The sequence below is a fragment of the Hyposmocoma kahamanoa genome, unplaced genomic scaffold (assembly GCF_003589595.1).
Source record: "Hyposmocoma kahamanoa isolate Upper Pololo Valley unplaced genomic scaffold, ASM358959v1 88, whole genome shotgun sequence".
Taxonomy (NCBI): domain Eukaryota; kingdom Metazoa; phylum Arthropoda; class Insecta; order Lepidoptera; family Cosmopterigidae; genus Hyposmocoma; species Hyposmocoma kahamanoa.
Window position 1 is genome coordinate 17,859,812 of NW_020654466.1, and position 72,089 is coordinate 17,931,900.

At 36.6% G+C, this 72,089-nt stretch overlaps 1 protein-coding gene across 1 annotated transcript; it reads right to left on the reverse strand.

Annotated features, from left to right (window-relative positions):
- Nucleotides 1-23,696: 23,696 nt before the first annotated feature.
- On the reverse strand, nt 23,697-39,182 carry LOC113235799. The gene is made up of 3 exons (XM_026471704.1): nt 39,118-39,182; nt 28,656-29,161; nt 23,697-26,671 (listed from the first exon to the last, which is right to left on the reverse strand). Exons 1-3 carry the CDS (start codon nt 39,169-39,171, stop codon nt 26,218-26,220), a joined length of 1,014 nt encoding a protein of 337 aa, XP_026327489.1. The 5' UTR covers nt 39,172-39,182; the 3' UTR covers nt 23,697-26,217.
- Between the last annotated feature and the right edge of the window lie 32,907 nt (nt 39,183-72,089).

Sequence of the window (72,089 nt, forward strand, 5' to 3'; positions counted from 1 at the left end):
GCCAATTCCTCCTTCTGATTACGTCCTAACGAATCATCCTACATTAGGCATTATTTTGGATATCCATTTTAAACTCTTGACTCTCCCATGGCCTAAAAATTAATTTTTAAGTAAGAGAGACGATATTTCTCGGCAAAGGCACTAAGTAATTAGAATTCGGCGACAAGGAAAAGTATATGTTCAAATATGTTGTCCCTATTGTCTTTTCCACAACAGGGGATTTACTCGTGTTTTTCGTCCGACATTCGTCCGAAAAAATAACTGTCAAATAAGTAATACTTGACAAAATCAAAACACAAAGCTTCATTCGCATCACGCATCTTTTGATTTGGACGGGTATTACTTATTTGACTGTAAATTGTTTTGGACGGATGTTGGACGAATAACGAGAGTCCAGGCGTTATTCCAAATCAACTTCTCAATTTTAAATTAAAAATCCTCTATATTACTTTACAAAACGCTGTAATTCTTATTATTATTAGGAAATTATACTCCGGATCTAAATCACGTACTTTGCTTTTTTGCTGAATTCAAAAAAGGATGAAGTTGTCATTTAGACTATATTTTTTATGTATGAATGTTACACGATAACTCTATATGATTTGTGAACCGATTTTGATGATTCTATTTTATTGAAAAGAGGGTACCTCAGGGTCCCGTTTAAATTTGAAGAAAATATTCCGTATGTAAGCAATCGTCGCAAACGTAAACTAGGGGATGGATCCGGTTTCGCGCACTTTCCGGTAATCGATTTCAATATAACTTTACAAATAGATGTAATTCCACGAACTTTTGAGGTCGGTTTTTTAATACTCTGTACTAATTATTTTAAATTTGGAGTCAATTAACCGGTAATAACGGTCCAAGAACGTGGGTTTGTTTAAAAAAAAACAAATACGCGTGATTAACGATTCGCTCAGGTCGCACTAGTTGTGATCTCAGGCTGACTATGTGAGACTGCATAGGTATATCTACATAATATCTAACCCAACTGTTTGTTTTAGAGCCCTGTCTTTTTCACTTATTAATACTGGTACAAAGGATCGTTCATTTTAGAATGAACTAATGGCCTTTAAGCTTATAATTGGAAGTTAAAAATCAAATACTGAAAAAATCAGACCGTTATTAATTCTTTGAACTTACGTGGAAATTTCTTGGAGCTCGAAAAACAATAATGGCAAATTGTTTTAACACATTTAATTCCGTTTGGCAAGGAGATTCAATACGGCCAAGCAATTTCTTATTTAGCGTTATTACACACGAATAGGTACATAAAAGTAAGAATATCGTATCCTAAATATAATAAAGCTACATGTGATCATACGCGAAAAGTATTTTTATCACATTTTATAATGCTTTTATATTATAAAAATACATGAAAAAATATGTAAATGTAAAATTTTACTCTACTATTTAAGCATTATCGACTAATTTCTTTCCTAGAATCTTTAAACCTCTCTTTGGGAAAATTTTCATTTTTCTGATTTGACTTTGGTATATGATACAAAGTGACGGGATAAACAACGTGGTAAACGACACGCCTGTCCATAACAGTTGCATTGCCACTCAGAACTACAAAACGCAAGATCTGAGGGGCACTGGCGTTGCTGCCGTCACCCTGAAACATACTTGATAAGTGCTATCCTTGTAATTTCACGTACGCTGTTAATGCTCACATTACTGCTTGGCGGCAGATATATGAAACATGGCCAATAAAGAACAAACGGCCTTATTACAGCAATGGTGCGATATATTATCAAGAGATACTTCCCAAACTGAGGTATCTACATGTGAAACGTACTCTCGCTAATGACCCAATCGTTGAAACTGAGATTGATATAATAAAAATATATAATTATGTTGGTAATATGGTGTTAGCATGTGAAAGTGAAGCTAGTTAAAAGAAAGATTGCCAGAAGCCAATTATCGCCCAAACCATGGAGAAAAGTTATGGTTTGACATCCAGACACCGCTAAATGAAAATAAAGAACACTATTGGTTGCTGGAACTTATGCTAAAGTTCGGAATTTGTTTCCCAGGGATGCCGTCGATGTTTCTCAATTTAAGTCGAGCAAAAGGATGTGGTAATGTGTTACACCATAGGATGTACTTTATTCGATCATATAAAATCCTGAAAACAAGCTAAATTAACAGTCCAAAATGAATTGTTTCAAAATAATATATACATATATAACGATACGCCGTACTGCCAGTTGATAGAAAATATTATTTCATTATCTCATTTTAAGTTATTTAAATATAACGAATATATGACCGCCGTCACGAGGTCCGCCATATGTCGTTATTACAAATTAGCATCGAATATATAACCAGAAATAGAGACAAAATAAGGGCTATCCATCCCTAGCAACTCATCAGGCAAATGGGCCTTATATCACTTTTAAATATCAACTCTCGTTTGCACTGAAACCACAAATTAGAAAACTGAAGTAGTACAGCGCCAACAACTGGCCTGTGTGTCCGTCTCCGTGTATTCCAAAAATATTCAATATTTATTGTAATAAAGATAATATCTTTAACAATGGGGGGCTGTTCCATTCGGTGGTGTGGGAAAAACAGCAAAACATCTAATTACATAACAAACGGAATCACATTTCATCGGTAATTAAATATGTAATTTTGCAATTGTCGTCCATTATAGCAAAGCTCAAGTTAAACTGGTCGATTTGAAGTGAAACAATTGACGACACCCATCAATTGTTTCGAATTCGGGCTGACCAGACTGAGCGCAGTTGTCACCGAAATGATTTGGCAGAATAGTTTTTAAACAAATTAAATGAGAATTCGTCTCTATTTCCGGTAATATACTCAATGCAAATTAGAAACATGTAGTCATTGACTTACAAATAAATGGACGACGGGTCTAATACAAAAACCACGAAAAAAATGTCCCAAGTCAACCTATTCGAAATTTAAATTGTTATGTCATCGCAGTATCGCGCTGTCCGTAGAACAAATGAAGACTAAAGCGGAGTGTCGCGCTCTGTATACGATTTTAGCGCCTTACAAGTGCGGACACTTTTTAGCGCGGACCCGACGTCCATATAATTGTAAGTCAATGCATGTAGTAGAAGTTGTTGTTTTGTTTTAACTAGGTACCATTACCTACGTAAATGCGAATGTAGATTCTGGGAACACAGAACATTAAATACAAATATAATTATACATTATTCGACATCCTCAAGAAATCAAGCTTCTTGCGAAAGGGGCGATGATAAAAGGTGTTTTAATGCGCAAGTCCACGCTTACGAGCGTTTTTGTATGACTGGATGTTGGCTCGTGCCAATGATTACTTGGTCGCTGTCGGAAACTCGACTTTCTTGGTAATTACTTTGACATAAGCGGATTTTGTTTACATGACTTTAGTGAATCTAACGCTGGTTTATTACTTCATGATTATTGAGTTCTTAGGTTTTCGCAAAAAGAAACTATATACATTTATAATAATCAAGTTAAATAAACATTGTTTTGTAACTAATAATTGATGCTGTTAGTGCAAAGGTAGTGTTTTTTTTGTACGATATTTCTTTAAATAATAATAAAGTATGCATATAATTATTTTATATTTAGGTGCTAATTTAATGTACAAAAATACTTAATTCTATTTTTTTATACATGACAGTAGCATCTAAATATAAAATACTTACGTACCAGAGTATCATTTAAAGTAATAACAATATAAAGTGTGTTACACTAATTTTGCGGAGATGCCTCAATTCTTTGTGCAATTTTGTATAACCTTACAGTTCAGAACATGGTGGTTTGCATTAATATTAGACATAGCTGGTTGGTGACTATACTGTATCCGTCTTAACATTGGACTTATAAAGTCAAGGACACTGGCTTTATTTCAGAATTATTTTTTTTATAAACGCAATTAAAGCCATTTGAAAAATGTATATTGTATACTATACTTTATCAACTGAACTCAATAGATGACCTATTGAGTTCAGTTGATATAAAAAAAACCATTGGTATATGTAAAGTACCCATTGAATACAGTGGTTTTCTTGTAAAATTTCGAGGTAAGTTTGTTTTTTTTTGGTACCTTAAAAATTTTGAGGAATCGTGTATTCACATCGTATACCAGTACATATCCTCAATTTTACTGTTTTTGTTTCCAAAGTGATTGAATTAACACTTTCACTGTTATATGGAATCAATCAAAGCCATTTGAGGTTTGTATCGACTCTTGATTGGGAGAGTTATAAAATTTCACATATATACATAATTTGTTTCATGTATTTCGTATTCTTTTCATGACTTTCATGAAGAAAGAGCACTTTTGACGTTTCATTAAACGTAACTGGTTTTTTTATACCAATGGTACTTACGAACTACAGAAAAGCCCATGTGAATGTTTACATAGCATTTTATAATGAACAAAAATCATCACTATTTTTTTTTCTTAAAGTTACTTTTCTGTTTTACAAGAAATCGTGTACAGACTAAATAAGATACAGCAACGCAGAATCCGCATAAGGCAACATCCAACCTATACGTCCAGTTAGGTCGATCTAGTTTTTTGTCTCATATCCGCCATATCCATAATTACAGGCTGTGCTGTTTTGATGGGCATTTCCGTTGCGCTAAATGATTCTTCGTGAACGGGAGTGCCTTTATTTGTTACACAAAAGTGGTAATTATCTGTATATGGTATTGATATTATTGTTCATTATACGTTTTATAACAGGCAATGCTCTAACATACCTGACCGTGTCTATTTCGTTCTGTGGATTAGTGTAAAGAAAAGTGTTAAACATGTGACAATGCTATCCTCTTTCATCGTCATCGAAACTTTTTATCAACTTCTTTACTGGTTCCTGGCCGTTTACTTTTAAAACTTTGAATCGTTCTCGATTTCCTTTTTCCTTTTACGATCCGATTATACGATTTCGAAGGCAGCAAAACCATACAAATCATAGGCTTATCACACACATACAGTACTATTCCATTCGAATTTTTTTCCGGTTCGAATTTCCGTATGGTAGCTTGTGCATTTGGAATTCAGCACGGAAAAAGCCATTCCGAATGCAAGTCTTCCATAGATTTCGTAGGTCCGCAACCTATAGTCGTAAGTTTCATACGTATTTTTGCTGCCAGAACATCTGGACTCAATGCCTCGTGTCTCTCAACTGAGTCTTGCTATTTCGATCGGAAACAAACGTATGTGTGTAATGTATATACGAAATCTGGAGTCGATAATCGAAATTCCCAGTGTGTGGCCGGCCTTACCTTCCGTAGTTACTCCCGTCAAAATTCTCAAAACGAGAGATAGATCACCCTCTTGTAAAACTCAAACTTCACGTGATTAACTGTTTTTAAATCATTCGATGTAAGTATACTTGTAGGCACTTTTGGGGTAAGTGTGCCTGAATCATTTAGCAGGGAAAGTTTTATACTGATTGTACAGGGTCAAGAGCACGTCAACCTTGACACTTAAGACTTAAATCCAACTCTATGCCGCTTACGACAAGAACGGTCCAAAGTACAAAGAGTCAAGCTTGACGTGTTCTTCACTGTACTTTTTTTATATCATTTTACTATTTTGTTATATGAAACTCGTTTATCTCGTTACTTAGTACCATAAAAAACAAAGAGTATTGAAAAACAAACTTAAAATGATGTGACTTACAGTAGATTTTAATTTCACTAATGAATGACGTGGTGGGCGCCGTGAGGACGGCACGTATAGTCTTTAAAAGTGACTGTATACTACACATTACACAACTGTAGATCCGTTTTTCTATACACTATTTTAAGTCCAGGGGGTACCGAGCTGATTCTGAGAGGTTACGGTTACATGAACGAGAGCCGTAATTCCGATATGTCTTTATTTATAGGTTAGCACGTTACGTTTCAAATAGTCACATTGATTAAACTCTAAAACTCATTCGTAAGGCAAATTCCCTTGAGAAGAGGAACCCCTCTTTGTACGTAATCATTTGTACACATTTATCATCTACAAAAAATATTTCAAATATCCTCTTAACAATTATCTAAATATCAATCGAGTTATGATGACACTGAAAAGTTACTGGCTGCTCCAGTTTAGTTACATGTAGATATTTCATTTGTAAATAAATCGAAGTAGATCATACACACACAGACCTTCACACACATGCGCAAACACACGCAAACAGAAAAAACAAACGCTACTAACACTTGATTCCAACAATTTCCTTTTTCCTTTAAAATTAATTAAACTTGATTAATGGTATATCTCACTGTTACCGCATTAAAGAGTTCTAGTAATTTAATAAATATTATTAGAAATGTTATTATCATGGAGTGGAGACCTGGTGTCCTGAAACACAGGCATAGAGCCGACTTTAGGCGGATGCCTAAACTAGGCTCTTCGTTAAATTTTATTTAAAGTGATTTCTTCGTTAAAAATTTATTTTCTTGTACAATACAGTGTTTACATACATACATAAGCTGAAAAAATAAAGATATGCATACATAGAGTAACATACCACTCCACCTGGTATTAATACTGTCTTATAAAAATTTGTCAAAAAATTCCAAAACAAAATTTTTGGTCGAGACAACCTGAAAGAGCTAAATAGGTCACTACCGCGGATTTTAGTCATCCAAGTACGCAGAAGTTGTAAGAGTTTTCAATTTCCGTTATTTGATATCATAAAAAAATTACCAATCTGTGTATAATCTTTTAATTTCAGTACAAAATATAATTGAAGTTTTTTCTTAAACGACAATCCACTGTGACGACATTCATTTAGAAAAGCGGGAATTTCCTCGTCATTATAATGATGCAGCAGCGTACTGTATCGATTGGTTAAATGGTGGGTGCTAACAACGAGTGATCAAGGCCAAATTAAATGTACATAGAGCTTATTAATTTATTAGAAAAACACGTATCTATCAAAGTAAAACAGTAAACAAAAGGGAATGAAACTATTTTTCCGGATTTAAATCGCGTATATTTGTTTTTTCAAACAAACCGACGTTTCGGGCCCTTTACAGGTCCCATGGTCACGGTTGACTGAACAAAAGTCAACAAAAAAGGGGTTAAAAACAATCACATTTAAATTGAGAATTTATATATAAAAGTAAATCTTAAGGAGACTATAAAATGTATGCAAAAAGATTTGTAGCGATTGCTGCGATTCGTTACAGGTGCCTATCTGGGGTAACCATTATGAATTATTATTATCAGGAATATTATATACTTATTATATACATATATATTCCTGATAGTTATTTTGTTTGACTAGAACAGTAGTTTTGCTTACCCGTGATAGCATTTTGTTCACCCAGGTAACGGATAGTACCACAGAAATCTAAACATTTATTTCGATTTCTGTGTTTGGTTAGTGCACGTAATGCCGTCCACTAACCAAAACGCGGCTAAGTAAGAAGAGGTCAAACATTTATTTCTCTAATATGCTCGGAAATGTTTGCATTACTTTCAAAAAACCAACGCGGAAAGTTTGTCATTTATGGACCTTGCGACTTCTTCCCGGCCAAGGCTTGCAAAGTTAGTATGAAAATCCATTACTGTCCTCTTCTCTAAGCTTTTAAATCTACCTACTAATGATAACTAAGTAAACAGGCAAAGACAAACTCATACAGCCAACTACCCAGTGTTCATAATTGCGAGAATTGAAAATACCTAATCTGTACCGTTTACTTTAAAAAAAAAGTCGGTAACATTTAAAGTGTTTTGGTATTCTTTTGCTTTTTTATATTTTGGTCGCGAAAATATGTGCTAGTGAGAAGGGCGATAACGAAAATACAGTAATTGATACACATTCAAATACATTATCAGAATTTCAGCAGGCTACTATTATAACTGTGGTAGGAAAAACAATAACATTTTCTTTGAGCAATTGTCCTAACACGTCAATTATTACTGTTAATATTAATTAAAATTTTTTTACTTTTGTATTACACATCTTCCTCTCTTAAGTTTTTTATTATTTCGTCATATTGTTTGAGAAAAATTCTATACATGCCTCATCGGAAGCAGGGATTACTTGACTCGTATTAATACAAGGCCTAGCTATCGCTCGTCCTTGTAACTCATACTCTTCCAGCAATCCCTTACTTCCAGGCCTCTGCAGTAATATACTATTTCAAATAGCATAAGATAGAGTTCAAAATTCTTTTTTAAAAGCAGTTAAAGTTACTTAACGTGTCCGATATCTCGGAACTCACCCTAACGAGACATAGCCAATTTTTTAAAACCTGCCTCATGGTTTTTTTATGATATCTCAAAAAATGCTTTTCTCATATATCGTTTTAGTTAGTGGATACGATCCGAGTGCGGCTCGATTTCAATTATGTTGGGTCATATAAAACGTTTTTATTTAATTTTTTTCATTTGGCAATAACATCCATAGCTCCGTTTATAGCCGTAGGACAGTGGACTAGATGATAATTTAGTTGGTTATAAGTGTATAATAATACAGAGCAACTAGTAGGCAACAACGCAACGACAGCGAACGTCACGGGTCGCCTGCCCGAAGCACTGTCGTCGCCCACTACCGCCAGGCTGCCGTGGTTTTCTCCTGACAACTGTTTCCACTATCAAACACACGCACGTAAGAGCATACGTTGTTTTTTTAATTATTTCCGAAAGGCAAAAATTTAAAACCAAACTTTGGCTAACTCTTAACGTGCACGGCGCATCTTATATTTTTACTTTTTTTATTATCTGTAGTTCTTATATTATCCACTCTAATATAATATCATTTATTATTAATAATAATAATAGTGCCAAGTGCGGTCATAATTTTAAAATAGACTGAACAAATAAAGATATGCACACATGGAGTAACAAAAATCTCCACCTGTAGGGTTAGCACGACCGATTTAAAGCGCGAGATTTCTATGCGAGAATAACAGTATCTAGCCCTTATGTCGCTCTCTCGCTAGCCGCGCCCTATTGTGCTAGCCCTACTAGTGTTACTTAAATTTAATTTATAAAAATTTGCCAAAAAGTTCTAAAATATCATTTCTGGTTCCATATAAATGGTGTGCAATCAATCCAAATGTTCCATTTGTAAATATTCATATTCCTGAAAAAACTCTAATGTAAAATTATTAATTTATGCTAGATATTCCGTAGGTATGTATAGTATTTTCCGAATGACCCTCGACAGACAAATCCAAAGTTCCTGTATTGTGCCAACGTGGAGGCTTAAAGCATTACATGAGACGAGCGCCTGACAATAAAGCGATTTTGGTTTATAAAACCGTAGTAGCCTAATCAATTATCTCAAGCAGAGGCCGTGGGTTCGAATCCGGGCTCGAATCGAATAGAATATAATTCGAATTTATGTGCGAAATTGAATTTGAAATTTGCCTTGAAAATATCGAGATGAAATCTGCACGTCGAAGAAGGTTCACGTGTGTAGTCGCCTAAAGTATGGCCTTAACTCTCGCCTGAGGGAAGACCCGTCCCCAGCTGTAGAACATATTATTCTACTTTGGTTCCACAATGTAGATGACGAAAAATGTCCAAAAAACACTAAATGTCGTAGTACAATGGACACCCAAACTAAGTAGCACTTAACCCGAGCATTGAGCGTAAACGGCGACGGAAGTGGTCGTGAGATATGCGCTCGCGCCCCTCATACAAACCTGTGATTTGGCACTACGGTCAGTGGTCAACAAATGTCACGTGCCGACCCAAGTATGGCCGTAATGACAGAGGACGACCAGTATTGTGAACTGCTTTTAATGCCATTGACGGTAAATGGTATCGTTCCAGGAGTTCTTTAAAAGGGTTCGGTAATAATATGGTACTCGCTAAGATAGTAGCTATAATTCTGAAGACCGTACCGTAAGCGAAGATTTTACGATAACTTTTCTAGAAAATATGGTATTTTACAAGTCATACTTTGCAAACCTGAATATAAAGTCAACATAGAAAATAATGCGTATCAAGAGCAATGTACGTTTACAACAATATTACATGTACCACACACCGGCACTGTTAGCAGAACACTATTAAAATGCCCAAAATATTGTCGTTTTTCCAAAGTGTGATCCGATATTTTACTGTTTTATTTTAGGTCGAATTCGATTTGTCATTTTTTTTTCATTCATCTGTTTTACTTACCTACTAATACAGGTTTGTCGGCAGGTTAAAGGTTGATTTTAAATTCTAATAATATTTGTAACCATGTTGAAAAAGTTTCTTTATTTCTCAAAGTTTCAAATTAGAATTATCAAATTATCAAATTCTATTATAAAGTCTAAAAATTTGAATTTTGATTCGTTCCGATTTTTTTCAATAAAGGTTGAGTAGGGCTGTTTGAATAAGTCGACGTAAATATGTTAATTTAATTGCTACATAACGGCTAATTTTTTGTCTCACTTTTTTATTCCACTTAATATTACCGGTATGTGTACTTATACTTTTTCTTACAGTAAAAAAAAGCATAATGCTACATGCAACAACAATATAATGAATGAAAACAACATCTAAAGATCACTGACAGATATCTACATACAAATGACAAGCAAGAACAAAAGGCTCTATTAAGCCTAAGAATAATGCTCGTTTTCCCGCCCAAAACGCCCGACGTCATGGGAGACTGCGCGTGGACGGCGGCCACGGTAGCATAAACCACCGTTTGAAAGTACTTTGTGAGATTTTTTTATTTAACGCTATCGTAGACAAGGCATGGTTCTTTTTTATATATATGAAATGCGAAATGTGTAAACAAAACAACTTCTTAAAAACTTCAACGAAAAGTAACTTGGTGTACTGGAATGTACACAACTTTGAACTTTTTTATTTCAATGAAATTATTGTAGACATTCCAAGCAATAATTGTTTTCCCAACATTTTAAACCATCCATTACAGTCAAATTCGCTGTTTTATCATTCTACATAATTGTATTATGTTTAAAAATAAACAAAAGTACTGTTTATCAGGTATTATTCTACAAATGCATGAAAGAAAATTCGTCATTAGAGCAATCATTATAAAGAATACGTAGTTTAAGACACCGTTTTTCTACAAGTTCAATTCTGGTAAGAGGCCAAACAAATGTAACGAAATTGTACTATTTAGTACCTGTGCTTAAAAAAACTGTACCTCCATATGTTATAGCAATATCAAAGGTGCACCCGTCATATTGACAGTCAATATGGCGAGTGTACCTTTCATATTAGTATAACTTTGTGTTGGTACCAAATTTGTCAGTATTCGTTAAGATACACCTGCCATTCTGACTCTCACCAATTCGGAATATCCAAACGTTCAGTCAATTCTTTGGTAAAGTCTTGCAGATTGTATTGCATTTCTTATTTCCGTAGACAATTCTAATAGCCAAATTTTGTAAATGGAGAAACATCTCATCATGATAAGACGGTACATATAGGGATCTTGTTGTGCTTGCGACTTCAGGACATAAACGCAAAGTTTCTTTTTTCATCAATTTTTTTATGATACCAAGTCACGGGACGAACTAGTCTTGTTCCTGGCGGTAAGCGACACGCATGTCCATAACAGTTACTCATAGATTTAAATCACAAAGATCTGCCACTGCGCCCATCACTTTCAAACATAAGTTAATAAGTCTCTTGTACCTATAATTTCGCCAGCACTCTTCAAAACTGGAACGCAGTAATGCTCACATTACTGCTTGGCGGCAGATATAGGTAAGATGGCAGTGCTTTCCTGGACGAACTCTTTCACAAGGAGCTCTACTGCTGCAGTCATAAATCCTATTTTACATTGGCATTCTAGTATTTGAGGCGGATAACATCAATTAATCCATAATCCAAAATTTACTAGTATTTTTTAATCGGCACATTAGCTAAAACTGAGAAACAACCTCATTAAAATCAGGCCGTTTCATCGTCTTGACAAACCATTTAGTAGACTCACAAAATACAAACAAAATCTTGTTTGTAGCTTGTCATTTTGCACAAACGCGTATTTTCAAACAGGCTATAATCAGAGCAATAGTCGGGCGCTGAGAAAACCGGACGCAGTATCGTTCTCACGAGCGTTCTCCAATGTATATCGACGCACTCGTAAACTTGCGCCGGAGTGGTGATCCTATTGTCTCGCTGTAGGGGACCCCATGTTGATAAGATACTAGTACTCGTGTTAAAAGTTAAGACCTTGCTATCTATAGAATAGAATACAAAGATGTTGTTCAAGCGACCTTTGAACATTAACACTTAGCAGTTCCACGGCAAACAAACAACTCGAAACTAGGCTGCTAGATATTTTACACACTCGAAACACTTACAAGACAATTTTATATCAGAATGTGTAAATATTATATGTAAGTATAAATAGCTATTCATTTTTTAGTAAAATTAGTCTTTGAACAGAAAATTATTTCCTGCCAATCTCAATACACCTTTATTTATTTTTTAATTTGAGTCTGGCAACTTATGGCCCATATGATATATAACATAAGGACTAACATACATATGATATAATATAAAAACTAAGTAACTAATCTACACGAATTGCACTTGTCGGCGACATGTGGTGCAATCTGGTGTCTAACACGCCTATATACCACACCCTTCGGTCAAAATTCCTCCTTCATGAAGATCGACAGATGTTCGGTAGGCACTTTCACCACAAACGAATTAAAATTCATGGACTCCTACCGCTCGACACTCGGAATGTATTTGACTTTTATCCTGATGTACTCTACTATCTCCTAAGACTTCGTGGAATAGGTAATGCAGTCGCGACAGGTACCGATGACGCAGCTGTCTGCGTCATAGGTAGACCAGATGCAGCAGAATTTTCGATCCTGTCGGTGGTGTGCCTGGTGTACCACATAGGTTACGGTTGGTTGGATTCTTCTTTCTCTTCTCTACTTTTGTGAAGCCCACAGACAGTTTTTCTTTCAACTTTCATCGTGATGTCTTTCTTCAAATAATTCTATAGTTCAGGGAGTCTAGGACCTCGCACGTAGGAACCAAACTTGGATACGCTGAATAACAAACTGAAAACCACAATTTCAGTTTAACTAGAATAGTACAGTCCAATATCACGTTATCTAGATAACACCCTGCACCACCTGCGAAGAAACTCTCGTAGAAATCTCGACAACTCCATATTCTTGGTTTTAATGTACACAATTACTTTCGAATTGTTATTATACATTGTTAGCAGTTTATATCACAGAAAGTAAGTACAGTTAGCGACAATATATAGACACCATTAATTTTGTTCTAATAATAACTGAATATACGTAAAAATGTTAGTTAAGTGATTCAAAATGCATTTTTAATTTAAACTTAAATTCCTTTGAAAAGAAATAAGAATCCATCTGAAAGTAATTAACTTTATACAAAAGTATTTTTATATTAATTCAAAGTGCGAACACAAAGGTAAATTTCTTCGGGCTGACGGGACTCAAACCTGCATCTGTATGCCAAACTAAGGCCACTGCTGCACCAACTGAGCTGCAGGTCGAATCAGCCGACCTTATGAAATTCTCTACGTATTTGTAATAGATCTTTGCTATTGTTTTTTTTTCGACTTTTATCTTCCGCCGTATTAAAAGCATGGTCATCAATATATTTTAAATATTTTTGGCGGTAGTGTTAGAATCATACATTTATAATAATAATACTAATGTACTTATTCTCTTCAACAGTGAAACTTAAATCTAAGTACACATAAAATTTAGTGTATCATTGTTATTGTAGAAGACTGGTGTTCAAACTAGGTAAACGCTGTATTATGAGACACCAAGTCTCCGTTTGCGAAACAAATTTGAAACAAAACGTGTGTGTGTGTGTGTGTGTGTGTGTGTGTGTGTGTGTGTGTGTGTGTGTGTGTGTGTGCGTGTGCATGTGTGTTTGTGTGTGTGTGTGTCTAATCATACCAGACCGCAAAGTAAACCTTCAGTCTCATTTGAACTGAAGATATAAACTTTATTTTGTAATTTGATTAATTGTTATTGTATACGTATGTAAGTGCACATGTTTTTGTACCTGCCATAATATAATTAGTTAATAAAAAGTAACTTATTTTTAAGATTTTTGCTCCATTATGTTATATTTTTATTTATATTAGCCTATAATATAAAATAGCCGCGGATAAAACCGGAAGGGCTTTTGTGAGCGAAGCTTATAATTAGTAAATAGGTATTTTCTCTGCATTTTGATCAATAAAATAAAAATAAAATTCAAATTCATTATTGATTATGTAACGATACTTTTCTACGTATTATATAAGCTTAAGATAACTGATGAACATAGAAATGCTCTTACTTATTAATAAAACATATTTTTTATTCTATATACTTTAACAAGTGAATACATTTAAGAAAAAAAACTTACTAAGTGGATTGCTAACAAATGGAAAACGCGATATTTTTCTGTCCCCTGTGATGTATGCACTTATGCAAATTACCCGAGTAATTGGAAGAAAGAACTGTGTTTAACAGAAACGCCGCCTTCCGGTGCTCCTGAGATTACACGATATACTCTTTATTTCAATTATCGTTTGTTTATTATGACAACTAGTTCGTCTTTAGTTTTGAAAGTTTTCCATATAAAGCTAAATAGTCGCGGTTAGTTATATAGAATTTTCCTAGTAATTTTCTTTGGAAATGAAACTACTATACCATATTTACAGGTACCATGGCCATCAGTCACGGTCAGAAACCACCACGGCCTATTGGTTTGATCTACCGCCTCTCAATTAGAGGCAGTGGGTTCGAATCCCGACCTCTAACTTTCTCAGAATTTATGTGCGAAATTTTATTTGAAATTTGTCATGAACTGTTTGATAAAGGAAACCATCGTGACGAAACCTGTACATCGAAGGTTCACAACTCTTAGAAAACGTGTGAAGTCCCTAACCCACATGGAGCCAGCGTAGCGGAATATGGAAAGAAAGAAAATAAAGAAAAGCGACAAAAGAGGGTAAAGATGGAAAAGAGAGAAAAGTAAGAAAAGAAAGAAAATACATTTATTTACCTAGCATCAATAGTAGAACGAACACCAAGTACTGACGAGGTGGCCATCTTGTGCGGGTTGTCATCCTTAAGTCGTGATGACGTGCGCACGCACCCACGTGTTTGGTGGACGATATTTTTGAATCTTAATTACTTATAGCTATCCTTTATCGTTTCCTGCAGTTAGTGATTCTAAAGTTAAGAATAATATAGAGAAATAATTAAGATAACCCGTATTTTATGGAGATATCATCTACTCGGTCAATAATATACGCGTAGCGAAAAAAAAATGGAAACTCATATGTTAAAAAATAAATTCATAGATTACAAAAATTAGATTAAATTAAAACACGAACTATTTCACAAATAATAAAAAGAACGCTAGATATAGAAATACTTTGTGTGGTGCCAGCCGCGGTAACAAACGGTTCACAAACTCAGTATTTGCTGGAAAATGCAATTCGTTCCCAGCACTGATTTTCAGTTAGGACCCTAGGTGAGGCTATGGCTTAAACCATCGCCTGAGAGGAGACACATACCCATCAGTCAGACGTATAAACGGGTTGATGATGAGCATGATGGGCATAGGTCTGCACGTGTTGGACTTGTTGACGTAGCGCTTAATGAAACAGTACGCCTGATCACCGGCTGTCTCAAGCCAACTCCCCTCAATGTGGTATATGCTCTAGCAGATGTTACACCACCCTACGTGCGTAGGGATGTAGAATGCTCGGCGAAGAAGTACAAACAAGAGAATGACAGTCGAGACCCTTTATATGGCCACCAAATACCCCGAGGTCGCCTCAAGAGCCGTAAAAGTTTCCTGCGCACCACTAAGGCTACGAGTGACCATCCAACTGTCACTAGGTGTACATTGTGGAAACAGAAAATCCCCCACCGCCTGGTTTCATCGTACCTCAAAAGCAACTACCACCAGGTTGCGAACTGCGGTGGCCCGTGTGGAAGTCTTTAAATCGCCTTCGCACTCAGGTAGGACGCTGCAGAGACACGATGTGTAAATGGGGTTTCAAGGATACTAGTCAAACCCAATGTGACTGCGGTGCCCCAACGCAGTCCATGCAGCACTTACTGTTATGCCCCTTGTGTGCTAATACTTATACGCGGCCACGGACAGCACAGTCAAAGTGGCAACGTACTATTCAGGGTCAATATAGACCTAAAATAAAAGTATCGACACGATAAGATGATGAGGATAATTTAAATTCGAAAAAATGGTTTCATTTCCAATGTATAGCTGTTTCGAAAACCTAAGAACTTAATATCGTGTTCTATTTATTCATTTATAAATATACCTTATCATACAATTTTTTAATAAAAAAATAATAAATATCCCAAAAAGATGAACTTTCGGAAATTTCTTTGGCAAACAATCGCAGAATATATGCATTTGTTACATCTATTCATTTAAGTTGAGCCCTGAAAGAGGAAACATGATCATATTTGCGAAGGCAGAATAATGCAATGAAAGTTTATTTACTAAGCTTACTTATATTCTCATATACTTCTAATCAATTACTAAGACACGGGTGTTTTACCTAGTTTAGGAATCGGAAGCTCATATTTTTGCCATAAACCGTTCCTGTGGAATAATAAAGCAACATATGATCGTACGTCACGTCGTTGATTTTATCACATGAAAGTCATGATTAATGACTTATTTATATGAGTTCGAATTATTATACGTACCACATGAAACAAATTATTTATATGTGAAATTGTATAACTTTTAAGTTTAACTGTTTAAGCATATGAAATTTATCGATTAATTCTTTCTCTCGTAAAAAGTTGTAATTTTGCAGATTTGGCCGGCAGACCTTATTACACCAAGAGTGATAAAAAAAAATTATAAAATTTTGAATTTTTTAATTATTTTTAATAATTTGTCCCTATTACAAAAACACCGAAATATATTACAGTACGTTGATTTTTTTTGTAACCAATTAAATTAAACAATTTTTATGGGAATTTTTTTAACAAATCTACATTTCGGGTCCTTTAAAGGTCCCAATGTCACAACTGACTGAGATGGTAAAGTTATCAGCCAGTTATGTCTAATATTAATGTAAACCATCCTATTTTTCACTATGGTTACAAAAGTTGTTAATTAAATACTTTATTGAGTTCTTAGGTTTTCGCGATTGTTACACATAGGAAATGAAACTATTTTTCCGGATTTAAATCGCGTATATTTGTTTTTTCAAACAAACCGACGTTTCGGGCCCTTTACAGGTCCCATGGTCTCGGTTGACTGGTTAAATACTTTATTTTTAAATTTTCCAAAAAACATTCCAATATGTTTACAAATTACTTTATTTTATTTTGACAATATTTTTAATTATATTAAATTTATTATTAATTATTAACTGGCCTAAATTTAAACATTAATTAGTACTGCAGTCTTGACTGCTAGGGCTTTTTCATAAGTACGAAACAAATAAATTTCTTAAAATATATTATATTACCATTTTTTATTTAATAAACCGTATAACGAATCGTACGTCTTTTTGTAAAACATATTTTTACGCAAGTAAGAAGGCTAGAACAATCTCCCATCGATCTTAATCAAGATATCGTAAAGTATAACAAGCTCATGTTCGTTCCAACGACTGGTTTATTAATATAGCTACCATACGGAACTGACACGGTAAGGTTCAGTTATACTGAACCATGGTATAACTTCTAACTATGTGATTGCCCAAATTGCTGACAGCTACCGGTCCTACTGAAGCTATGAGCTATAGACATCGCGAGGAGTGATTATTAGAAATTTAATTAGAGTGGTGGTTTTTTTACGTGTTTGTTTGTTGTGTACCTCAAAATTGAGGTGAACGAAAGTACTCTGAAGGAGGTGTGACGCGTTCTGGGCTACAATGGGCAAGTACCTTTCGTCGTTCATCACTAGTGCCAGCTCTTTTAATGGCGGCTACTAGAGACGCGACCGGCATGGTTATATCTGGAGCACAATTGTATAGTATATGCCATTGATACGATAAGCAGAAGACGACCACAAAATTTTGAAAACAGAAACAAAATGGCTTTATATATGTCACATTGCAGCCGACGGTTGTACTCATGGCAATAAGCAATTTTACCAAAAAAACGTAAATAAATAAATCGCAAATAAAAAGTCTGATTATGTATGTATGATGATACAAACTTTATTCGTTTAATCGAGCACATTCCATATTTATTTTTTATTTTATCTTTAATTCAGACAACGGGGTCCATAAATTGGTTAGTAACAGTTTTCTTAGTGAAAAAAAAGTTAGTAAAAAAAACATGAGCAGAAATAATACATAATACTAATATTTAACAGTGCTTGTCAGCAATTTCTTTTTCTCACAAACACATTTTGCTAACAAGTATCTGAAGGAAATGGCGCATAATGCGGGAATCATGTCGTCATAATGGAGTTGGCGCTGGCCCGCAATCTGCAAAGCAGCGAGGCTGTCTTTTTCCACATGATGGCGTAATAGTCATCAGTAAGCGCCTACGCAAACATTCCCAACGCGCTGCAGAAGCGAGGCAGCCCCATCAACATCCTGAAGCCGTTATTAATTTTGGACGCGAGAGGCGCTAATGGTCTTCTGCGTAAAGTTGAACCATAGGTTGCGTGTAATAAATATATCAATAAGCCTTGAATAGCGTGATTTTTGCCTGCTCACTGACCGCCAGCGCCCTCCGCTCTCTTCCGACATAAGGGAAAAATAATCAATGAACAAAATTTGTTTTCTTAAATTACTTCGACAGGGAACGAAATTCAGCGCCTAATTCATGCCATTCATGCCCTTGAACAATAAACCTATGTTGAAGAATATTCATTTCAGTTTGTTGGGGTAAAGATGCTGGTAGAAGCACAAGCAAACGGGACTTGTCAATTTTGTGACTCAGGGCATGGGCGCAGTGGCTCTTGATCTTTGCGAAAGTTCTGAGTGGTACTGTCACGGTCATGACACTCATCATCAGACGCACAACTTGTTCGTTCCATCACTTGATAAATAGATACAAAAGAACTATAGTTTCTCAATAAATATTTCGATGTCGGCGAAAAAGTTTACGCGTCTATAAAATCGAAAATGATATCCGCAGTCCAATAAGAATATTTTATTCCAGGCAGTAGAGCCAAATTAAACACGGTTCGCTAGTCCCCAATAAGTTGAAATTTCTCTATTCAGCAACTCACATTAGTTGTGTAACAGTTGTCTTCCCTCTATTGTGTAGATACTATTTAAGGTTTTCCTAAGGCACGACACAGACCAAAACCATCATGCATTGGTGGAACGAACCTGGTAATATGGCAAAAAAGGACGGATTTATGTTTTAAAGTACCGGCACGCTATTACGACCGTTTTGACGTTTGTCCGCTCATCAAGTTTTGTATTAATTCATAACTGCGTTGTAGCAGCTAATTGCTGTGCATTGTTGTCAATAGTGACGTGCAGTAAAATATATGGAATGAATAATTTTACGACACAACTCGGCATTTGTTTTTCGAAATTTAAAAAAAAGAAATCTAATACGGTAGTCTCTTATGGGATCGCTGGCCACGTCTCAATTTTCGTTTTATTAAAACTTTTTAATCGGCTACCCCTTGCAATACTAGTTATAAATCTTAAAACTTATAGATACGACTGGTATTTGATTATATTTTTTTTCGATAATGAATTGAGATTTCATCTCACTATTGTAATCTGTCAAACAGTGATCATAGCCTGCCTTGAATGAATATACATAAGTGTAAAACATGATCACAGTCTTACCTGATGTGACCGATAAAATTATGCGATTGTGTGTGATTGTACTGCTACACTAACACTATTTTAGACTGCTATATTGAAAGCTATCTAGGTAAACTAAGAATTGGGAATTTCTTATTTGTACCAGTTTACCATTGAATTATACCATTTTGTAAATCTGTGGGTGGTCCTCTATCAATGCGTGGGCGCAATCGTCAATGTGATACAACACAAGTCTTGTATATCACACGTGTGTATTCAGTCTGTGAAGCGACTTAGTGGCTGACCATTAAAGAAAATTGTGCAGGAATGACGACATTATTACAATCTGTGTCTACAACATATAACTTAGAAAAAGGTGTGAAATGATATGTATTTTATTGTCAATATTAATGGATATTTATCGTGTGATTCCTGAACAGAACAGTATCACTCGGTAACTCACAATGAGCAGCATATAGGTTTTAAAATTCATTAAATAAAATAATTTGTAAAACGTAATGTAGCGTAAATTCGAATGTTTCTTTGTAAAATTTAAAAATAAGGTATTTCATTATAACTTTTGTAACTATAATGATAAAATAGGGTGGTTTGCATTAATATTAGACATAACTGGTTGATTTTTGTACCACATCAGTCAACCGTGACCATGGGACCTGTAAAGGACCCGAAACGTTGGCTTGTTTGAAAAAACTGATATATGCGATTTAAATCCGGAAAAATAGTTTCATTTCCTATGTGTAACAATCGCGAAAACCTAAGAACTCGATAAGAATATAGGTATTAAAAAAATTAATGACTCTAGCATGATAGCATTTATATGAGTATGAGCAATGGGTAGACATCGTCTTAGTTGCAATTTCGCTAGCTGCAAATGGGTGAGCCTGACGCAGGGGGCGTGGAGAATGGCACAAATTAAGGGAGTCCTAAATCCAGTGGGTTAGGTCATTGATTGATGGATTGTATGAATAAATTGTGCCTCTCAAATAATACCCTGCATGCTACTACTGATCTACGGGATCAAATTATTACTTGCATTGGTAAACAAAAACCTATAAGGAAGTGTGCAAATCAAAAAAGGTCCGCACACAAGTTGAAGACTGAATTCCTTTATAGCAAAAAAATCAACAAATTTAATAAAAAGTTTTCCACTTCACAATAAAAAGTGTACAATGCATAGTTATTTACCCCTTTGCAAGAAAGATGCGCGGGCGCGTGGCGAGCGCGTGCCCGAGAATTACACTCTCCACCTTATTACCAACGCTCATTAGACGCGATTGAGCACCCGCGTCGGGTCATAGAGTTGTTTAACACCTAGTACACTCATACTAGTTACAAATACTAGTGTTTGCAACAGTTACATGAAAAATCAGCCCGTGACCGCGGCCAGTGAAACTTGGCCAATATAGTCGGAAAATATACAAACACCTTTTAAATCGATTCTATCGTGTTTATCCATATCTGCAATGGTAGAATAATGCACTTGGTGAGTGTAAACAGTTATGTAATATGTTTAAAAATATAAAATGTTTAACATGACATGATAAGAAGTGACACAGTTGTACAAGCATTTATAACAAAGTAATGCATAGAACTGATTAAAAAGTCATAATTTATATATTAATTCTTATTACATTTATGTTAATTACATAACCCGAAATAATAAAATTTATTTCAAAAATTACACAATGAAAAATTACCCAGTGCGTCACACTAGGTAGTGAAAACTAAGCTTTCTGTCACTTTTTCTAGATTTAAGAATAATGTCAGCATTACCGTCTTCCGGTTTTAAAGGGCAAGGGCTCTGGTGAAATTACAGGCACATGGCAGACTTGTCAACTCATGTCTCAGGGTAACGGGAGCAGTGGCTGTGCTTCTCAGATCTTTGCGATTTAAAGCCTAGTGGCGCTGTAACTTTTTTTTTATAAAAAATAAGTGCGCATTAGACCTCTTTCTCACCTGATGGAGAGACGATATGACATGCATACTTAAATAATGCTTATTCACTCTCGCCTTGAAAAGGTCCAAGTTATAGCATTCGGGGAACAAGTCCGCAGGGAATTCCACTCTTAGCCGCTCGCCGTATAAATGTAGAAGGGTAATGCTTCATACGAATTCTGGCCATAGGGTGGAACCCCAGCCCACGTCTAGTCTCCCGAAGATGAAAAGTGAAGGCGGAATCAAATTATGCAATTTCATTGCACACTCTCCTTGATATATTCTGTAGAATACCGATAAGCAGACAACTTTACGGCGGTGTTCAAGGGTCTGCAGCCTAGCTCTACTAATTCCAAGTCACCTACAAGCCTCGTGACACGCTTGTCAATTGAATCCAAGGTGTTACGGACAAGCGTGTCGCTTACTTACTGACTTCTTCGTCCCGTCACTTGGTTCATAAAAAAAACTTAATATACGCTTCTAATATAAAAATAATATATTAAATACGACGTATATGAGCACGAACATTATTAACAGCAAAAAAGTCTATACACTAGAGTGTACCCGCTAGAGCGGCGTCATGGATTGACTTATACAATGTCAAAAAGGGGTCACTAAGATTACAAGTAACTTTGCAACGATTACTAGCAATACGTTCTATTTCTGGAATTGGTTAGAAAAAAATCGCTACACTCAAGCAAGTAGCTTCTCAACTCTATCAGGTCAGTTTTTCTTACAATGAGTGCATCTAGCTGTTTTGCCTTTTTTGCCGGAAACCGACCGCAACTAGATTGCGCTGCAAATCAGCAATAATATCGCCGTAGTAATTTTATTGTGGGTTTCGTGAATTTCCACTTTCAAAGGACCTATCTAGTATAAGGCGTTATTGACGTGTTTTTTCACTCAATCAATAATAAAATGTGAAACCTTTTAAAATCGTAAGTCCTTTAGAGAATTGACATTTGATTTTGATTTTCGGTGTACGAAAACTTTTAAAAAGTAATAATAATACAGTACTGTATCAACACGTATAAGAAATACTAGTAACCTCGCCTTGCCGCTAGATGGCGCTAGATGGCGCTAGATGGCGTTGGGATCAAAATAGAACGCGCTATGGAAGTGTTTACTAAATTACTATTTAAATTGTAAAATGAAATTTTACAGACAAAGACAAAGCTAAAGTATCTAAACAGCGTGCAAAATTTATACTTATTTTGATAGGGTTGGCACAAGAGAATATAATTAAATAAACAAAACTTTATGATATGCGAGCATATTTTATTTAATGCAAATGGCTTATTCTAAATATTTTTTTATCATTTTTGTTTTTCAATAATTTGTTGTGCCTTTTAATTGAATGGTATCTATATTCTAAATTTATCATAAAGTCTTTTTAAATAGTCCAATGGAAAGCACTCACATGGCATATCAAATTTACAATTTTGCATACGTTTTAGTATGTCACTACCAATATTAATAGTGTTTAGTTCTGTAATTTGACCTCGTTGTATCATCAATTACCATGAGCTTTTCGGTGAATGAAAACGTCGTGACGAAACCAGCATGTCGAAGAACGGCTACAAGCCTCGGAAAACGTGTGTTGTCCCCAACACTCATTGGGCCAGCGTGGCGGACTATGACCTAAAACCGTCGCCTAAGAGGAGACCCGTGCCCAGCAGTGGAACGTATAAATGGGTTGAAAATAATGACCAGAACTTGTCAGATGCACATCAATGTAGCATCCAAAGACGATATATACTTCATTTTAAGGAAAGGGGAAATATAAATTCTAAATTGGCAGAAAAATGTTTAATTTGTTTAATACATAAAAATATTTATTAGTTTCCCGACGTTTCGGCCAGGTTGCACTGGCCGTGGTCACGGGCTGACTGATTCGTATGTAAACGCGTTTATTCCCGTTTCCAAATGTTAGATTTATTGGTCTTGTTTATAATGCCGGAATATGCGGAGAGATTGGTAAGGTATAAAGCAAAAGTAAGGTAAGTTAGCTTAGCACATGTAGCCGCAGCATGTCTTCATACATCTGTTCTAATCTAACCGAGCAAACTGAACTATGTGGGCTAACACTACCCAACGATCCTGAGTTAAGTAAACTCTATCGCCATTCACCCCCGTGCAGGCAAAGACTAGCGTTTAGTGGCAGCACTTCATTAAGACCCCGTATTTTCTTATCTTAAGTGCAAGCCACACCGCGAGCGAAGTTAAGTTAACTTAAGCTCACGTTAGGAGGTTCTCAATTCACAGATCTATGAAAACATGTCACGGCTACGTGAGCTAAAGTTAAGTTAGCTTAGCTCATGTAGTTGCCCCCTAAAATGGGTTGCCGCTCGTCCTATCCTCCGCGACTCTGGCGGGGCTGCACCGCTTAGGGTGCAGATGCAGTGGCGGTGGGGCCGCGGGGGAAGAGTCTCCTTGTGTCGTTGTCGCTCGTTCTGTCCTCCGCGGCGGAATATGGGCGATTGGCCCGTGGGGTGGGTGCTCCAAAGGTCTCTCTACGGAGAGTCCACGTGGATGCACGTAAGGTGTTGCGGCGGAGCCTACCAACAGATCCGCCGCGGGGGCTGTGTGAGCATCCTCTGAACATCACAGTTGAGGGGATGTTGTCCTGGCCCCATGGCCATGGCCTAGGTAGCAGACTCGGGGGAGTTGCAAGATGCAAGTCTCGTCTGGCGTTCGGCGAGCCTTACATTTGGAGTCAGGGGACCGTTGTGTCTCCCTTTTCAGGGAGGGCTGCGCTGGGCGGCCTGCAGTGGAGAGGAGGAACACCCCGGGGTTTTGGTGCGGTCGGGTTGCTCCCCTTCAGGGTTCAGCCCAGTCCCACATAACCCCGGTTATGCCCCCGTAAGGCCAGGGTATCTGTACGCAGATTCCCTCGGGTAATTATTATGAAAATATTAGTATTATGAAAAGAGGAAAGTCGCCTGGTCACGACGGGCTCAGCATCGAGCATCTGCAGCATCCGGGCGCACACCTTCCGCGAGTATTAACTTTGCTATTCAACCTATGCCTAGGGCATTCGTACATACCACAAAATTTAATGCAAACCGTAGTTGTACGGATTGTAAAGAATGGGACAGGAGATATAACGGACAAGGGAAATTACAGACCCATATCTCTTGCTACTGTGATAGCCAAGGTGTTTGATAGTGTGCTTGACTGTCGTCTTGGTGAACACACCAGGCTACACGATGCCCAGCTTGGCTTCCGGGCGGGGTTGTCCACTGAGAGTGCGATACTGGCAAATACTACCTAGATCGAAAGACCCCCGTGTACGCTTGTTTCCTGGACCTCTCTAAAGCTTTTGATCTTGTGTCGTACGATGTACTGTAGGAAAAGCTCGAGAGGGCGGGTGTCCCTGCCGAACTGGTTAGTATTTTGTCGTATTGGTACCAAAATCAGACGAATAATTTAAAATGGGCCAATGTATTACCTGATCAATATAGACTCGAGTGCGAGGTAAGGCAGGGGGGGTTAACCTCTCCTAGACTCTTTAATATTTATGTAGACCAGCTAATCAGAGAGCTTGGCAGCACCTATGTCGGATGCCACACAGAGCATGTATGCTTTAATAATATAAGTTACGCCGATGACATGGTGCTGCTGGGGCCCACAGTTGGCAGTTTGCGTAAATTAGTGGCTATTTGTGAGGCTTATGCTGAAAAACATGGTCTGAAGTACAACTCCAAAAAGAGTGAGCTCGTGGTATTTAAAGGCAGAAACAGACCTCCTGGCTCAGTCCCTCCTGTGTACCTCAATGGTTCGCCATTGCAAAGAGTTGCGCGGTTTAAGTACCCTGGGCACATTGTGAACGAAGATCTAAAAGATGAAAGCGATATAGAAAAAAAAACGCATGGCGCTGTCTGTAAGGGGGAATATGCTGGCTCGGAGATTTGCTGGTTGTTCACTTGATGTCAAGGTCACGCTTTTCAAGGCATATTGCCAAACGTTCTACACCAGCAGTCTATGGACTCGTTATACACAAAGATCGTACAGCGCCCTGCGCATATTGTATAACAACCTGTTCCGGTTGATGGTGGGGTTTCCTCGTCACTGCAGTGCGTCAGGTATGTTTGCTGCTGCGCACAAAGACGGCTTTTTTGCGCTCATTAATACGCAGAATGCGGGGAAGCGCCAACAGTCTCCTGCAAGTTGTCGCGCGATGTCTGGACAGTGCTGTGCTAGGCAGGTTCAACGAGCTGCCCGCTACACGTGCGCCTCGGTGATCGAGCCGACAGTAGTGTATCTGCTGTTCATTATTATTACTATACTAACATAGTTATTAAGGGTTTTGTTTACTAACAATCTATGGACCATTTAGGTGTCTGTCATTTTATTTATTTTATTTTAATAAAAAAAAAGCTCTCGTAGGTGCATGTAACCAACAATGCAACCTTAGCTCAGTTAGCTTAATTCACGGTTTCAGCAGATGTATGAAAACATGCCACAGCTATGTGAGCTAAAGCTTAGCTTAGCTTTGCTCGCCGTGTGGCCTGCGCTTTAGCTTTGCATGCAGCTAGAAGTGGCCTCTCCTTTAGTCTGCCAACTTTAGAATTGTTCATCAATATTGTGTTGTTAACTTCTCAAAAGGAAAATGTTCATCATATGGAGTATATCCCAGATATTCAAAGTCGTAGTCATCCATTTTGTCAGTTACAAAATCTTCAACGTCTTCAATGGCCGATTTTCGATAAAAAAGTGCGTCTGATTTTGAATACTCAAAGTATGTATCATCCAAAGAGTACGGATTTGTTGATTCTTCTACATCATAGTCGTAATAACCATCCCTATTATTATTGTCCAGTCTCAGTGACTCCAACGCTCTTCTAACAGTCGATTTACGAGATTTTGTGATACGTGCATTTCGAAATTGTTTATAACATAATCTGGTACAATCTAACTTATGATTAATTTTCAATTTGTCGGTACAGCCAAATTCATTGCAGAAAGTCCTGAAAATTGCGTGGCAAACACTAATGCATGGCTTTATAACATCATAACAGCCAAGCAATTGCCTAAAAAAAAAAGATTACTTATTATATTATAAGATTCTCATTTCAAATCTGTGCGCAAAAGCGTTTTTGCACGCTAGCGTGGAAAAGATTTTTGAAACTCGAACTTAACGATGAACTGTAGTGCACCTAACTTTTTCTTTCGATAAAAAAAAATGATAATGACACCTTCAATTACGCGATTTGTCGTACATTATTTATTTATGTAATATAAATCCATTGGTATATTTTATTCTTATTATTGTTGACATTAAATTGACAATGATAACTAATTAAGTAAACTTTTTCTTTTAATTAAAAAAACGGATTATAAATGGATACCATTTTCCTCGCTATAGTGCGGTGAAAAGTTGTGTGTTTCGCTCGGCAGCAAACTTGTCTTGCGTCTCGTGCCTTGAAACCCTCGCTACGAGTGAAGCGAGAGGTTCAAAAGTAGATTTCTGAGCGAAATCTACTTTTGAACCTCTCGCTTCACTCGTGATTCAATCTTGGCTTCCTTCGTTTGCTCAGGTTTCAATACAAGCACTCGCGTCAAACAACAATTTTGCAGCCTTGCATAACAGATAACTATTGTCCTTGGTATTTGTAAAGAGCCTGAACGTGTTGGTTTGTTTAAAAAATACACTATTTTAGATCAGAAAAAATGAAGAAAGAAAAAGAAAGAAGAAAATACATTTTACATACTTGTGTACCACAACGACACCGCAAAAGAAAAAAACGAAACAAGTCAGAAGAAAAACAAATGATAATCAAAACATTCAACTTAAAACATAAACCAATAATTACGAAACAAAAACATAAACAAAAAAATAATGTCAAAATTTGATTCAATTAAAACATGAACTATTTACACAAACGCGGAAAAGAACACTAGATATAAAGATACTATTTTAGTTGGTTGACATCCGTGTTAAGAGGTTTCCGGTATCAATGATTAATAATAACGATTACTGCAAATCTTTCGGCTTTTATCAAGGGAAAAAGAAGTATTATTAATTTTACAATAGAGATACCTTATTTTGCGAAGTAAAATTATAATGAGTGTTCATAATTCTATAATATCTAATGTATGCAAAGTAAGTAAAATGTATCTTTTTATTTTATTAACCGCAAAAATTTGAAAAAAATGTTTTTTTTTTCAAAATGCTGATTTTGACATTAAAGTGGTTTGACACGGTAGTATTGTCATACGGAGCTAAGTTATTATTTAAATTTAAGCTGCCGAGAACTATATTGATTTTGCAAAGATGTCGTTAATATGACTAAGTCTACAAAAATGTCTTTTGCTCGACACTGGCCATATAGAAAAAACGATAGATGAAAAGCCTGGAGCGAGGAAGTAACTAACGGAAGAATTTGTGCTAAGCGGTACAGAGCATTTCTTAAATCAAAAGCATAACCTTACCTGTAATCTGATTGATCATGTATTATCAATACGGACCGGTCATTATTCAATATACAAAGAGCATAGACTATATATTGATAAATTTTAATTTTAAAAAATTAACTTGATCCGACAGCCCGCAGACTATTTGATAAATTGGGGTTTGAATTTTCGAAAATTTATCACTTGGCAAAAGTAGGGTGTAGGTAGCCCCGCGGGGCCGGGGTATCTGTAAGCAGATTCCCCCGGATTATCAAAAAAAAAGGTGTCCCTACTGTTAGCAGACAATAACCTAGCCTAACCCAACCAAAAAAGTACAGATCATTTGTTTTACTACTTTGACAGGACAAGCTGGTCATTATTCATAAAGACCTGATTAATCATGCAATTTGAATTACTATACCCATTTAATGCAATCATTATTAATACAGTGTCCCTCACCGCTTAGCTTACGACTTGTTTGTCCCGTCATTTGATATCATAAAAAAATCCGGCCATTATACATAGTGACCGCGTTTATCAAGTTGCCCGTAACAAATATATAATATTAGAAAAGCGCTGAGTTCAAAAGTATTCAATTCATAACGTCGACTTGTGCGATACCTTGGAAATGTTCTTTTTGTTTTTGTGGTTGTCGTTTCTGTAGTAATTTCCGTTGTCTCTGGCGTGCTTGTTGTCATAATCTCAATTTCATCCGTGTTTGTTGCATTCGTGACTGAAGTTTCCGTTGTCTCTTTCGTGTTTGTTGTCACGTTTGTTTCCTCCGTTGGGTTCGTAGTGTCATCATTATCATCATCATAGTCTCTACCGCCGTCATCGTCGTAATCGCCTCTCATTATTTTCTCCATAATTAATATTTTTCCCCACCTTGAGAGAGGAAACTTGTTTCTTAGTTCTCTTTTTGCTCTTCGACCTTTCGTATATTTTAATTCTCCAAATTGATTCATTGCTAAGGTATTCATAAAGTTAGTGCCATCCATGCGTATTTTAGATCTATTTAATTTATTTTCTCTAATAATTTCAGACGTTACATACTTTGTAAATTCGAGATACCCAATGAAGGTAGAATTAAAATCGTATTCAGGAGACCCATAAATCCAGTGATGGTTCTGAAATGTGTCGTATAAATAATGTTTAATTACTCAATCACGTCGTACCTGAAAACTTAATAAGCAATACTTGATTTCGTACAAAGATTCTAAGATAATCAACATTTTAAAATAAAAACATCTGAACAAGTTACACTAAGGTTAAGATTTATTAACGAACTTTAACTTCAACTAAGCAAATATGGCGAGCTAAGCAAGTTTTTCGTTTTTTTTTTGCATTAAAAAATATCACCTGATGGAAAGTGACGATGAGGTCGACGATGGAGCATGTACACCTAAATAACGCCTATTCACTTTTGCCATGAAAAGGCCCAGTTCAAGGAACAAGTTTACAGGCAGGAAATTCGGCTCCATAGCCGTTCGCCATATAGATGTGGAAGCGAAACGCTTCGTATGAAGCTTTGGAATATCCACAACATACAGGACGAAGACCAGCTTACGCGTAGTCCTCCGATGATGGAAAGGTAAAGGCGGAATTAAATCTTATTTGCAAAACGAATTTTACCTATTGATTGTAAAGAATATTATTATTATATACTATATTATGTAATAATAAAATTCAAAATTAATCTTTTCAGCCACGGGAGAGACGAGACTCTAAAATAGATATGTATAATAATAATAATAACGCACACACTCAACATATCCCCGCACTCGGAAACCCTGTCTTGCGGGTACCGTGGACGGGTGTGTAATGGAAGACATAACAAATAATCTATTTTCACTTTGTATAACAACATTTGATATAATTTCTAAGGATATAATCACTCACTGTATATAATCAATAAAAGGTATAACAACAAAAGGCATAATTTCAATGTGTATAATAAACCTTCAGTAAAACAAATATTAGATATAATGATTAAGTGACATAATGAACAAATGGTATAAGTACTACCAGTATAATGTATTAAATAATACAATATTTCATTTTACGCATAGTTGAAGCGCTCTATATTATGTTAATAAGGTTTTTTTTATTTCATTAAATGTACAATCGCAAAATATAATTATTTAAATGCTTTTTGTGTTATAAAATATACTATTAAATTTTTAAGCAGAATATTTGATTGCATATACTATCCTAACCTAAACCCACAGGATGAGGTCGAACCAACTAGTAAATGCAAACTAATTCAGTTCTGGTAATCTATGGCCCCTGCCGCGTCACGTTCCCTGCGCTCGCTCGGCTCGTGTAGCTTTGTCATATATTAACCTAACCTAAACCCACAGGCAGAGGTCGAACCAACTAGCAAATGCAAACAAATTCGGTTCTGGCACTTTGTTATATACTAACCTAACCTAAACCCACAGGCAGAAGTCGAACCAACTAGCAAATGCAAACAAATTCGGTTCTGGCAATCTACGGTCGCTGCCGCGGCACGTTCCCTGCGCTCGCTCGGCTCCTGCAGCTTTGTAATATACTAACCTAATCTAAACCCAAAGGAGGAGGTCGAACCAACTAGGAAATGCAAACAAATTCGGTTCATTCACCATTGCACCTAAACACCACTAGAATTATATTAATAATACATTATATTCAGCGACTGTTCTATCTGAAGTGTTTATATAAAATGAACATTATGTACCTAGTGACCTTTATATCATGCAAAAATATGTCAAATGTCTGTATACCATAAATTAATTATATCTGTTGAACGTTATATCGACTAAAAAATGTCATTTGTTGTTACATATTTCGAACCGCACCCCAGGCGCCGCGCCCGAGTAGCGTACGCGTCAGTGTGACTGCCTGTCAGGGAATACCCGTATTACGACCATAGATATAGAAAAAAATGGGAGATATGTAAGGACGCTATGTAAGATCGGGTGCCGATGTCGCCACTTTTTAGCTTGTTTGCAATTCAAACTTGACGCTCTATTATCTACTACCATAACTTAAAGATTTTCATTGGGTAGAGTTTAAAACGACGTAAAACAATTTTAAAATTTAACAAAATTAAACTTACAGTCACTTGAATAAGAGTTCTATTACAATACTTCAGTATTTTTTCATCCTGGTTCAGCCATTCACCAATAGGTGGCGTTTTAGTAAAAATACTACTAGTATATAATAGCTAACTATGTAATAGTTAGCTATTATATACTAGTTAGACGTTAGATGGCGCTGAAACTCATTGTTCGACATGCAATTAACTCCCACTAACTTCGCGGTCCGTTCCGCAATCGCAACGCTTTCATGCCCGCAACCGCGGCAGCTACGTGCCCGCATAAACTTGCAGGGTCGTGAGTATCGAAATAAAACCGCTGTCTAGCAGCACCGGCGGGCGCGGGTGGAAACCGCTCCGTGAATTGTTATCCTTATTAACTCAACGAGTGATGTGATCCTACCTAATCTATAGTTGGAAACCATGTGGCTGTTTTTCATATTAAAAAAAATGTTCCATTTTTCATACTGTATCTACACTGGTACTGGTGTATTATTAAATTAATACATTAATATAAATATTATTATTTTCTTAACGGCGGCCACTAGGCTTGGACCAGTGTCAGTATTATAAGAATAATATAAAAAATATGGCGAGTGAGCGATCGCTTCAATCCAACCTTCTTTTATTTTCAACTCATTTGAAAAACTTAAAAATTAAAAATACTCTACGTTTAATCTACGAGTGTAATGGAATTTAAATATCTTAAATATCCAAAACACATAATTTTTTTTCAAGCAACAGCAACATTCAAATTGACATGAAATTGAAACGGTTGTCCGAAATATGAATTGTGTTAAAGTTACTCGAACTTAAATGTTTAGTAATAATAATAATAATAAAATAAAAGAAATCAATTTAACGTGAATGCTTTTCGCTTCGATATTTTAGGGACTTTAATTACAAAAATCATAGTAAGGAATTCAAACATTTCAGTAAAAATTTACTGTCGATAAACATGTCTTCATAATTGAACATCACTATATTTGAGTCTATAAATTTCTATGGAGACAAAATGAAAATATTGAATAATAATAGAAATAGTACCTAAAAAAGGAAATAGCCGGTGGAATGTTATCTCACTGGTTTTAAAAATTTTCAATTCAATTTTTAAAAGGTGTTTTACGAGAGACCTTGCATGTACAACGATCGCCATGTCACTGTGACGATGTTTGTAGGCGTGTCACCGTTTTGACCATATCGAGGCGACATACCATACCTTTTTTTCTATATCTATGATTACGACGAATGGAAAAGCCGCTACATCAGCAAAGTCTGTGGTGGCGGGCGACATATCCCCCGACCCGCAACCGCGCATGTTGTGTTGCCGTCCATATAAATACACTAAATTCCACCCGCCGAGCTCGCGACTCGACATGCGTCCTACCCGCACGCGCTCACTGCGCGTTTACGCTTAAGCGCCCAATAAGGCGATTAATACACTGCACCGCGACCCGCGACAGAGCGCGGAGCTGCGTTTTTTAACGTTGTACTGGAGTACCCCAGTTTGTACGGAAAACACGCGCCGTCCAACACACTGAGGAGCGCGGCGCGCGCCGTTCTAGCGCGCCCCCGCGCCGTTCTAGCGCGCCCCCGCGCCGTTCTAGCGCGCCCCCGCGCCGAGAGACACGGCGAACCGCAGAATATGGCACACTGCGCTTCGCATTACCGCGCAGATTTTTAAGCGTAAGGACGTGTTCAGTTTTCTACAATGGATCTCGACGTCGATAAATTTATATTTGCTATTGAAAATCGACGAAAATTTGTATCTATTCCAGTAAATGTCGTTCGGATTCTCCCTACGAAATAATCAAAGGATTCAGTTGACATCGTGTGTAGTTGAAAAATAATAATCTTCATATTTTCTGGAATCTTTGTATTGAAGTTGAAATGATCCATTTATCGATGTGGTTCGTAAAAAGTAATGCATCCAAAATCTTCGGTGTCTTTTTATTTAAGTAAACAAAAACCAAATAGACAGTATAACTACAACGTCCTGATGAGTTCTGTATTATTAACCACTCTGGTTAAAGAAGAATCTCAGCTACATGTACAATCACTACGGCGATCAACCACAAAGCGAGTATTTTAAGTGGCGCGGGGCCGTTAGACCGCTGCCCCCGCGCAAATTAAACCGTGCGTTGACGCAGATCTGCGTCTCTGCCACCGCGCGCGTGATTCCACGTCTCGCGCACCTTCACGTCGCGCGGTGCATTGTGTTATTCGCCTTACAAGACGCGAAAGTTTTCGCGCGGCCGCCGCGCGGCAACCGCCCAGTTACCACGCCTTCATGTACATTAATGGCGAATCTGAATTCTATTTACTAGGCTACAACATTTAAATTCCTTTGAATAATACACGTCAACGTCAGCGTCCGGGACGGTCATTTGAGTTAAAACGTAAATAAATATAACGTATTGTGCCATGAGAGTTAAACGCACGCAGTCGCTTGCCGGCGGCCGCGCGGGGTGAGCGCGATTAAATTGGTGTCAAATAAATGCGCCCTAAGGGTTTATTACGCCACTCACTGGGTTTCTTTTCGTGACAACGCCTTCGTGCTGTAATATAACGTCTTCATACTTAGGTTCAATTTACATTGCCGTAGGAAGCGAACCTTTGAAACGAGATTGCACATAGAATAATGAACTTCATGTTAGTTGTGTAACGTACACTTTAGATTCAGAAACATCTTATCGTATCGATGACATACACTATAATGCTTGTAATCGTGGTGAAAAACTTTGTCAATCGGCCTAAGGTGATTGTAGCCCAAGATGCACCAGACGTACAGGAAAGGTGTACACCACAACCGTCACAACCTTAATGACGTCACATTAGATATTTATTAACATTTTGTTAAAAAGAGAGGGAGTCACAAAATAGGCGTCTGGACGTCCAATGGTCAGGTATAACGGGCTGTTGAACACCAGCCCGTTATACCATACCATATCATCTCCATATAACCGATTTTAGCCATTAATATCTCTGATGTTAGGTGGGATAACGAATTACATTATATTTATATACGTATTAGTGTATCATCATTTTCTTAATATTATGTATTCGTGCGATATAATAATATTATTTAATAATAATATTATATAGTATATAATAATATTATATAATAATAATATTATTATATCACACGAATACATAGGTAAAATAAATTTGATATAATAAATTTATTATTTAATTATTGAGTAGTTGAATGTTACATTCAATTTTATGATTTATAAGATTTTATTGCCGACTCAGGAACCAACTTTCCTTTCAATTATTCAAAGGTTAGCTGGAAGAAATCCCTTTATGGGTTAAACTTTGTACAACAACGTTCTATTTGTTTGTTAAAAAGACTGTAATTTTGTTTTTGTTGTACAATAAAGTGTTTACATATATACAATACAGGTTGTAAATTTGAGACGGGGCAGCAAGGCCACCTACCTTAATCGTTGTACGTACAGGAAAACGTTTCTAGAAGACTATCCATGAATTTTGAAGATATTTGGATTGGCATTCACAGATTTAAAAAAAACGGTACAGTCAACAAGATAAAAGGCAATTTATACAAAACTTTTTTTTATGCCATTCGATCCAGTCTCTGGTAAGGATCAATAGTCTCCATGGGACAAACTGAGGTAAGAGTACTCGAAATGTCAGAAATCGCATATACTTTGTTTTTTTTTTGCAGGGATATATTTAGTAATCAATTATTCTAGGTAGTTAAGGAAACTAATAAATTAGTCTACAAATAAGAATTAAGTAAAACCACAATATTATTATAATCACAACATTATTTTTTGAATTTCGAACAGCTTTGTTTTGTTTTGTTAATAGAGAATTGTCACTTTTAATACAATTTTTAATCAAAATGTTCTCAAATGTGGAAACAAATGAATTCGAGTAAAATTTCAGCCGCTACTTGCTCTTTGCGGAAGAGAGCGAATCGATGCATCCGCCAAGGCGGCAATCAATTCTAGCACTATCATAGATTTTTTGTGTTATTTTGCTTTTCTTTATTGTTTTTATTTTGAAATACATGATACGTATACAATTTGTTAATTTCCTTAACTACCTAGAGGAAGTGATGACTAGATATGTCCCTACAAAATGTATGGTAAAAAGTTTTTTGCGATTTCTGACATTTCGAGTATTCTTACCACAGTTGGTCCCATAGAGACTACATAGAGACTATTGATCCTTACCAGAGACCGGATCGAATGACATAAAAAAAGTTTTATATAAATTGCCTTTTATCTTGCTGACTGTACCATTTTTTTCAAAATCTGTGAATGCCAATCAATATATCTTCAAAATTCATGGATAGTCTTCTAGAACCGTTTTTTTGTAACTACAACGATTAAGGTAACCGGCCTTGCTGCCCCGTCTCAAATTTACACCCTGTATATTCATTTTCAGCGTGTTCATGTGAGTTGATTGAAGTAATAAAGTAATTTGAATCAGATACTTATTTATCGTGCTCTCACATCGAAGTACACGTAGCTAAATTGAATCCTTACTTAAATAATAATTATGTAAAACATTTCCCAAATTAGCAAACGTTTAATGGTATAGAAAGTTTTAAAGTTCAAAAATGTTTTTTAACTTATTTCATTGTTACTGCGTAACTAATCATCGTATTTCACATGGATGTACTACAAAGACGTTGTATATACTGATGGCTTTCTAGAAATGTGGGCTATCTCAATAACATCTAATTCATCAGGAAGATGGTTTAGAAAATATATCTTTAACTTACTCCTCTACGCTTACTCAACTTCAGAAGATGCTCGACCTGTATTTTGGCTCGTAGATACGAGCCAAAATAACGTTCGTACGTTACAGAATTTTTTTGTATGTTTGAATGTTTTTGTTGACATAAATGTTATGTAGTATTCTGTAAAAAAAATTTGCTTCCGTTCCGTTCTGCAGCAATGTAAATTGAGCCTGAACTACCCGCAATAAAGTTACATTCTCAATCCGAAGCTCTTTCATTTGAGATAACAAATATCATCGATTGTCGTTTGACGAAAGAAATTTTAAATATATTTATTTATTAAAACTTTATTGACCACAAGACATGATGGTATAAAAGGTACGTAATGCTAAAAGCATTCTCTACCAGTCAACATTTAAGAAAAACTAAATTCACGAACGCGGCGAATTATTATATTAATAAATTATATATTACATATTATTATTTATAACAGACGAACCTAATACATTCGTACATATAACCCAACACAATCATATACATAATATGAATATATATACAGAATATGATGATGGTTATTATTGTGACAAACAATTTAAAGGATGCTCATGAAAATCCTTTCGAAAGAATATACTGGGAGACCTTCTGGTGGAATCTGGGAGAGCATTCCAGAGACGTATCGATTGGAGAATGGAGGAGTCCTACATGAAGCCAGAATGAAAGAGAGGTACAGTGAGTGAGAGTAAATTCATGGATCGAAGAGGGAGGTTGTGAGAGTCCCCGAGATATTGAAATTTTCATTTTAAGTATTCTTTCTGGATAGTGAGGATTGAAAAGAATAGAGTACAACGTGCAGAAGACTCTCTTCTGCCGACGTTAACGAATAGGTAGCCATTTAAGTTGAGACTTGAAAGAAGAAACATGATCCAATTTGCGCAAGCAGAAGATGAAACGGATAGCATTATTGAGAAGGCGCTCCAACTTATCTAATAGATTTTCATTGAGATCAGGGTAACAGACATCAGCATGATTAAGGAGTGGGAATATCAGGGAGGTGACAAGTAAGATCTAGTACGAATAGGAAGAAAATTCCGAAAGCGGTTGAGAAAACGTAAAGAAGAAATAACCCTACGACTAACCTCGGACACCTGTGAGGACCAACTTAGTGTAGAGTCAATGTAGAGGCCAAGATTTCTAACACTAACGCTGAGTGGAACAGACGAGTTTTCATACACTACATGATGGAGCGAACTATGGTCAATCTTGGATATCTATGGATTGGATATGGTCAATGGTGGATCTTGTTTAGATCCACCTACGATAATAGCTTGACATTTCAAATGATTGACAGATATCCCAAAATTAGTTGACCACGCACTAACGCTTTGTAGATCGCGGTTATTCAGAGAAATCGCTGAATTAACGTCATTAGCAGATGCCTGCATGTAAATCTGCAAGTCATCACCATAAAAATCATCATCAGCCGTCTGTCCAGACTACACAATGAGTATAGTGCAGCAGTAGATATTTTCTCGGACTCGATAACCGGTCTCCGCAAGGCAATCCTTAGCAAGTAAACTACAGTATTCGTAGCATTAATTGCAAAAATTTATATTACACTAAACCTTTACATTTAGGATTTATATTTTTTATTCTGGTTGTCATATTTTATCGTTGTATTCAGTTTGTTCTTTTTTCTTTGTATAATACACTGTAATATTAAGACTATTCTGCTCAATTTAATGCGAGTTGTGGTTCATCTTTATATAGTTGTAATAAATAAAAATGGTAAGAGCAGTTAAATGAGAAAGAAAGAAAATTAATAAAAAGAGAGAACAAAAGTGGTGACAGAATTCCTATTAATAATAGGGGTTAAAGTATGAAATTGCCGATTTGTACTGAAAATCTAAATTGTTTATTTTTTAAATTTTTAACAAATTTATTTAATCAAAATAGTTGCCATTATTATCTATACATTGCTGCCATCTAATGGGAATGTTATTAATGCCTTTGCGATAGAACTCCGACGATCTAGACTGCACAAACTGTGTGAAAGCATTTTGTACTGCCTCCTGGGAAGAATATTCTTGTCACGTAGATAATTGTCCAAATCACGAAAAAAATGGTAGTCCGTTGGAGCAAGGTCTGGTGAATACGGAGGATGACGAATGGTTTCTAACTGCAGTTCCTGAAGGGTCAAAATGGTTTCTCGTGCTGTGTGAGGTCTCGCGTTGTCGTGGAGCAATAATGGTGAAGATCGATTCATGAGTCGGGGCTGTTTTACTGCTAGTTTTGTCAACATGGTTCGGGGTTCGGCACAATAGACATCTGCCGTTATTGCTTGACCAGATCGGAGAAAACTATAGTGAATAACACCATGCTGAGACCACCAAACAGTTACCATTACCTTTTCATTGGTAAGTTTTGCTTTAGGACACTGTTGTGGCATTTGACCTGGGGTCAGCCATTGCATTTTTCTTTTCCGGTTATCATAAAGAATCCACTTTTCATCACATGTTACAATTCGATCCAATATTCCTTCATTTCTGTACCGGTTCAACAAGGCAACACAAGTTTCAACACGCGTTTCTTTCTGCAGATCAGTCAAATCATGAGGCACCCATTTTTCGTATTTTTTTATTTTATTGATTTGACGCAAGTGAGTCAATATTGTGGGTAAGGTAACGTTAAACCATGCCGCTAATTCCTGGGTAGTTTGACTAGGATCGGCTTCCACTATCTCTCTTAATTCATCGTTATTCACCTGTGTGGGCGGTCTTCCTCGTGGCTCGTTCTTTAAGTCGAAATTTCCATCACGAAAGCATTTAAACCAAAATCGCATGGTGCGTTCATTAGTAGACCCCTCTCCAAACGCAGCATTGATATTGCGGGCTGTTTCTGCCGCGTTAGTTCCGCGTCGGAACTCGTATTCAAAAATCACTCGAATTTTCGTAGTATCCATCTTTCTTGTCTAAATTGAATAACAAAAACAATTGAAATTCGATATTCAAATGTTTCAAATTTAAAAAAAAAATCACAGAAACCATTTGAAAAAAGTTTCATTCGAAAACCTCAAACCATGAAGATTCTATGAAAATTCAAAGAACCTATTGCAATAAAACGGCAATTTCATACTTTAACCCCTAATATATTATATGGTCGTAAGATTATCTCAGTATTTTTTTAAGTCACAAACTTAGTGTTTCCTTGGTTTGTTCGTTCTAGCCAATAACTCATGAAACAAGTCTAGAATAAAACCGGTTAGAAATGGAGAAAATATTTCAAAACAAACTTACTAATGTAGTTTTTAGTACTAAGAAACAGAAGAAAACTTTGGTTGGACCACACATATCATTTGGAATATAGTTTATCTAAACTCAAGTTAACATTTTCTTCCATCTCTGTGCAAACTCTGGGTAATTTTACTGTTATTTCGATTACTTTATTCCTATTTGATTGTGAATGCTATAAAACGTTAACAAGATATTGCGTAACTTATCAAATATTAGTTAAACACGAACGTTACTCTCAGATTCGGAATGATTCGCCAAACAAAAATTATTTCACAAACACGATATATAATTGTTATTGCGTACATAGATAGATGATAACACGTTTATTCAGTACAAATACAATACATAGAACATACATTATTAATATAAGCATTAATATGAAACACATAATGCGAGAAAAACAAATACTGTGAGAAAAACAAACAAAAACTGTGAAAACTGAGAACTAAAAAATTGGATGTAACTAGACTACAGTTTGTGCTGAAATAACCATGACTTATCATAAATACTGTAGACCGAGAGAAGTTAAACAGTGCTAGTTTATATGGTGAGCTTTATAAGGTGTTTATATGGTGAGCGATCGCAGCCCAGTAAACCATGACACCAAAGTGCATCACACGCAAATACATCATTACCTAACTTTAAAACTATATATCAATTATTCACTTTTCAGAGATAACTCTGAAACTCGAATATTACCTTTTTATGATACCAAGTGACGGGGCAATCAAGTCGTATGTGCCTCTAATTTCACCAGCTCTACTGGTACTAAAACCTATATGACTACTTACCTGTTTACCATAGACTTATTCCCATCTTATCATCCCTAAAACCGATCCCCTGGGGGATCGTTTTATTTTAAATTATTTTCTATTCCCATCGGATCCCCAATGCAGTGGATCAAGAATAAATATTAATATTTTATTCCCACCTGATACCCTGGTACTTCCAAGTTTATTTTTGGTAGGTACTATGATACAGTCGACAAGAAAATCTATCCATCTCATCAAGAAAATGTATATCATTGTATATTAAACTAGATTTTAAATATTGCTCATGACTGATTTATGTTACATGTGATTTGCAATACGCCAATATCAAAAAAAATTATTGTCTGTGATAATTGTAACATTTGATCATATATCGTCAATAAATTAATATTTGATTTCAAAACTTCTTTTGACTGTACTTATCTCGCAAATACAATGATTCAAGGGAATACGAGGGATATAAGGGATCCGTTGGGAGTTGTAACATATAGAGGGGATCAGTTGCAATTTTAAATTGGCGGTGGATCACTTTTGGGGACCAGATGGGAATAAATCTTACCATAAAATATTTCGCAATGGTTTTATGTCGTTATAGTTTTGGTTAGCTCTCTATGTGGCTCATACAATTTTCTAAATAATATTTATGAATAATCATAAATATTATAATAATAAAAAAAATAATCATGGAAAATTTGTAGCTCAGCTATTATGCAGCTGTAAAGTTGCTTTTGTGAGAAATGCCTGTGAGCGGCAGACTTGTGAGTAATTTTTTAAACCATTTCATCTTCTTAGGTACGGAACTCTAAAACGTTCTCAACTCACTTAAGAGAGTGATTGAACGATTGTATCATTTATTTATAGAAACCATTTGCAAATAAGTAATGAAGCAACAAAACTGAAAATTATTGAAATAGCCGAATAAAAAGAGTCAAGACCTAGTTGATAAAATTATAAAATCCAAACTAATATCATAAATACGAAAGTAACTCAGTCTGTTACGTTTCCGCGTCCAAACCGCTGAACCAATATTGATAAATCTTGGTATAGAGATAGATAGAACATAGGAGAATGTCATAGGCTATTTTTGTCACAAAAATAAATTTTAAAGGGGGTGAAATAAAGGATGAAAGTTTATATGGACAACGAATAAAATTATGAAAATTAGTATAGTATAGTAGGCTACTCGAAGATCTTATTCTACGCAAACCCGTCGCGGGAACCAGCTGTATATAATCACACATATATATAATGTGTTTTGTAGCGTACTATATGTCAACAATTATATTTGTTAAAATCTACAATATAAAAATGATGTATAAGTTTATCATGTCAATGCTCCGGTATGAAAGGTGAAGTAGTCTCATTTGACTCTACAGTTCCTGAGCTTGTGTAGCGTAAGGCCTGCATAACGGCACCATGTAACGCTATATTACTATTACCACATAGTTCCTTGCTATATATATTTCGAGTGCTTACAGCACTCGCAATCTCATAATACAACATTCCTATCAAAATCAATATCTCAAATTTACTTACCTCATCCTTTACTACATGAAAAATAGAACACAGGTAAATATTTCTATCAGATGCATTTCGGGGAGTGTGCGCAGAAACTTTTCAATTTAGTTCCAACCTCACCGTTCCTGCTTCGGAACACTCCATCCTTGTGTCGTTTATGTACCACCTAGTCGCACTAAGCGCTTTGCTTCCTCCTTTCTGATGCATAGGTCAAAGGAATGGAATATGGCATTCGTATTTCCCAAAAAGTATAATTTGGGGCTATTCAAGGCTAGAGTAAATAGTTATTTTTTAGGCAAACGCGAGACGCGTTGTCGATCACTCGTTGCTTAACATCAGGCGAGACTGTGGCCAAGCGTATAACAGACATACGCTTGGCCACATATATTAAAAAAAAACATAATTATAACTTTTTTTATAAAAAGGTTCCACAAATACAAATTTCGTGCGGCATAGGCGACAGACTTTATCGATTTTTTTATTAAGTTGTCAGTTTTTGTGTTGTACATGATCAACATCATCATCAGCCTATACGCATCCACTATTGGACCAAAGCATCCCCCTTGAGTATGCCAACTCTCCCGGTCCTGTGTCGCCCACATCCAGCCGCTACCGGCTGTAGTTTGTTTTATACAAAATGCCTTTTTCAACTCTTCTCGAGCCACACGCATTATGTACCGGAGGAATGATACCGAATCATCGGTATCATTTCTCCATTGTCATAATTTTTTTGGATGAATTTTCTTTATCGTCGATAATTGTTTGCATAAATACTTCTTTATCATCGATAATTTTTTGGATAAGTCTTTCTTTGTTGTAGACAATTTTATAGATAAATATTATTTTGTCGTCGATAATTTTCTGGATGATTCGTGTATCGTTAACATTCTATGATAGTCTTAATCACTCGTGACATATGAATAACTATCATTTACTCAGTACAAGTCTAATCCTAGGCTTTCGAGTTTTTACGTGGCATAATCTAGAACACTCCAAGCGGCTTTCTTTTTTCAATTGATTGGTACACTTAAATTTATTGCGAATATCTTGAAAATAGGTTTACAAGCTATAATGTATGACTTGATAATTACAAAATAGCCTTGCAGATAGCTTTGCAAAATACCTTGAAATAAAAATTATAATTATTGGAAAGACAACACTCAATAGACGTTGAACTGCCATAGTTGATCATACATAAGTTTGCTATCGCTCGTGTCAAGGCTTTAATGGACAAGCTAAATTCATAATTATTATTTTGAGGTGACAGAAATCCTAATCTTCGTTTCTCGTTAGCGTTATATACTGGGTTATTTGTAAAATAAAATAGGCAAAGAATCAAAAATGATGAAAACAATCCTTTTAAATGATTTAATAGAAAATAGGAAAGGCAATTAAAAGATTTTTTTTTTTTACATTTATTGTTTTATAAACACACATTCATGGAACACACGTTGTTGTTTATGATGTTAGTAATAAAGTCCTAGGAGGTTGTTAATATTTTACAAATAATCCTGTATAATATTACAGCTCAAACACCATGAGCTATATAATGGGACGTTGGGATTAGAATTGGCATACGACATATCGACATTAGAAATTTGAAATGTCCCTTGATAAAAAGTCTACGTTGATATGTTGGAGTTCCCACCTACGGTGTGTTTGGACGCTCCCTGGAGTGACCTTCGCTGAAGTGCAACCTCGCAGGTTTTCCAATTTACATCGAAATCCAATTCAATAATAATCCCCGTAACATTCTTATTACATTTTAGAACTGTCCAAATAAATAAAATTTAGTTTCGGCCGCCATAACGAAAGACGGTTAACGTTTTTGTCTAAAATAAACAATATAGACGCCTTCACACGACTACAGAATAGTTATTTACCCAGTTGGATTTTGGAGTTGGATTGAAATTTTTAAGTAACATTAATTAGTGTTGCAAGGGACATGCCAACTAATTTTATGACTACCTTTTTATAAGTCACTTTTTAATTAATAGCATAAAATTTTATAAGGTAGAATAAATCGTCCAGAAAAGTACTGCCACCTTACTACTTGCCACTATTTCCGCCGCCAAGCCTCAATGTGAGCATTACTGCGTTCCGGTTTGGAAGGGTAAGGGAGCAGGTGAAATTACAGGTACATGGGGCTTTTATTTTACAATCGCTAAATAAATCACGGTTTGCTCCATGACTTTGACACCCGCCAAGGGCCCGAAACGTTGTTTAAAAAAAACAAATAAACGCGATTTAAATCCGGAAAAATAGTTTCATTTCAATTGCGAAAACTCGATAAGTACTGACTTGTCCTTGTTACCCATGTGTTACCTCATCCATATCCTGGTGTTCTCATTTCATCGCCTCCATCTCTGTCTATTATTTATTCCTTTCTTTTTAGTTTTGCATTTTTTTCTATTTTCTTATCCTTTACTTTCTTTTAAATGTTTGCATTCTTTCGCTTCTATTATTTCCCATTATTTTTTATTCTTTGCTACTTTTATGTTCTTTCCACACTTTTTGTTATTGTCCATCCTTTCCTTTGTTATTGTATGTTTCGTCTAAGATCTAAAGATCAAAACTTTTGTTTATAATTTGAGTATCATGTCTTTCTCCAAACTAATTAATTGCTATACTACTAGTCTTAATTGTTGCATAGTTATTGTTGTCCTTGTGCACTGTAGAGATATTCAATTCTCTTTTTTGATTCATCGCTAATGTGATTGCCTTAATTCTTCTTAAATATCTAATTAAAGGTGTACTTGTTTTCAAATCGTAAATTATTGATCCGTGGAACCAAAGATAGAGCTAAAAAGTGTTCAAAGACTCAATTTAATTAAACACATCGTTTTTAATCCAACAAAAGTAGGCGCACTATCAATTCTATGCCAAGAAAAAACTAAGAAATATTGTTTCGATAGCAACAGTGCAATCTGTTATAGTTTATTGAAATTACAAGCATATGGGACTTTTCAACTTATGTCTCAGGGTGATGGGCGCAAAGGCAGTGCATCTCAGATCTTTGCGATTTAAAGCTCTGAGTGGCGCTGCAACTGTTATAGACAGGCGAGTCGTTTACCATCAGGCGCATGCTTTGTTCGTCCCGTCATTTAGTATCTTAAAAAAAAGAATAAAAAGTAGAATGTACTCGTATAGATAAAATATAAAACAAATAACACTCACAAATGATATACATACTAAAACAATACTAATAAAAAATTTACTACGAACAGACATCACTTGGAATAACGCTTTCTATCACTACAAACAAGTAAACTTTTGAGTCTCAAAACCCAGAAAAAAAATTACTTGGCTGTTTCTATTGATAATTGAATTTGATTGAGTTGCAAATAAAATTTCTAACTAGATATTGCGCAATTGTTTAGGACTGCGCCGAGGCAGCGATACGTAATTGCGAAATAATTGCGTTCGTTTGATCCCTTGCTGTATCGTTATTACAAAAGCTTTAGTTATGGAATTGTTGTGTAAGATATTTGAGGATTCACTCTAGAAATCATATTTTTTGGAAACACGATTAGTTACTTGTAGTTTCCTCGATAGAAAAAAATAATCCAAAATTATCTCTAAAAAATAAACCCTTAGTACGGCGTAAATACTTCACGGAAGGTCATCAGTTTTTGAATAATAACTGCATTTTTTCTATAACGTATTTTCCGTACATTTTCAAAATGTGTAATTGTTTTTATAACACGAAGGAAATACCTAAATTCGCACGCGGTCCCCTATACTAGTCAGAGCCGCCACGTTTCCCCCTGTCTGCTTTAGCCCTGCTTCGGCCGTCACACGTGGAGGTTGTGTCGCTTGGGCACACACGGTTTTAAAAACGTATGCCACATGCACACATACAAAGAGCGCAAAGAATACCTTAAATCAATTAGCGCCAGAATCTCGGTGTCCTCTTTAAGACGATGCAGTCCGAACACAAATTGGATGACTACTTAAAGTACCAGTTGAGCTCCTTGTGAAAGAATTCGTTTAGGAAAGTACTTATTGCCACCTAACCCATTTCTGCCACCAAGCAGTAATGTAGGCATTACTGCATTTCAGTTTGTAAGGATACTGGTGAAATTACAGGCACTGGTGAAATTACAGGGATGGGCTGGGACGGAAGGTAGAAAATATCTATAATATTAACCTTAGAACTAAGTCCACACTCATGGTACCACGATTTCGTTTAACTAAGGTAAATGATTCTTTTGTGGGGAACTGTATACGTTTTTACAATAAGATTTCAGAGAATATATTAAGATTATCATTTCGTAAATTACGTAGCATTTAAGTTCATTTGAAAAGAGCAATCCCTAGAGCTTATTTCGTGAACGAACAGTAGCTTAAAAAGAAGCTAAGAATGACGTATTCAAGTGTAAAAAATTTTACCTATGGAATAAATGATTATTTAACTTTGACAGGCGCAGTGGCAATGCCCCTCAGAACTTTGTGACTTAAAAGCACTGAATGGCACTGTAACTGTTATGGACAGACGTGTCGCTTACCACCAGGCAGACAACTTGTTCGTCTCATCACTTGGTATAATAAAGAAGACTTAAATATTTAGAATCTACAAGCAAATTACATATCCGTAATTTATGGATTCTCATGAACTTACTGATCGTCTGAGCAACCATCGGTGAGGGGTAATATCTACTGTTCAACAAAGTAAATCAACACTAAATACTAATCAAATACAGTAGTAGTAGAGCTCGTTGTGAGAGAGTTCTTCCAGGAATGTTCTGCCATTACACATGTTACACCCTTAATATTACTATTTGTTTTATTTTACTCCGTGTAATAAACAATAGTTTCTTCAAAATGTGCCTAACTAATAAGAATAATAATAATATATTTTATTTCAAAATTTTCATCTGTATGTGTTAGTAGCCGTGAGCTTATGAGCTAAGTTAGTAGCCGTGAGCTTATTAGCTAGGTTAGTAACTTTACATATCACAATTTACCAGTATACAAAATGAAGGAGAATTGACAAATTTTAAAATTTCCCTCACTTGCGAAACTTAGCCTGCTATGTGACCTCGTCCAGTGGCTGAATATCGGGCTCTCATTACGTATTTAACTTTTAGTCTTATTACGATCTTGTTACCCTACAACTCCTTTTGCTCCACGCATGTTTATTCTATAGCTTTTGGCACCTCATATTGTTAAAAACATTCTCAGTTAAGTAGCTAAAGATGTCTAGGGCGAGTTTTCACTATATTTCCTCAATTTCTTGACGTTAATCCTTTCTCTTCGTCTGACATGATCAAAGCCAGCCAAGCGTTCCTTTTATTGCTTAAGTCGACGCACTGTCTAAGAAAAAATGCAAAGCTTGTGTATTATTATGCAAGTCAGTAGACTTCTTGATAGTATCAAATTGGCACGCGCCACTATTCGCATTGAATGTAAGTTTTTACTTACAGTGCAAGGGTCACGGTGTGCAACCATCGCGATGTTTTTCCTCGGCGCGTGCGCTGCGCTCGACCGCGTTTATGATAATGTTGCGATTGAGACTTTTTTATTGTTTATAACATTAGCCCGAACGGTTTATTGTGCTGTTCATTTTGCTTAAAACTACATTTCTCATCGTCTGTTTTATAGTAGCTCTTTATGTTCATGATATGGGCTTCAAGTAAGTAAGCATTAACGTTTTACCTACATTATTAACCACTATCGGTGAGAGCAAACTTGCTCGCTCGCAGGTTCGCCAAATGTATTGCTGCAATAAAGATTACGCTCTGTAGAGCTTACTGCACATCACTGTACGCTGGTGCTCTGTGGACGAGCTACGCTCAGCTCTCCCTGAATACTCTGCGCGTGTAGTATAAGAATGCCTTCAGGGCGTTGTTGGGATTGTCACGTTTCTGTAGTGTCTCAACCATGTTCTCTGATGCTTACGTGGACAGTTTCTTAGCTATACTACGTAAAAAGTCGTTACTGAACAGAATACCTGTAAGCCCCAATAGCCGCCGGAAGACCATTGCACAGAGAAGTGAGTGCCCACCATTGCAGTACTTAACAAATGTTACGAAGTTCCTGATAGATACATTGTTTTATGTCTGTACTAACATTTTAGGAGCTATGATGATAGCTCCTAATCAGATGTACGGTCTGTATTCTCCTTAACGAATTTACTGATTTCAAAGGTTTTATTATTTATTTCAATGTTAATGTAATCGGCATCCTTTCAGCTATTTAAAGATAATCTCTTTGCTCAGTTAGTGTAGCGATCTCTGTTTTATGCCATTACATTTCAAAATCAGTGCACTGTGTAAATCCGATAATATTCCTATTCTTCGTCCTGGCCTTATGTCGCATATCTTTCGGCGTTGGCCCTCCTACTCCGCCCGCGCCACTCCGGGCGCCTTTGTGTAAGCTCAGGGTCTACACCCATCGTCTTCAAGTCTCATTGAACAGTTCCAATCCATGTGGTTTGGTCGTCTTTTAGCGGTTTCACTTTTCAGTGCCAAGATTTTTTGGTCATATGGCTATCGTCCCTATCTATTACGTGGTCACAACGGTTATAATTGGTTTTCCGTAAGTTTTTCCTGTATAGGTCCCACTTTAAATGTCCCTCGTATACACTTATTTCTGATTTTATTTATCAGGGTAACGTCTCCCGCTCACCTCAGCATTCGCATTTCGGTTACACGTATAAGCTGTTCATCTGATTTGCAAAGAGTTGGTCTGACAACTCGCTTGTACACATTACTCTTAACCTGAATGGCGAGTGTCGCAGAGTACTTAGTGTGTAAATCTGATAATATTGCAATGATATGATAAACTTCATATGTTACAAGCAGGACAGTCTCCAGACTACCCAACACTTCAACTACTTACAGTTGAAGTATCGTGTTTGGGCAGAGCAGTAGCTTAAAAATGACGTTTTCAGGTGTAAAACTTTAACTTATGGGATGGATGAATGATGGGCTTTGATTTTAACTTCGACTTTGACTTTGACCTTGAGTTTGACTTTGACTTTTACTTTGAGCGCATTAAATTGGTTTCGACGAGTTATTAGATTACAGGTGGTGTATTTATAGACTTTTTGAAGTTCACTGTTAAGTATTGGGGTTTTTTAATTCTAATTTAATTAAGTTGTTCAGTATTGAAGAATAAAAATGGAAGCAAATTACTTTGCTACTCCGCGAACCCAGTGAAGGTTAAATCGTGCAAAATAGCTGCGCTTGTGTTGAATATTTTTTCATGCAGTTAATTATCCCACCTTCCCTCCGCATAAAATTAATAAAATAAATAACACATAACACAAGCGCAAGTATAGTCACAAACCATCATCAAAAATATACCCGACACGTGTTTCGCCTCTCCACGAAGCATCCTCAGGGCTGTTGACTGCTCGACGCTCGGCCGAGCGTTTGTGTTATTCATTTTATTAATTTTATGTGAAGGGAGGGTGGGATAATTAACTGCATGAAAAAATATTCAACACATGCGCAGCTATTTTGCACGATTTAACCTTCACTGGGTTCGCGGAGTAGCAAATTAATTTACTTCCATTTTTATTAACATGGACTTCCGCAAAGTAACGCCTGAATCTATTAATTACAGTATTGAAGAATTAGTATAAGACGGCATTGTTTTTCGTAAATCTAATATCTACATCAATACAATTACATAATTAATTTGTAACGTAAATAATATGCGAAATGCTAATTATTCAGCGGCCATATTAAGAGTTCTGGAAAGTTATTAGACCAAAACAAATGAGTAGTGACGACCCTGAAAAGTGCCACATAAATTTCACCTAGACACGTTTAAAGTCATCTTCCAAGTACCAAATTTGGAACAAAAAGATCGTACGCCGCTTTCGACTCGACCTACAACGCTAAAAACCTTTCAAAATCTAACCAACAAAGGTACCAATTTATAATGTATAAGGTTAAGAGCTCTCCGCGCTGTGGCGATGTGTTTTCTTCCAGTTGGAAGGGCCATAAAGCATGCATTCAATTATCAGTAGACCCTTCACACCTCCGTAATTGGTGGATGCCTAGAACAACTACCAACGGGATTATGGTGACCATCACTTCGTTATTTTGAAGGAAATTCCTACCATATTTACTAACTTTTTGTTACAGTAAAGGTCCTTGAAACAGTTCGTCCAGGGAAATACTACCGCCTTACATATTACTGCCGCGAATCAGTAATGTGAACATTACTGCGTTTCGGTTTTGAAGGGTGAGGGTGAAATTACAGGCACATGGAATTTTTCAAATTATGCCTCAGTGAGCGACGCAGTGGCGGCGCTCCTAAGATCTTTGCGAATTAAAGCTCTGAGTGGCACTGCAATTGCTATGGGCAGGCGCGCCGCTTATAGCCAGACGTACGACTTTTCGTCCTGTCAATTGGTATCCTATAAACAACAAAATTAATACCCATACTTCACTTACGTAAAAAATATATAATTAAAATAGTCAAGTTTTATTGCACTCTAAAAAAAATTTGTTAACTTGACCAAGACCTTAAATGTTCGTACTCTTAAATGTAATCAAATATAAAAATGTAATGTAAAATAGACTCTTTTGCAAAAAAAAACGGGCAACCAAGCAAATAAAGTTTTTTTGACTTGACTGTCACCTGCAGTAAATTTTATTATTTAACTCTAGTTAGTTCGTATCCTCAGAATCTTAGAAATGAATATGCAGATAATGGTTTGAGCAAATTATTTCTATTAATTCGATTAACTAAATGAGAAAATGTCATTCTAGGGTCAGTAGAATACTGCGCGTTAAGTAAAATAAAAATTAAAAGATTTTTGTTTTTTTTAATAATGTTAAGGAAAAATGGTAACAATTTAATGATGAGCGTGGCCTCCTCATGCCAAAATCGCAGATTCTTTTCTTCTAGGCGTGCTTTCGAGGATATTGCTATTGGATGATATGACCTCTTGTGGAATGTTCTCATTCCACGGCGATGAGACTTTTTAGCTCACTGATGTTTTGTGGTGCTGTCTGCGCTATCTTTACCCGTTGCTTCAGAACATCCCAGACATGCTCTATTGGATTGTTGTCGGGACTTCGAGCTGGCCAATGCAAATGCCGGATTCCAACCTCTTGAATATACGCTTCCACATCGCCCGAACGGTGGGTGCGAGCGTTGTCATCCATAAAAAAGGGAATCTTCTCCAAGAACAATCAATGCTGGTTGTACGTGAGGAATTAGGATCTCCGTCATGTATCGATGTGCATTCAATGTGCCATTATCGATGAAGACTAACTCCGTACGGTCCACTCGTCCTTTCGGATTGTACGATGGCGGTCTTCACCACGCAGAGAAATCCTAGCTTCATTAGAGAACAATACTCTTCTCCAGTCCTTTTGAGTCCTGGTTGAGTCATGGTTTCTAGCGAGGTTAAGTCTAGCAACTTTATGCTCACGGAGTAATTTAGGGCCACGAGCTGGGCGGTGACCGCGTATATTGGCAGCAAGAAGCCTCCTCCTGACGGTCCATAGGCTAATTAGTACTCCTCTCACTTCCTTAAGGTTCTTCTTGAGGTCCACGTATGAAATTTTGCGATTGCTCAATGCCCGGCTTACTAGGAAGCGGTGATTCCGTGGTGCAGTGCATGGTTTTCTTCCAGAACCTGTCCTTTTATTGACGGAACCGGTCTCTTGATATCGTTGCCAAATCCTCTGAACTGTCGAACGACTCAAATTCAGCCTCTGGGACACATAACATTGAGAACAATTTTCTTCAAGCAGCGCTATAATTTTGCTGACTATTATTGTTTTGTCAACCGTTTTAGAGACCCTTAGTAATGGTGCAATAGGAAATGAAACTGTTTTTCCGGATTTAAATCGCGTATATTTGTTTCGGGACCTGTAAACGGCCCGAAACGTCGGTTTGTTTGGAAAAACAAATATACGCGATTTAAATCCGGAAAAATAGTTTCATTTCCTATATGTAACAATCGCGAAAACCTAAGAACTCGAATGGTACAATAACTTAAAATGACGAATAAAACAAGATAACTTATCAAAATTTATTTAAAAGTGATTAACTAGTTCATATGAACTTTCAACAATTCCCGCCGTTTTATGCAGTGAAGAGTAATTTTCTTCTAGACAGGTTTTATCGCTTAAAATTTGAATTTGGAACGAATATTTTTACAAATGAGGACACTTAACTATCAAGCCAGTAACTTTTCGAATAAAACCTTTTTCGTATTGTAATTATTTCAGGCAGGGAATAAATAAAAGGTGCCCGTTTTTTTGCAAATGAGTTTATATTTCAACGTCATGGCAACCCTGTAAACAAAAGCACTAGAATCTAATGACCATTGGGCAACAATTGGAGCGAGTTTCCGACTTATTCGAAAATTGCACAAAATGCAATTGTATAATATTTACTGGCCGTTGCCGTTGTGCTTTGAACGAATTATTATGTTTTTCCATCATTACGCTCTGAATGAAAGTGATTAATTGCTTATTTTATGAAAATATTAAGTATGGCAGGGAAGTTATAAATCAAATTTTATATGGCTGGGAAGTTTTTAACAGATCAAACCTGCTTCTGAAATCTGTATAGGCATCAGTGGTTTCTGATTTTACGCGGAAAAGTACATATGCTGGATAATTTTCAGGTTAGTTTCTCAATCTTATTTCGGTGGCAATTTTTGTTACTTATTTTTACTTAAGTATTTTAGATTTAAAGTATCCTGAAACATTATTTAAAATTTCACGATAATATTCTCGAATACTTAAATAGTAAAAATTGCCACCGAAATCAGGTTGAGAAAATTAATATGGTGAATACAGTTTCAAAATGTGGAAGATTTTTTCAAGTTTTTTTTAAATTCTCGCCAAGTTGTTTTTTTGCGCTTGCGTTAATCTATATTTATTTTGTTACGTTTGTATGGTCACGGCCGCCACCTTTTCACGCATCCTACCATCATGAACCCATTTTTTATTACCCATATTTTCTTCAAATTTGAATGGGTACCCTCTATCCAACAAAAAAGAATCAACAAAATCGGTCCACAAATGGCGGAGTTATCGCGTAACATACATACAAAAAAAAACATGCAGTCGAATTGAGAGCCTCCTTCTTTTTTGAAGTCGGTTAAAAAAGGAACTATGACATCATTTATTTCACCTTCCGTTTGCCTACTCTCCGTTTTTATCAATGGCATAAATACTAGCAAGGTATTGACTCACTCGCTCACTTTTTTGAAGTATAAAAAAAATTTAATAATTAAATATTTATTATTCATGAAAATGGCACCCAAATATAAAACAATTTGTACATTAATATCCCTCAAAAAGAAATAATTGCAGATATTTTTTATCTAGGTTACACCAGCCTTAGTCTATAGATGGTTTACAAAAACCGAATCAAAACTTACAAAATTATATTTGAAACTATTAACTTTGGTTTCCCATCGTGAAATCCTCCATGTTTCTTTTTAAAATAACTTTGTTTATTGTCACTTTGACAGTTATTTGAAAGTACGAGGTCTCAATTCGGTTCTCAAGATAAATGATGCTATAAAAATTCACCCTTTTATGACTTGTATAAGAATAGAAGTAAGTCGTACTACCTAACTATAGGAATCCGTATTCTGAAATAACCGTTTTGCTCTCAAAACGACTGTGTGTACCAATCGACGGTGCAAAGGTAAAACGTCTAACGTGCATTTGGAAAATATTAAATAAGAGCGATTTAAAATATTTTTTTAAGAACTTTATTCATTGTATGGAAAATTAGAAAGTTTCAGCTTTTCCAATTAAATTTTCCAAATAAAATTAGTCATAATTTTTTCCCTAAAAAAATTACTATAATCGCAATTTTTTATGTTTTTAATAAATATTTCGGAGCACATACACAACTTCAAACGTAATTTATTAGATTAACGATTTACTAGGCTACATACGAATCATTTAACTACTCCAACTGAGTATGGTCGGATAGAGGGTCTTTTTGTGTAAATAAATTCGTTTAACCAAGGTAAACAACTCTTTTATGGGAAACTGTATACGTTTTTACAATAACATTCGGGAGCATATATTAAGTTTATCATTTCCTAAGTTTAAAAACTACATTAAAAATATTTTGATCGAAAAATCATATTACAAAATTGAAGACTACGTGTTAGATAAAGATGTATGGAAAGACAACATGGCTCCAGATTCCACACAAATTTGATTCCAAATGTATTCCAAAGCATTTAAGTTTATTTGAAAAGAACAATCCCTAGAGTTTCTTGCTCGTTCTTCTCAGGGAGGTCAGATGTGACGTTTTCAAGTGTAAATTTATTTTACCTATGGAATAAATAATCTTTGACTTTGACTTTGACTTTGACTTTGAATTGCTTGGACAGTCAGGACGTACCGCCTCGCTCTTTCTGAACTTGCCGCGTGATGTTTAGAATCCGTTTTAACCTCATCCATATTTTATATTTTCGGACTATAAAACAACTAAATGCAATCAATTGACATTACTATTTCACCGCCGGCTGACCGAATTAGGAACAAAGAGTGAAAAAATTATCAAGTAATTCCCGATTAAATCTGCGTTGAGGGTGTTTCTTTCGACGTCTTCCTTTCTTAAAATATTAGCTAACATCACATAAGTTGCTCTGATCCCAAAGTAAGTAACTAAAGCACTTGTGTTATGGAAATCGGAAACAACGACGATGGCACAAACACCCAAACCCGAGACAATATAAAAATTTAGATTTACTACGTTGACCAGCCGGGGTTCGAAACCCGGGACATCAGACAGTGATTTCTTGAAAACCGGTGTGCAAGCCACTCGACCACGAAGATTGTCATTTTAAATTAATACCCACTAACCGCGTCGCTGAAAAACTGATTCCGATTGAACACAAATCGAAAGTTGCAAAGTATACTTTAGTTATTGTCTGTGGTATTAATTTTGTTGGTTAATATATAAATACGAAGAAAAAAATCATGTAAATAAAAAGTGAGTACGTAATTTGAGCTAAAAAATAAGTATAAACTCATTGATATTTAATAAATCGAATAGTTTTACGGTGATCGTAGTTTTCGTGACTACCACTACCAATTTGATAGTCTAATCGCCAATCGATTTACGTAACTGCGGAACTGAATTTATGGTTATTTTTTTTGTCATAAAACGTAACTTCCTCCGAGATTCTACTGTCTCTACTAAGTTCCAGAATAAGTCCGCGGTCGGACCGGACGCGGCAGGTGCTACTGAGGGTTCACTTGGGTTCACGCCCCGCTCCCCGCTGCCCGCGGTCCACAGTCGCCTGCGCAGCATCCGTGCAAACCCGTTCCTCTAATAATATAACGTAGAAATGAAAGATTAATGAGAGCAACCCGTGCACGCCTCTTTCACTTGAGTCGCTAGTGTAGCGCCTTGGAACAAAATGTCGATAATAATTATATTTTGAGTTCTCAGTGTCTGTTGCCATCACGTCAGCCATAGATCCAATGCTATCGAGCTCTTTGGTTTTGGCGATTGTTGCTCATAGAAAATGAAACTATTTTTTCGAATCTAAATTTTTTTCAAAGAAACCAACGTTCCGGGCCCTTTCAGGTCTCATGGTCACGGGTGACCATTGTTGGTTTGTTTGAAAAACAAATATACGCGATTTTTATCTGAAAAGGTAGTTTGATTTCCTAAGTGGACTTAAAGACCTCGCCTAAAAAGGAGGAATTATCAGAATCACTTCACTTGACAAATGAGTTGACAATCGCAAATAATAAAACCCCATCTAAATTTGTTAACAATCACACAGCAAAGAAATATATGTATGGAATTGCAAAACAAGTGATATCCATACAATATATAAGTTATATAAATAGTACAGTATAGGAAATGAAACTATTTTTCCGGATTTAAATCGCGTATATTTGTTTTTTCAAACAAACCGACGTTTCGGGCCCTTTACAGGTCCCATGGTCACGGTTGACTGAGGTGGTACAGTCTTCAACCAGTTATGTCTAATATTAATGCATTTGCATTTGCATTAATATTAGACATAACTATTAATGCAAATGCATTAATATATACATTAATATAACTATTAATATATATGCATTAATATAACTATTAATGCAAATGCATTAATATTAGACATAACTGGTTGAAGACTGTACCACCTCAGTCAACCGTGACTATGGGACCTGTAAAGGGCCCGAAACGTCGGTTTGTTTGGAAAAACAAATATACGCGATTTAAATCCGGCAAAATAGTTTCATTTCCTATGTGTAACAATCGCGAAAACCTAAGAACTCGATAAATAGTATAGTAGTTCGAAAGACCAGTAGAACATCCAATATGCGTGATGGCTAATGAGTTGGTGTCTTTCCATTGTCACTATTAAGGAAGCTATTTACTGTGAATATCATCAATCTATAACATATATGGTTGTTACTGTTAATAGCTATAAGTACAATTAGCCACACTTATACATTTTTTTTTATTTCATTTTTTTATTATTTATCGAGTTCTCAGGTTTCAGCGATGTTACATATAGGAAATGAAACTATTTTTTCGGCTCTCAATTGCGCATGTTTTTTCAAATAAACCGACGTTTCGAGCCCTTTACGACGACTCATGGTTGACTGAGATGGTAAATCCTCATCTATACATCTTATCTAAATCAAATAATCCTAACATAATATTAGACTTAACTGGTTATGATGACTTAAAAAACGAAACGATAATTTGTTGAAATAACAAGTATTAGCGATTTGAAACAACAATATCCTCAAAATTGTATTTTACAGTTACATTTGCAATTTTAAAAAGAGACTGAGTAATGGGCTTTGACGAGTTATCGACGGGCTAGATAACGCAACACATCACTACTCGAACAAGTCTCGATCCCGGCGCAATGAAGACCGCCCAGATAAAATATTAACCGCGTGCCGGGTCCGGTAGCAATCTGTGCCTATAATATATCCAGTGATGACAGTTGCATTGTAGTACTGGAATGCGCTTCTTACGCATGTATGCCATTGGTTTTAATCTATAAAAGTTCCCTAAGAATGGGAGAGCAAAATGTATAAAGCGCCAACATATGTACCTTATGTAGATCAACATAATTTATAAACTATTCACCCTTTAGCAGCAGTGGGGCGCCTTGTGAAAGAGTTTCTCCAGGTAAGTACTGCCACCTTACTTATTTCAGCGCCAAGCAGTAATGTGAGCATTACTGCGTTCCGGTTTTGAAAGGTAAAGGTGCTGGTGAAATTGCAGACACATGGGACTTGTCAACATATACCACAGGTTGACAGGCGCAGTGGCAGAGCCCCTCAGATCTTTGCAATTTAATACTCCGAGTGGCACTGCAATTGTCATGGACAGGCGTGTCGCTTACCGCAAGGCGCACCACTTGTTGCCCCGTCGCTTGATTTCATAAAAATAAAGCCCGTAATGCACTGTAAAATAACAATTATGTATCAGACAATCACACTGATTACCTGATCCATGATTCGGGAGTGAGCTGTACTATGAGTACAAGAATAATTATAAAATAATTTACGGAATACTGACTCCGAATACCCATGGTATTTATATTTCTTCTAGGGCGACTGTATGGACAATAGTTTAACAAAAGCGAACGCGATTTTGGTTCTTGCACGATTTTTCCACCTATGATATTTGACGCCGTGGTAGGCTAATGGTTTGACCTACCACCTGTGAGTTTCTCGGAATTTATGTGCCAAATTTAGTTTCCAGTTTACCATGACCTTTTAGGTGAAGGAAACATCGTAATGAAACCTATACATCGAAGAAGTTTCCCAACACTCGGAGAATATGTGAAGTCGCCAACCCTCATTGAGCCACCGTGGCGGACCCGCCAATGGGACGTATAAATGGGTTAATGATGATGGCATTTGAAACAAATATGTTTTTTTTTATAATACCAAATGACGGGACGAACAAGTCGTGCCAGGCCAGGCATGGTAAGCTATACGCGTGTCCATAATAGCTGCAGTGTCATTCTGAGCTTTAAATCGCAAAGATCTGAGGGCACTGCTACTGCGCCCGTCTCCCTGGGACACAAGTTGGCAAGTCCCACGTGCCTGTAATTTCACCAGCACCCTTCAAAACCGGAACACAGTAATGCTGACATTACTGTTTGGCGACAGAAATAGGTAAGATGGCAGTACTTCCCAGGATAAACGTCTTTTTACAAGGAGCTCTACTGCTACTAATATTGTAAATAATAAAGGTATACAAATGCTCATTTCGAAAGAGTATCCTCTATTGTCATAAATATTTTCTATATCCAAGTCTATTACTCATTACATCACAGGCCATACCGCGAACGAAACTAAGTTAGCTTAGCTCTATATGTATATATCTAACCGTGCTAACTAAACTAATCCGACGATCCCGCTAAGCTATGTAAAAATATGTTACCCTTCTGCCGCCCTGTATCCACACGTATCCTTAGAGCCGAAACACAAAACTGCGAATGGGCGCGATGCGAATTCACAACTCAGAAAACTGCGACGAGAATTGCTACGATGCTATTTCATACGGCAAGGCATCTCACTGCACGGTTTGGGTAACAATTCCTACGACGATCATCATCCGTACTAAACGTATTTTTTAAATTAGGTAGCAACAGATCGTAAAAAGAGTATTGGTATTGGTATTGGTGTAACGGGCTGGTGTCCGCAACTCGACGTCAAGGCGCCTATTTTGCGTGTGGTGGGTGCAGGGTCCTACTCGTGCCACCCAAGCTCCTCCAGGAATCTCAGCAGCGTCCTCGGTTTGGTGAAGACTTCGGGGAGCGACCTTGGCACTCCAAGGTACTTTGCCCTGTAGTTGGCCACGCCGGAGCACTGTAGTAGGATGTGCGCAGCCGTTTCCTCCCCCTCCATGCACGCTCTGCATAGAGGGCTGTCTGTGATACCTAAATTGAAAAGGTGTTTAATGTATGGACCATGACCCGTTGGGCGGCAGTTAGAGGGCGAAGCTCTTGCCTTTTGAGTTTAATAAATATGCGAGATAGACTGGCATTGAGCGTTGGGAGTGCTTCCCTCGCCTGTCTACAGACCGTAAGGGTCGTCCATGCATTATTATGTGACGATTTTGTACCTTTGTGTGTAGTTGTTCTGAACCATTGGTAGGGGAGGGATACTATGGGTTCTGGTCCTACAGCGTCCATCTCCGACCCTTTTCTGGCTAGTTCATCTGCCGCATCATTGCCACGTGAGCCGCTGTGTCCTTTAATCCACTGTAGGGTTACGTGGTTTTGTATACATACCTCCATGAGTGCTTGATGGCATTCATAAATGAGCCTTGAGTCTATGTCATAGCTATTCAGTGCTTGTAGCACTGACATACTATCGGAGAGTAAAAAGAATATTGCACTGCTGTTATTGGTAAGAAAGTATAGGAAAAAAGCACAAAGAAGATTAACGTCGCAGGAATATTCACACATTCGGGTTCGTGATGCGGCGCAATTCGCAAATTCTTGGGATGCCTCGCGCGAGCTCGTAGATTTCTGCGAAGCGACGTCGCATCGCAGTGTTGTGTTTCGACCCATAGTGTAGCACGTCACTACTTACTAGATATTTTCTTAGCTTACGAATGCGAACGAAGCTAACTTAGCTTAGCTCACATAGCCGGGACATTTATACATACTTCAGTTAACACCGCGAACTAAGCCAACCGAGCTACGTAACTGAACTAACCCAACGATCCCGCTAAACTATGTAAAATATGTTGCCCTTCTACCGCCCTTCATCCCCGAACGTATCCATAGTGTAGCACGTCACAACTTACTACGTATTTTCTTAGCTTAACTTTGCATGCAACTACGTGAGCTAAGTTAGCTTCGTTCGCGTTCTGACTTGCGCTTTACGAATAGCGTTTAATCATTTTGACAATTTCAAGTGCAATTTGTTTACCTATAAAATTTAAAGTTTGAATTTCAGGTCGTTCTACTACTAACGTTCTACCAGTATTTTTACTTCTGTCTCAATGCCGATTTCTTAAAGATTTTTAAGAATGTTGCACTTTAACAACAAAAAACGGATTATAATTAAAAGATAATGTTGAATAATAAAACTTATGAATTTTATTACCCCTTTCAAGATTTAAAAAGAGATTATTAATAATGAAAGTAACCTTACTGCATATTACATGTAGACGTGTTTTATAGTATAACATACCGGAAATATCTCGTATATAAAACAAAAAAACGGTGAAAGAGTACCGATGCATCAGAACACGGTCAATTGAACCCAAGAATCTAATCTATCAGCCATTTCAGCGAAGCCTGACGTGCAGAGAGAATATAAAAAGCATTGGTCAACGTACCGGTTGCTCCAGATATGACCTACCCTCCACACAGTTAGATCTGCGTACAGGGAAGCAATCAGGTTTATTCTAATTATTAGCAGTGTGACATTCTAACTGCTGGCAGGCATAGTATTCTGTTTATTGGCATGAGTAATATGCTAGTTAATAATAATAATAAACTCATTTATTTGTCTAGAGTACAGTGGTAATTAGCAAGACGAAACGGTTTATCACTCAGTGGTCGCGGAGAACCCACGGTCTCTGTTATGCTGCCATAACTTTGTTAAAGTATTGTAATTAAGATATTTCATTTTAGGACATCGAGACTTAGCATAATTAACCCTATGAGTATCAATCCATTCCAAACGCAAGGTTATTGGTTGATACTTCTTCTCTTAGAGGCATCCAGCATACCTTTAGACTCTTGAAAGCACTTGTATTGACTGTAGATGTTAATTTTTGTGTTAGAAAAAGAAAAAATGTAGTATGGCCAAGGTTTATGGGGAAAAACTGCAGAATTTGTGGTTTCAATTTAAGTTAAGATACGAACAGAGCCAAAAGATCATTATGTTTGACAATTTAGCGTGAAACACACAGAGAAAGGACGCGAGTAAGCCGCGGGTCGGGCGCGAGTCGTGCGCGTGTCGGGTCGGGAGCACAGGGATTGAATTTCGATTTTCGCGCCCGCTTGTGGTGTATTGTCGTCTATATAAATACACAAAATTACACCCGCCGTACACCCGACCCGATACGCGCCCGACCTGCATCCGCTATCATTGTTTAAGATTTAAATTGAACTCTCTACCGCTTAGCGTAGAGTGGTACAAAGCGTCAATATAGCACAATTTAACGGATATAGACCAGGCGCCACGTTTACCAACATAAGAAAACCATAATAATCATTTTGTACCTATATTTTGCGTATCGCTAAAACGTCATGCAGACTCGTAATTATGCGAAAAATGTTTTGCGGGTACATAATCATGCGAAAAACAATTTGCGGATTGATAATGAACGATGTACCAATTGTTATGCCAATAACGCTGACCCTAATTCGACAATCACGAAATAAATTCTGTGTTTTATCTCTATCCAGTTTTGTTTTCATTGTTGCCTACAAACTGCTTATCATTCGTTCATTATGACTAATGAACTCAGCAAATATTATGAATGTTGAGATAAATAAAATACTGCCAACAATGATGTTGGCGTTTCAGTTAATATCAAATTCAAAACGGGTAAATTACCTAAATAAAATTCATTTGATGTCGTGCAGTTGAACAACCAAAGCAACCTGGAGGTTTGTAAGGCCAACATATAGGTTTCATAATCATGTAAGGTTGGATTAAATACGTTGGCAGGTTTGTGTGTGAGTGGATAAACATAATATATTATTATGCAGCTCTTTTCATCTAAGAGTAGTATAATTTTCAAAAACAAAACCTCTCAAGAAAATAATAAGCTATATTTTCCAAAATTTCCTAAATAGATAAAATTGCAGGAGAGAAATATTTAAAACACCTAATTCCGCACCTGCCCGGTCGAGTAATTATAATGAATAATTGCATTATCATAAGGTGCAAAAAGTAAAGATCGATGCACTCGACCGCGTGCGCGCAGCCGACCGTGTGGGATGCGGATGAAACGCGTCTTGAAATTAACTGCGCCAGCGCAGTGATTTCGCCAATGTACTTGTAAATTAATTAGACCAAGTTGGAATTCTTCAGATCTCAATATGTGATCGTAGAGCATAGACTACATTTTCAGTATAATTAGTAATAGTTAACAAGTTATCTTTCATATAAGTCATTAATTACACCATGTAATACGATTTTCTAATTGATATTAACATAAAAAAATTAAAAACTTTATTTCCCTGTAAAAACTTTGCTTTTGTAAAAGAACGTCCCAATTTTCGAGTATCTCTTTATTTAAAAACAAAAAGGGAACATTATATTTCAAATCAATAGTATATAGGTATTCAATCAAAATTGCTCTGATGCTGTAACCTTTTAAATCTATCTACTAACAATGAACTATGTAAACAGGCAAAAGACAAACTCATAAAGCCAACTGCCCTGTGTTCGTAATTGCGAGAATTAAAAATACCTGTGCCGTTTACTTTTTATTACAAAGGAAAAAGGTTCTAGAACATATTATATTCTGCTTCTTCGTCTTCTTGGTATTTTCGTAGCGAAAATTAGTTCTAGTGAGAAGAGCGAAACGAAAATCCAGTAACGGATAGTACTCTGCCTAATTTAAAACAAGAGGCAATATTGGCCATGAACAATTGGTTGCCGGCTATGAGCTAAGTAAGATACCTACATGAAGACTTATGAAACTTTTAATGCACTGAAGAAGCACATCAATAGAAGTTCAGCAGACTCCTATTAATGTGCCTGGAAAAGCAATAACATATTCTGTAAGCAAAATTACAATATAGAATAAAATAGAATATGTTTTTTTATAAAATTGGCGTAACATGTCAAATATTACTATTGACATTAATTAATATATTTTTTAACCTTTTCTACTACACGTCTTCCTCTCTTTAATCTTTTATTATTTTCTCACATTGTTTGACAAAAGCATTATATAAGCCTCGGCGGGAACGGGGATTGCTTGACTTGCCTCATAGGCGTTCGGCCTTGTAACTTATACTCGTCCAACAATCCCTTATTTCCCGGCCTCTGCAATAATGTACTGTAATCTATAGTTATATATCTCATATGGTTATTATTATCTTTTCCTTACGACTACCGCCATGCCTACCGGGTGTTCTATCATATAATTTCGACGTTCTAATTTACATTCGAGACGCGGAAACTAAACATCTGAATTTTAAACCGGTGGTGACCAGATGAAAAGATCTCTCGCAACATATCGACAATTGAAATGAAACTTGACGAATGAACATTATCGTATCGATGATATTATACAGTGTATACCATAACGCTCGCCATCGTGGTGAAAGGATTGCCCAGGATGCGCCAGACTTACAGGAAAATAATGGTATGACGTTCTGGGAGGTTCTTTTCGTGCGGTTTTTTTTATTACATCAAGTGACGGGACGAACAAGTCGTGCGCCTAATGTTAAGCTCATGCCTGTCCATAACAATTGCAATGCCACTCAGAGCTTTAATCCGCAAAGATCTGAGGGGCACTGCCACTGCGCCCGACACCCTGAGACGTAAATTGACAAGTCCCATGTACCTGTAATTTCACCAGCACCCTTACCTTTCAAAACCGGAACACAGTAATGCTAACATTACTGCTTGGTGGCAGAAATAGGTAAGGTGGCAGCACTTCCTTGGACGAACTCTTTCACAAGGAACTCTACTGCTACTAAATCTCAAATTAACCAAAAATCAAAAGTTGTAAACAAAATTTTATTTTCATGAACAAAATAATACGAAGTACATGTAACAAATAAAGCATATTATGTGAAATTGTATAACTCTTCTAATCATAAAATCTTATTAACAAATTTCGTCCGTAGAATTTCTAAAATTTTGTCCTGAAAAGTTGTCATTTTGAAAATGTGGTCTTATTACACGATGGGTGCGAACGTATATGTTTATTTATTTATATTTCATTTATTTTTATTTTGGTAAATAGCTTTTTCTAAGAGCATTTGTAATTATGTTTACAAATTTATGACCATATTGAAATTGTGGACGGTACGTCAAATAAACAATTTTTTTAAACATATAATTATAAGGCAATGGATGGTTTGTATAATGTGTGTGGCCAAAAAATCCACTTTCATTTTACAGCGTCTGTGATTTCACGGTATATAAACTCTACCTCTATTACGATTATTAAATTTATATGAGAAATTCAAGAATAAAAGCTTTTTGTATAAGACGACCTCAACAGCGTAACGTTTACCACTGCTCAATTACAGTTAGGATCAATTGGGAAATGAACTGGGTATTCTAGGTAGTATAATAGTTAATTTCATTACCCTGATACTCGTCATACATTCCCAAGTTTGATGCCTGGTAATTGGTGTTGTGTTCTGGAACTTTGTTACTTTTACTAAGCAGTAATGTCAGCGTTACTGTGTTCCAGTTTTGAAGGGTGCTGGATAAATAACCGGCACGTGGGACTTGTCAACTTATGTCACAGGGTGACGGGCGCAGTGGCAGTGACCCTCAGATCTTTTCGATTTAAAGCTCTGAGTGGCACTGCAACTTTGCAAAAAAAAATATGCCTGTAATTTTTACCAGTAGCAGCAGATTGGGAAATAAGGTAAAATTTTGCCGGAAATAATAATAACGCATACACTCAACATAGCCCCGCACTAGGAAAACCCTGTATCGCGGGTGCCATGGACACACACATAGTCAACCCCAAATTACACCCAAACTCACGAGAGAAATAATTGTAGGCCATACAACTATTTCTCCCGGCCCGGGAATGGAACCTGGGAAAAAGAAAAAAAAGAACATACAGTCGAATTGTTCTTCAAAATGAAATGGGACCACCATTGACTTACAAATAAATGGACGACGGGTCTAATACAAAAACCACGAAAAAAATGTCCCAAGTCAACCTATTTGAAATTTAAATTGTAATGTCATCGCAGTATCGCGCTGTCAGTAGAACAAATGAAGACTAAAGCGGAGTGTCGCGCTCTGTATACGATTTTAGCGCCTTACAAGTGCGGACACTTTTTAGCGCGGACCCGACGTCCATATAATTGTAAGTCAATGGGGACCACTATGGAAATACCCCCTTTCCAACAATCGGTTCACAAATACCGGAGTTATCGCGTAACATACATACAAAAAAAAAAAGAAAAAAAAGAACATACAGTCGAATTGAGAACCTCCTCCCTTTTTGAAGTCGGTTAAAAAAAGACCGACCTCAATAGTTTGCTTATCGGCTTTTTTTTATTTCCATGGGATTTCCTCAACTGATTCTAACTTCTTGGTGACTATGGCACTGTTACGGACTCCTTTGTTCCTTTTTATATTTTCTGTTCTGGTTGTCATGGTGGCGGTGATTTGTTGATTACATGTATTGTGTCAAGTGAAAAGTTGACTTTTATTTGCGGAAAATAATTAGTAATTTGTGAGAGCCGAAACGAACCCGGAACAGTATCAGGGACCACCTCGAGAGTATATCTTTTCCAACAAAAATATAATTCAAAATCGGTGCACCACTGGTGGACAAATTGGTGAATGTACGGCCATGCCTATAAAATTTGATGATTTCCTCATGGGATCCCGTCATTAGATTCTGATTTGGTGAAAACGAGGCCACCACGAGAGTGCACTCTTTCAAACAAAAAAGAATTTTCAAAATCGGTCCACAATTGACGGAGACATCTGATAACATACATACAACCGAACTTATAACCTTATCTTTTCTTAAGTCGGTTAAAAACACGTCTCCTCTTTGTATTTTTCACAGACATAATTCTACATGCAGTATATGTGTGTATGAACTTACAAAAATTGACAATTATAATTAACCTGATGCCAGCAGCTCGACTGGGTCGATGATGTTTCAAGTGAAACAAGTTTGGTTATTTATTGCATAAGCGTGATCAACATTCATTCGACAACTCAGCTAGCGGGCACCATTTTGCCCAATGTACTGTCATTTTACTCCATCTTAAAAAAAAGACAGACAGTAGAATAAAAAAACACCCTTTTTGAACCAACTTCATAACCATCCCAGAAGTTGTTCTGGTGAATCAGTGCAAATCATAAGTATAGTTTACTATTGCAGTCCATCCTCCGATCTCAGTTAAGATTATGACGTATTAAGACATCCATCTAACTTTATGGTTAAGATACTTTACGGTAGTTTATTACTACCCTGTTATGTGTAATGCTTAGTTATAAATTGGTGATTACTCAAATAGGTTTATTATGTCGTTATACTAATTGGATTACTGTGTGTTAAAGGTAAACTACGTACCACTTCAATTGGCACCAAAGGTGGCATTCGCACAAAAGCAGACGTTACGTAGCTAACGTATGTGTAAATGTAAAAGCATGCCAATAGTTCGACTCCGAAATCAAGAAATAAAATAATTGTACAAAATACTAAATACTAAATGTTATATTGGACACGGAACTATGAAAAGGCTGTAAACCGCCAGTGTCGCGAGTAATTAAATAGACGACTCGGTCCACATAAATGTATTATATAATAAGAGAGAAGAAAAAGGTAAAAGGTAAAAGGCAAAAAAAGGCTGTAACAATAAAAATGGTATAAAACACAGGTACAATATCAAAAACACTCCCTACAGAAATGCTACGAAACATGAATGAATAAATGAATGAAATATTCTTTATTGCACATAAAATTACAATTAAAATACAATACAATAGCTTAAGTATAATAGTAGTAGTAAGTTAATGTGCAACATGCGGCCTTATTGCTATGTAGCAATATCTTCCAGGCAACCTTAGGATAGACATTTCGGATATGCGAAAAGGGGTGCAACCAAAGAATATCGTCATAAGTACACTACATAGTAAGTAATAATAAAAATATATACATATCCGTAGATAGATATACATATACATACAAATAATATTAATATTAATACATATATAACAATAAATACACAATAATATTAAATGCTTATATATTTTTAAAGGAAAAAGAAAAATGATATATAAATGTAGGAAATAAATGAAAGGATAGTAGAGACAGACGAAATTTAGGAGTTGAGGAAGTGATCTTGACACGTTGTTTGAAGGAATCAAGAGAAGGGGATCGTCGAATCGATTCAGGGAGAGAATTCCACAATCTGATCGCAGAAATGGTAAAAGAGGTAGAACAGTGGAAAGTAAAGCGATCTTTAAGATAAGAAGGCGTAAAGGGATAGAATAGAATTGAACAGAGAAGTGAAAGGATATGAAGATCTCTACGCCGATGACACATGTGTGAAACAGTAAAGAATTTATCCCAAAAGGGCCGTATTTTCTACCAACATTAGTTAGGTTACTTGATTTTAGTGATATTAGATAGGTTGCATGATTTTGATTGAAAACTTGTAAAACAGATCAGATTTTCTGGTGAAGACGAGCAGGATTGCTCGCTTCAGACATTACGTAGAGAGTGATGACGGAACGAAACAAGGTGAAAATAACGAGGCAAAAGAATTAAAGAACGATTCAAAATCCAAAAAATAAGTGGCCAGGAATCAGAGAAATGGTTATAAAAAGGTGGGATGACGATGGAGGAGGTCGCGTCGTCACTTCTATATTATTTTGCGGGTCTCAAGTGCGTGTTTTTTTTTTTCAAACAAACCAACGTTTTGGGCTCTTAACAGGTTCCATAATCATAGCCCCATACGTAAAGAACCCAAACGGTTTTTAAAAAAAACTTAAATAGCTACATTATTGTATTATTGAGATTTTTTGTGAAATAACTGCACCAGTTTTTATTATAGTTGTTAATACAAAGATCAAACACATAGGAAAATTTTCTTCGACCCGATGGGACTTGAACGCCCGACTACACTGCACCGTAGTATGCTCTTACCAACTGACTGATACAATCTGGAATTTCTTCACACTTTTCTGTTGAATGCAAAAGAAGTCTCTCAGAACAGGTTGGCTAAGTGCCTTAGTGCAGCGATTGTACTTGTTTTTGCACTTTACTCAGTGGCAATGTTTACTTTTAGTAATGCTTTAAATTTAGGCCGTGGGGCGACGGCTTAAGAATACATTGTCGCCTCCCCATACATGCCCGTGGGGGTCGTAAGAGGCGACCGAGGGCGTCACAAGTGTCCATCTGCTTAGCGTTGTGGTAGGCTCTGTGCCGACTGGATAGCGACCACAGTACACACGGCGGAAAACCCTCCACAGTGAAACGCTTTTGCGAATCGCGTTCAGGGATCAGTTGGTGTACATCCAGTGCATTTGGCCAGACCGGCAAAATGATAGTGACGGAGTGAAGATATTTGTATTTTCCATCCGTTACTCTCATCTCTGGACTGTATTCGCACTTTCCATCAGGCGCGGTGCAGTCATTTTGTCGAGTCGCAATAAAAAAAAAAAAAAAAAAAAAAAATGCTTAAAAATTCAAGGCACAGTGATTCGTGCCCGATTCCTCCCAACAACTAAAGTAGAATGTAAAATGAATTTTAACAATGTGATAAGTATGATTTACAGAGCGTTTTACACCCACTGACATGGCGAGAAAGCGTGACCGCCAGTGTGCAATTAATATTATCGCGGTGAACGCGAAATCTTGATGGAACAGGTGAAATGCTATCACCTGCCTGCAGACAATGGACTTGATACCGAATTGTTTATTGTCTAGTCTAGTTAGGATAGAAGGTCTGGAAATGATTTAGTTTGTAATTTTGACTTGTTAATTCCGAGATACAGGAAATGGACGTTGGCCTATTACTTGCGCAATCGTGCCCATGACAAATTCAAAGAGTTACCGTAAATGATAAACACGGAATCACATTGAGTAACTTTAGAGCTCCTCTCGAAAGAGTACCTCCATGAAATTGTAGCTCACTTAATAAGAGCAATTATTTCCCAAAAACATCTCAATAAAACAAAGATTTTTTATTTTTTAGTTTTTTTTTCAAATTAAACCGAATATTTGGGTCTTTTACTTATGGGGCCCTGATCATGGAACCTGTTAAGAGCCCAAAACGTTGGTTTGTTTGAAAAAAAAAACTCGCTTGAGATCCAGAAATAGTAAAATAGTAGATTGTACAACAAGTGCATAAAACACGTCATTTTACCCGTGACGAGTATATCCATGGATACATAAGTCGAGGGTAAAATGGGTTTTATGAACGAGTTATACACTCTGCTTTTCACTTCGATTGCGAGGAAATTAAACAGCAATATCACAAATAAACAATTATTTAATTAAAATTGAATGTCAATTCTACACGTGACTCAGGTCGGACTACATAATGCTTAGCTAGATTTTACGCTTGTAAGAAAAAGAAATAAAAACAAAAGCTTTCTAATTTTTATTTCTTTTATCTTATTGGAATTACTATTGCCTACTTTTTTAATTTTGTAATATAACACGGATTAAAAAAATAAACGTAAAGCTTTATTTCATAAAGTTCTAGTGTGCGTGGCTGTTGGCGCAGGCACCATTGCTTCGGTCTTAAACGGCAATTTTATTTTATGCACTAGAGCATAAAATCCTATTTTATGCAGCCTACACACAGCATAAATTCGAACTTTAAGAGCATGAAAAGTGAAAATAATATAGTTTCTTTTCCAATATAATATTTTGTATATATTATTACTATTTTCTAAAATTAAACCTCCCGTTTATCCACTTTATGTGTATTATTTGAAGTTACCTAAACTTAATATACGGAGCCTATTCCAAAGTTTTAGTAGCAGTACAGTTCCGTGAGAAAGAGTTCATCGAAGGAAGTACTGCCACCTCACCTATTTCTGCCGCCAAGCTGTAATACGAGCATTACTGAGTTTCGCTTTTTAAGGGTTGGTGCATCTACGCACTGCATCCGATTTATTTTCGTTCCAAATCCGACTCTATACTCTAGAAAACTCGGATCCACTTCGCATGTCGCTTGTCCTCTAAGCAGATTCGAATCCAAGAAAATACGAATATTGCTTGTACACCTAGACCCTTCGGACACCTGTGACATTTCGTACCGTTATTTCTCGGATCCGGAACTGGGGGTCTACTCTCGATCTCCGTCCGACATCCGTCCGAAACAATTACTGACAAATAAGCAATACTTGACCAAATGAAAAGACGCGTGATGCGAATGAAGCTACATACTGGATACTTGTCTGTTAATTTTGTCGAATATTACTTATTTGGCAGTAATTGTTTCGGACGAATGTCGGACGGAGATCGAGAGTAGCCCCCCTGACTCGTATCGGGCGTACTTAAGGGTGCTAGTGAAATCGCAAGCACATGAGACTTGTCTCAAGTTGGCAGGCGCAGTAACAGAGTCCCTCAGAATTTTGCGATTTAAAGCTCTTAGTGGCACTGCAACTGCTTTGTACAGGCGTGTCGCTTAACACACGACTTTATTACGAATTTCAAACAGAAAAAACAGAAAACAGAAAAAGTTTCATGTGCGTTTAATAATGACACGAGTCTTTTCCGCATTTTAATAAGTGTGTTAACTTATTTAAGTAAAAGCGTCTTGTAGAGACGGCGAATGAAAAGGAAAAGGCGTGCGAGTCAGATGCTCCAAAGTTTATTTTTATTTTTATTTTTCAGTGTTAATAGAAGATCAATGTATTTTTTTTTGTTCTACCCGTCGCACTTTACACGTTTTTTTGTGTATTCTTTGCATGTTGTGGCACTTATAGACAGTGCCTTTAAGACTTAAGCATAAGTTCCGAAAAATCTTACAAGAAGTTTTTCGAGTGTCATACCTAAAATTTACTGTCAACATTTTTGATACTCTTGTCCGTACGCTATATACTTTAATAGAAGTTCTGTTGGAGATGTTATAGTCTATAACCGGAGCAAGGTCCATTGGAAACGCGGCGAATATCGATCATTATAAATTTCCAGCTGCCGTACTAACGGCGCGGGCGCACGCGACCTCACACCTAAGATTATTTTGAAACTATTCTAGATGTGACACTAGTTATAACTGGCGTTGAATATTATAATGAATGAATGAATGAAATCAACGAAATATTCTTTATTGCACATTAAAAATTATAGTTTTCTTTTGACGGACATTATCTTGATAGCTAGACTTCAGTAAAGCGGACCTGACCTTCATAATTTTAGTAGCAGTAGAGGTCCTTGTGAAAAAGTGCCGCCAAGCAGTAATGTCAGCATTACTGTGTTGCGTTTTTGAAGGGCAAGGGTACTAGTGAAATCACAAGCACATGGGACTTATCAACCTATGCCTCAGGGCGCAGTGGCCGTGCCCCTCAGATCTTTGCGATTTACAGCTTTAAATGGTACTGCTACTGTTATGGATAGGCGTGTCGATTACCACCACGCGCACGACTTGTTAGTCCCATCACTTAGTATTATTAAAAAAAAACCTATTGTGACGCCGCCTACACTACTTGTTTTTTCATCTGTTATTGGTTCTGTTAGACTTGTCAATAGGGTCTATATTAGGTGACGTAACATAACACTTAGTAACATAAAAAGAAAGTGATGAATTTCATTCCTTGTCTGGGGATGTCACGTACTCATTAAAGTAAACAATAACATTAAGGATATTGTGAAAGTGTAGAAACAGATAAAACTACAAAATAGGGTTATTTCAATAAATCGCATCCTCCGATAACCGAGCAACATACTTTATTCGCAACGTACTTATCAAGTGACGTTAAAGTAATCTTTTTCACAATCCAATGCTTGAATGACTTGCCTTGTATCGCTTATTTAGCCGATAATACAAAATTCGCAATAATAACCGTAAATGGGCAATCATATAACTGTGTCACAAGCACATAAGGAGGTTCTGAATGTTTGACATTGCCTGTCTTATTGAAAGATGTAGTAGTATTTTAATGAATATTTGGCATCCTAGGTGTAACTTTTTTTATAGTACCAAGTGACGGGTCGAACAAGTCAGGCGCCTGATGGTAATGGACACGCCTGTCCGTAACAGTTCCAGTGCCACACAGAGCTTTAAATTGCAAAGATCTGAGAGGCACTGTCACTGTGCTCGTTACCCTGAGTTGAAAAGTCCCATGTGTTTGCACTGTGGGCGCTTAATGGGAAGATTTCCGATAGGACCAATTTGGGAAAGAATTTTTTCTGAATGGTGTGAGTGTTCTGGACAGCGTTCTGGACTGAATTCCGTTACTCTGGTATTCATTCCACATGGAATTTCGTAGTGTGAGACCAGGCAATTGATGTGGTATTATTAATATTATTGTTTAAGATAGCATACAATTTAAAAACACCATTGCTCGCCTTCACTAGAAATAAATCAAATTGCATTGGCGACCGAATTAAAAGTCGAAGTCCAATAAAGCTGAGTTTACTGCAAATTGTAAGTTTACACTCAACACATTAAGAAACAAAAATAAATATAAGCTCTACACGGTGTTTAGTGACAACAATAGTATTGTGAAATAAAAAAGGTCTGTGACTCAGCACAATGGAAGAGTGTTTTACAATGCCGCTGATATTCTGCTACAGCCTGTCATGTTCATAAAAAGAAGAAGAATTAACTTACATTATGATTCTAGTTCTAAGATTTCAAGCCCATTATTGAATACTTACCACACGCATGAACCGTTATATAGATATTACTTAGTTAATAAGTTTTTGAAAGTTAAAGTCAAATATTGACCAATAAAGACCACACAACAACATGTGCGGGATCATCGGTGAATATTAGTTTGTTTTTTCTTACGATGGTTTTAATACCCTGGCAACGCTATGAGCTCTCTGCGCCTTTTTATTCTTTGACATTAAAGCGGCACGCGCAGA

Coding starts and splice junctions, on each gene's coding strand:
- LOC113235799 (XM_026471704.1), bottom strand. CDS start 39,171: ATGTGTGGTCCAACCAAAGTTTTCTTCTGTTTCTTAGTACTAAAAACT. Junction 29,162..39,117: donor TAGTACTAAAAACTACATTA/GTAAGTTTGTTT, acceptor GACACATTTCAG/AACCATCACTGGATTTATGG. Junction 26,672..28,655: donor ACAAAAAGAACATTTCCAAG/GTATCGCACAAG, acceptor TTTTTTTTTTAG/GCAATTGCTTGGCTGTTATG.